This window comes from Nelumbo lutea, chromosome 4, assembly GCF_056320005.1.
Source record: "Nelumbo lutea isolate HS-2025 chromosome 4, American lotus-T2T, whole genome shotgun sequence".
NCBI lineage: Eukaryota > Viridiplantae > Streptophyta > Magnoliopsida > Proteales > Nelumbonaceae > Nelumbo > Nelumbo lutea.
In genome coordinates this window covers 75674686-75746774 of record NC_142687.1, presented here as the reverse complement: position 1 = coordinate 75746774, position 72089 = coordinate 75674686, and the positions used below count along the sequence as shown (strand labels likewise).

The 72089-nt window shown below is 36.4% G+C and overlaps 3 protein-coding genes across 7 annotated transcripts; all 3 read left to right on the top strand.

Moving 5' to 3' along the window:
- The first annotated feature begins 3917 nt into the window (after positions 1-3917).
- On the top strand, positions 3918-10175 carry LOC148861135 (methyltransferase). Its single transcript, XM_088941301.1, has 9 exons — positions 3918-4194; positions 4304-4369; positions 4694-5074; positions 5153-5426; positions 5740-5797; positions 8740-8826; positions 8917-9045; positions 9351-9489; positions 9717-10175. The coding sequence occupies exons 1-9, from the start codon at positions 4121-4123 to the stop codon at positions 9943-9945; spliced, it is 1437 nt and encodes a 478-aa protein (XP_088797427.1). The 5' UTR covers positions 3918-4120; the 3' UTR covers positions 9946-10175.
- Positions 10176-17062: 6887 nt separating this feature from the next.
- LOC148861134 (1-Cys peroxiredoxin-like) lies at positions 17063-18578 on the top strand. Its single transcript, XM_088982768.1, has 4 exons — positions 17063-17346; positions 17494-17642; positions 17810-17956; positions 18065-18578. Exons 1-4 carry the CDS (start codon positions 17229-17231, stop codon positions 18308-18310), a joined length of 660 nt encoding a protein of 219 aa, XP_088838894.1. The 5' UTR covers positions 17063-17228; the 3' UTR covers positions 18311-18578.
- Positions 18579-39643: 21065 nt separating this feature from the next.
- Positions 39644-61953, top strand: POK1 (phragmoplast orienting kinesin 1). Of its 5 annotated transcripts, none has more exons than XM_088942047.1 (35): positions 39644-40509; positions 40579-40734; positions 40839-40922; positions 41002-41121; positions 41214-41327; positions 41408-41500; positions 41579-41739; positions 41825-41899; positions 42698-42785; positions 42895-42953; positions 43038-43101; positions 43195-43260; positions 43345-43512; positions 43600-43704; positions 43935-44170; positions 44290-44359; positions 44455-44517; positions 44608-44687; positions 48530-48596; positions 48743-48799; positions 49468-51234; positions 51401-52819; positions 52915-53022; positions 53275-53435; positions 53521-53608; positions 53786-53860; positions 54319-54558; positions 56995-57093; positions 57189-57263; positions 57337-57395; positions 57759-57870; positions 57981-58085; positions 58171-58342; positions 59483-59604; positions 61608-61953. In XM_088942047.1, the coding sequence occupies exons 1-33, from the start codon at positions 39928-39930 to the stop codon at positions 58312-58314; spliced, it is 6960 nt and encodes a 2319-aa protein (XP_088798173.1). In that variant the 5' UTR covers positions 39644-39927; the 3' UTR covers positions 58315-58342; positions 59483-59604; positions 61608-61953. The 5 variants fall into 5 exon arrangements, with proteins under 5 accessions (XP_088798173.1, XP_088798172.1, XP_088798171.1 ...); XM_088942046.1 differs by having other exon boundaries at positions 39650-40509; positions 43600-43713; XM_088942045.1 differs by having other exon boundaries at positions 39659-40509; positions 43600-43713; positions 57343-57395.
- Positions 61954-72089: the final 10136 nt, after the last annotated feature.

Genomic DNA, 72089 nt, shown 5'->3' with positions numbered 1-72089 from the left:
GATGAGTAGAAAGGTCATACAGCTCATAAGCCTTTTGTCCATGTTCAAAGCCAATGAAAATGCATTTAAGGGCTCTTGAATCAAGTTTGTCTTTGTGAGGTATTGTATTGGTTGCAAAACACAAACAACCAAAACATTTTAAATTGTCATAGTTTGGAAGAGTGTTATACAAAAGCTCATAAGGTGTTTTCTACTACAAAACAGAAGAAGGTAGCATACTATATATGTAGCCATATGCAAGGCATGACCCCAAAATTTTCTAGGTAGGTGAGCTTGATATAACAAGGATCTAGCAATTCGAAGGAGTTGTTTGTGTTTTCTCTCCACAACACCATTCTGTTGTGGAGTGTAAACACAACTTCTCTAGTGTAAGATGCCTAATTCACCAAGAAATGTTTGAAACTCATGATTTAAGAATTTTGAACCATTGTCTGACCTGAGAATTTATGTGCCATTAAGAAAGTCCATGTGGCCCTGCTATAATCATCCACTATTGTGAGCATAAAGTGTGCTCCAGCAATAGATGGATGCTTTTAAGGACCCCACAGATCAACATGCAAAAGATCAAAGATATGGGAAGTTTGAATGGAGCTAGTTGAAAAAGGAAGTCTGGTTTGTTTAGATTGAGGACAGATTTGACAAGGTGGAAAAGTATCTAATTCTATTTGAAACATGAAATGCAAATGTTTCAAAGTTTTAACAGAAGCATGACCCAATCTTTTATGCCAAAGGAACAATGAAGACACTGCTTTATTATTTTTTGAAACAGAATCAATACAAGGAGTATTCAGCTTTGGCATAACATGTGCATTAGCTTTATTACAGAGATGATGTGTTTCAATGGAAAAACTAGACTTATCAAGCACATACAAGGTTCCTGTCAATCTGTCAACAGCTATCTTCTTCTCAGTCCTCAGGTCCTGCAACAAGCAATGTGTAGGATAAAAGATAACTTTAATGTTAGAAGTTTTAGCAAGTTTAATTACTGACAGGAGGTTAAAAGTAAAACTAGGTAGGTATAAGGCATCTTTCAATGTTAAAGAAGAATGTAAATGGATATCTCCAATTGATTTTACTAGTTTTGTGGTTCCATTAGGTAGGTAAACTGAACTTTTGTGTAAAGGCGTTTTAGGTTTTGTAAAAAGGGTAATATCATTGCACATATGATTTGAGGCACCTGTATCAACAATCCAAACCCCATGTCCATATAAATCAAGTGTGTTCAAAGCAAAAGTAAGAGCAAAATTTATACATGCATAATCTTCATAATGAGCAAGGCTAGCATGGTTAATGTTGACAATCATCTTCCCTTTGAGCAGTTTTGCAAATTCTTGCTGAATGAAGCTGGATAGCTGTTTTGTATCTTTCTCAGTCTTGTTAGCCAGCAAATCAAGTGTTGTCTCAGTAGAATTGGCTACATTAACTCTCTCAGCTACTCTCTGATCCTTCAAGGTTTTATACCAATTAGGATAGCCATGTATTTTGAAGCAAGTCTCCCTTGTGTGTCCATTCCTGTTGCAATGATCACAAAACTGGCTTTCCTTTTCTTTCTTGTTAAAATCAGACTTCTTGTAACTTCCTCTCCCTGCACCTGGCTTTCGTGCATTTTTCTTGTAATTCAGATTTCCCTGAGGTTTTGCAAATAAGGTTGTGCTCTCATTATTATCAGTAAATGCCATATGGACTGCTCTCTGTTTCTCTACCTTCTGTAGCATAGAATATGCTTTGTTAACAGATGGTAATGGTTCCATGAGAAGAATCTGGTCCTTTGCATTGCCAAAACTATCATTAAGCCCCATCATAAACTGCATTAGCCTATTTGATGCAGTAATATCTGACATTAACCTTGTTGCACCACATTCACAATGAAGAATAGGTTGTAGGCAATTCAATTCATCCCAAAATCTTTTCAATCTTGTATAATACTGAGCCACAGATATGTTGTTTTGAGAGATTGTGCTTATTTCTCTCTACAACTGATAAAGCATTGGACCATTGCTTTCTCCATATCTTTCCTGCAACTCATCCCATAATTCTTTGGTAGATCCAGAATATAAGAAAGCCTCAACAATTTCTTTCGACATTGAGTTCAAAATCCATGAAATCACCATGCAATTCACTCTATTCCATTATTTATATAGAGGTGATTCCTTTTTAGGTTTCTCACAACTTTCATCAATAAACCCTAGCTTAGCCTTCGCTTTAAGTGCAATCATCATCGATTTGCTCCAGGTTAGGAAATTATTACCTGTCAGTGGAGTAGAAACCAAAATCATCTCTGGATGATCAGAACTTTGCAAGTAAAGAGGATCTCCATTGTTAAGATCTTTTGACAAATCTCTGTTCTCTCCATTGATCACTTAATCCAATCTAGGAGAATCTCCTTAATTCTCAGCCATTATCGATTCTTCAAGCTCAAGAGTAACAATCGATTCAATCAAGATTCAAGAGTATCCACAACACCAGATCTTGAAGCTCTGATACCATGAATAGTTCGAAGCCAGAAGAAAAAGAAGAAGAAAAACTTCTCATTCATCAAAAAAACCTGCTACTAATAGTAGCTTACATGAGCTTATATACAAAACCAAGAGACTAACAGAAAGAATAACAAACTTGGTAACTAACAGAAAGAATAATAACAAAATGCCAACTCACTAAAACTAACTAACTAATTCTCTAACTCACTTAACAGAATAAATAACTAACTAAATGAGCTACACTAAAATTACAGCAGTTGTACAAAATATAGCCTTACCACTCCATAATTTCACTATTTTAAAATTTATTATTTTTTTAAATTGAAAAACAAACATGTGCGCGTCTCACTCAACTCAATTTGTCTGCCTGGCGCCTATTCAATTTTCCCCTTTCCAAGTTTTCCCTTCTTGGAAACTTAAACTACTAAACTGTAAATGTAATAGGCAGTACACAGTAGGCTTTGGCTTTCTAACTCTCAGTCTTTCTTGTGATTCTTGTTTCTTTATTCTCTTAGTCTTCCCCAATCTCAGTCTCCACCGCGCCAACCATCAAGACGCCGATCACCGCCTCAACTCCCCGCCAAGACCGCTACCTCTCAGGCTCTGTCACTATTTCTCTCATTTCTCATTTCTCATCTTCGTGGCTCCCGGCTCCGCCACCTCTCAGGCTATTACTTCAAGTGACAACAACTACTAACCAGTCCAACGCCGGTAAATCATCGGCCACCACTTCGCCCTCACCGTTTTGCCCCTCTGCCATGTTTTTTCAAGTAATTTTTCCTTTTTTTTTAATTTTGAGTGAAAAAAAATCAAAAAATCGAACCACGATTAACCGATTATATTGGTTCGGTTTCGATTTATATTTTAAAAAACCGATCAAATCGATTTAGTTCAAAATAAAACCTCACTGTTCGATTAAGCACCCCTAATCATAAACATTGGGAAAGGAAAAAGATACATGTCAATTTTACAAGAACTCTCCATAATATCCATTTGAGAAAACACGTGCACAAGGACTTCATATGTGCACAGACAAAGAGGTTAGTTCATCACATTTCGCACGCTCAAAGGCCTTCCTATGTGAGATACCATATATTTAGGAAAAGGTCCACACATAAACTCATAACAATTTTTGTTAGGGTTCGACTATCATATGATATAGAAAAAATATAAAATTTAAAAAATCAATTCAACATTTTACGTTAAATGTGTTAACGAGTTATGATTAAATAATAAAATTAAAAAAGATAAAAACTATATAAATTATATAGAAAACATTTAAGCATATTTTTATATATTAATGAATCATATAACGAATAAAAATAATTTTTATAAACATAAAAATATAAACAATTATAAAAAACTTTAGAAATATTATATAATCCCGTCATCATCTAAGGAAGGGAAGGGATAGAGTTATAGAAATAGGGTGACGGTTTCGATACAACTGGTTGCCATATGGTATCCTTTTTTTCGACCAAACCAGCGAATAATGGTGCTCCTCCTTTCTCATTGACTGGTCCGAATTGATGTCATCACCGGTAGATTGGAATATCGTACTCACTTATGAATATGCATAAGGGGAATAAAGGGCAATACAGCTATACACGAGTCTCTGCTTCGTGTTCTCGCTTCTGAGGAGAATGGAGAGGCGCTGCAAGTTCTGGCTCCCCAAGAAAAATCGCTTCTGTGCAAATGCACCTCTTAAAGAATCATTGTAACGCCTTCGCTGCTTCTCTTCTTTTCTCTTTGATTCCGACTTCATCCAGAGTTCAGGCTCTAACTTTGCTTCTTTTCTTTTCATTTCTCCTTAACTAACCACGTAGATTCTGCGGTAACCACAACCCTAGGCCGGTAGAGCAGAGGATTCCATGTCCACTCGATCCTTCTCAGTAAGCCATCTTCTTTCCAAGCACCCAAAGTAATGCATTGGATTTTTTTTTTTAAATCCTCTTATGTTCTTAGAGTTTGGGAGTTTGAGCTTAATTGCTTTTATCCATTATTATTTTATGACTTCTATTCACTCTTTGGTTTGAGATGTGCACGGAAAAAATGCCTATCTTTGAAACCTCAATTCTTCTGCAAATAGGCCATTAATGACGGAAGAGATAAAAAAAGAATCAGCTTCATGAATTCTTCCATTATCTTCGATTATGATGTTTTGGACTTAATTTTCTGATTTTCAATTCTTTTTTTTTTTTTTTTTGGTTCTCAAGTACTGTACTGCAAGAAAATCTTGAAGCACATCTCAAGAGATGTCCATTGCTAAAACAAGTTCAATCCTTGAAACTACAACCTTTCTACAAAAGGGGCATTAATGCGGGTAGGGATGAAGAAGATAAAGAAGATGAAGAAGCAGAAGAGTCTACATCGAAAGAATTCGATAATTTATTATCTTCGAATAAATTGCTTTTTGGGTTATCAGATAACACCACCTCAAACATGAAGAGGAATGCAGTTTATAGCATGAGTACGCCAGCATTTACTGTACTAATTCGGAAGATTAAGTCGATTCATGGTTTAATGTGTTCGGATATTCGAGACTCGTGTAAGATGCCAGAAGCTTGTGGGATATGGATTAAGAAAGAAATAGATCGGTATGTAAAATGAATTACTCACTCAAGTTTTCAGTTTGGGTGGACTTTCTGGATAGGTAAATGATTAATTGATTGCAGGAAACTACCGTTTCAAGAGAAACATGTTCTGCAACAGGCATCGATTCTTGGGAACATGGCAGAATTTGGATTATTAGAGAGTCCTGCTGCAGAAGTAGTTGTTCCTGAACCTAGGGAACACTTGAGCTGTGATAGATCGTCATCTAGGAAAAACAACGAGGTCCCTGCAGTAGTTGAGTTCGGAGCTGGGAGAGCGTATTTGACACAAATGCTTGCAGATTGCTATGGGATCGAGAAAGTAGTTTTGGTTGAACGGAAGTCTTACAAGCTTAAGGTTAGTGTTATTGAGTTCTCAAAAATTGCATCCTTGACCTATGATACCCAGATACCTGTACAAGGGTGCCGTATCATTTGGATGCTTCAATTTAGTGTAAATCCCATATCGAACACTGTGTCCAACCATACCCTTGCCATATCTGGGTAACATGGTCCTTGACTATACAAAAATATCAATAACCAGATAACTGGTATGCAACTGGTAAGATCTGTAGAGATCCCTCAGAGATGTTGAGTTTCATCAGCTTGTTGAACTTAGATTAATCTATATTTAATCTATTTTCTTCTTGATATTTCAATGCAACCTCTAGGCTGATCGAAGTCTACGCCAAAAAGAAAGCTTGAGTTTAGAACGTTTGAGAATTGACAGTAAGCCTTTCACAATCCTGTGGGTTCAAGCAACATATGCTTTCGCATACACACACAGACACATGATTTCCTACATATTCCATATGGCTTATCAAGATGGTTTATTGATAAATTCACTTCATGTTTTTAGACTGTGATGCATTGATTTATCTGTTTATACTTATAACCAGAAAAAGGTCCATGCCATAGTTTTTAAGGCACCAAGGCGACAGAGGGGTGCCTTGTTGCCTAGTCGCCTAGGTGATGCCTAGGCAATGGATTTTTTTAAGTAAAACCATATATCTTATGGTAGTTCCCTAGGTTCTATAACCATCATTCCTTAATAATTATCCATAATTTTCATAAGAGAAGTATAAATTTCATGTTTTAAGTTTAGAAAATCAACATTTTATAAGAAGAAAAGGAAAAAAGGAAAGAAAATTCAAAAAATATAGGGGCTGAACCCCTACTTTTTTTATAGGAAAAGAAGAAAGAAAAGGTGGAAGAAGAAGAAGATCTATAAGAAGAAAATGTGTTGATTAGACAAAATTTTAAGTTCTTCCCTTGTTTATTGGTTAAGGTTCTGAAATCTTTGAGGATTCAATCAAGGATCAAATCTTCGATACGATACGCTCTGTATCGAGTGTATTATATTGTATCTTTGGCGCCCCCATACACATGTTTACAGGTGTTTTTGGGAATCCATTTTTTAAAATAATATATATATATATATATATATATATATATATATATATATATATATTTTAAAAATGAAATTGAAAACCAAAGAAATAAAAAAATAGGGGGAGTATTGTTATAGGTACTGATACACAGAGGTGTATTGATACTTCGAACCATGGGTTCAATACAGCAGTTAGCAATGTTTGTGTTGATTAAACCCTAACAAATAAGAAAAGAATAAGAAGAAATTAGTAAATAAACACATAAAATGAGTATTCTATTTTAATAATGCCTATTTTATAATTATAATGTCAAAAAATTAAAAATATAAAAGTATTTTATAACATAGTGCACAAAACTACTTGGCAACTGGGCGAGGCGAGCCTCCAAGGGCACCTTGTTGCCTAGGCACATGTCCATGCATGCATGATTATTTCTCTAACAAGGCATGCAAGCACCTGCATTGTAAGCCATTAGACTCCATAACCACCAAGATGGATGGTTGATTGATAAGTTCACTTGATATTTTTAAATTGTGATGCATTGATGTGATCTGTTTATACTTATAGCCAGAAAAGGTCCATGCATGCATGATTATTTCACTAACAAGCCATGCAAGCACCTGCATATGTAAACCATTAGGCTCCATAACCACCAAGGGTTTCGAAGCTCAATGGATGTGATCCATCCAGAGAAAGAAATTGTGCTAGACTGTTCATTTTTCCAAAATCAAGCACCTGTCCAGTCATAAAATGCCAACAAGTTCACTACAGTTTGGAAAAGTATGTCTTAAGGCCACCAAATTGTAGCATTCCTAGTGATAGGCATTAACCAAACTTTCAAGGACTTCGTCCCTCATGGGTCATGGGTAGGTTATCAGGGCTTCATCTATGAATCTCATTTAATATATCCTTGAATATAATCTATGTAGACATTAAGCATTAAAGGTAAACTACTACGATAGTTGGAGAAAAAATTTTTTGGGTTTGAAGGTAAAAATAAATAAATAAATTATTAAAAGAGAAAAAAAAAGATATCAAGAAAGTAATAAGAAATCACTCAACCCAACGGAATATAGAAAACAACAAACTCAAAGGCACTAAGATCTGACACCCAACACCACACCAAAGTAAACCGCCACCAAAAGCAAAAAAATCAACTCAAAAGAAAGATAATACACCACCTCCATGGACACAATATCTTGCAGCTCAAACCTGCCTTGCCAATCTCATCTTCCTATGCAGCTAGCCTCTTGTTAGCCTTCCTGCACTTCTTCACCTTCTTGTTAGGACCAACACCAAATAAACCCCTCTTCAATCTATGAAAAAATTCAGCTACATGAAACAAAACATGTTGATCCACTTGCAGTATAACATTTGCTATCGTCATTACAGAAGTCTTTCCTGGGAAAATGATGACTTGGTCTATACTCATGATCAAACTTCCTTGCTAATCCAGAGTGGCAGCTATAGAGTACCAATACCCATTCTATGCTTTGTGTGAGACAGATGTTTGACCGGAAATTCTTATAACCTCGTGTGTTTATTTATTCACTCAACAGGTTATGCAAACAAGAAATATGCTTCTTTAAAAATTTCTATGGGAAAAAGAGAAGTCATCTAGTTTTTTCTTTTCAGGGTAGTCATGGAGCATGAATTATAAACTGCATGTCATTATAAAGTTTGAAAAGAAGAAGGAAAGGATCTCATCTCATTTATGAATCTGCTTAAAACAGTACCACTGAATAATCTAATTCTAATTCTAGGCTTTTATTATTTATTCTTGTTGCCTTCCACTCTTCGGTTTTTTTTCCCTTAATGCTTTTCTTTTTCATGATTGAACATTCAAACCAGTTGATTAAGGTGGTGTTTGCCAATATGTATGATTTTGTTTCTAAAAAATCAACTCCCAAATCATGAAAATCATATTGCAATTTCTGATGTGGCTGGTGTTCTAGGCTTGAAAAACAAAATTGTACATATTGATAAATGCCTCCTAAACTGTTTGGACCATGACCTGCCCATTCTAGATTGCCAAAATCCCAGCAGTTCAATGTTCAGGACATGTTCAAGAATACTGATTGTAAGTTGTCACGCCATACCATTTTTATGTACAGTGTCCTTTGCATGAGATATTCACTTTGCAAAAAGCCACTGATTGCATATGTTAATTGAAAGAGATAGTATTCCCTTCACCAAGTTTTCCTTTTCTGTAGTTATAGATGCAACTTTTTGGTACTTCACATTATTTTCTTTCTCACTCCAACATTTACAATTTTGCAGTAGAGGACCTGGACTTAAATGCGGTTGAGTCTTTGAAGGGAATTCCTTACCTGGCAATTGGGAAACATCTCTGTGGACCTGCAACAGGTCAGGTGATCAAATTATTTCCATATATTTGACTTTGTAGAGGGATATTTGTCTTAATTAAGACCATCAATATCTTAACTATTTGTGCAGATTTGACCTTAAGGTGTTGTCTTTCTAACCAACATAATGAAGATAAGGCTATAAATTCAAGTGGTCACCTGAGAGGACTCGCCATTGCAACATGTTGTCATCATCTTTGTCAATGGAAGCACTACATAAGTAATCTATCGATCCTTACCATATAATGAATATATAATCAGTAGTTAAAATCTTTTGAAGGTGCCAACTGGCTCAGTTGGTAAGATCTCTGGCTGGTTGTAGCGGAGATTTGGGATTGAATCCTGCCTTCATCAGGGTTGGGGGTTACAGGTTTGATGGATGAGCTGTCCAATCCATTTTAGTTTCTAGAAACTGATGTTTTCTTTGGATTTTATTTTTTTCTCATAATGTGGTGTCACTGGTTATTATTTACAAAGAAAGTTTGGTTGCTTGCTTATAAATTGTTTGGTCATGTTGTTATGCAGATAAAAGATATTTATCAAATCTGGGGATCACAAAGGAAGAATTCCATGCCATTACATGGTTTACCAGCTGGGCAGTAGATGCAGATCATGGGTCAGATCTTTCTGATGCTGTTGATCGTGGATTACATCTGTGCTCAATGTAATTCCATTTCAGTCATTTCATATGAATTTAGGCGTATGTGAGGAATAACCCACCATTATTCCTGAAATGGGAAGAAATAAACTGCTAAAACTGTCAGAAATGCACAAGTGCATATGATCATCAGCGCATTCCTAAAGCAACACCTAAAACTCCATGTGAATTAATGCTGTTTCTATTTGCTTTGAATTTTACTTGACAAGGATGTTTTGCTCCTCTTATGGCAGTGAGGAAGATTGTAGTGTGGATGCATATAGTGGCGTTGAAGAAATTGTAAGGAAGATGGAGGCACTGGAGAGGGCAGCGTTGGGATTAATGTGCAAAGAAATTATTGACATGGGAAGGAAGATCTGGATGAAAGAAAAAGGCCTCGAGACAAGGCATGTTAAGTATGTTCCCTCCACTATTTCTCCTGAAAACCATCTACTGGTTGCTAAATGCAGTAACCACTTGTAAGATATGGAGGCAATGATGGGCTTGCTGACGATTTGTTGGTAGCTAAGTGCAGCAATCGCTTGTCAAGATAAGGAGGTTAGAATGATCTCTGCATAAAAAACCGATTCACTGGAACTTCCATTCAGAGTTTTATGGAAGTGAATGGAATTTATTGAACTAAGCTTAAATTTTCTTACTGATGATCTATTCCCGTTATTAATTTCTCCAAAAAGAAGGATCTATTCCTGTCTCATGATATGATTTTCCCCGCTGATCTTTTGACAATGGAACTTATCCATCATCAAATAAAGCCAGTGAAATTTTCTTAATAATTCGGTAATACCGTGTAATTATTGGGTTGGGTTAGGGTTGAAAGTTATTAATCTGACTTAACTTTGGGTTGGGTTTAAGATTGAGGCCTTGGCCAACCTAAGCCCAACTTAACTTTCATATTTGTTCGCATAAATGAGGGGTTCTCACGGTTCAAACCAATATGGAGGTGGAACTGTTTTTGCCTCCAGGTCAGGTCACTGGTTCGACCATCTGGGTTGAATGGTTAGACCATGTCACATCAGTAATATGTAAATTCATACATACACAAGTACACATATATAGGCATGTATAAATGTGTATTTAATCAATAAATAATGTATTATATTAAATTTAATTTATATTTTTTAATTCAGTTTTTAATTTTTTATTTATAAAAAAAAGTAAAAATAAAAATAAAAATTGCGATTTAGGCCATAAAAGGTTTTTTTGTGAAAATAGTAGGGCAAAAAGTTATTCAAAATCAAAAAAAAAAACAAAAGATTACTTCAATCGAACGGGTCAATGGTCCAACCTTCTGGGTTGGACATTTTTTTACTATTTCTTAGATTTTACTAAAATCAGACCAAAAATCTTAATCAGGTGATGGTTCAATGAGATTAGAAACACTTTTCCATACCAAAATGGTATCATCAGTTTTTGGAAAATCATGAATCAATAGAAACCAATTAATTAACCGATTGATTGATTCGGTTCTTCCGTTTTTCAGTTTATTGATATTTATAATATAAAATATCATATGTGGATGTTTTTTATAAAATTTATCTCACATTTATGACTCACCAGATTTCTTCTAAGAATGAAGCCAAGTCTTATCCAAATGCAATGCGACTTTTGAGCATATCCCACTTGGCAAGAATTGGGCTTAAATTATTATGCGTTCTAGATAGAAATTGAACAAGCCTTCTCCAGCCCAAACATAATCTTGGCCCATTCCCGGAATTGGATTTACCGATGTAAACGAAATGGCCCCGTGTGTATTGATCAAAACGGGAGCATATTATCTATCACGATGAGGAGTGTTCAACCGTGATAAGTAGTTCAGCCAGGTGTATAAGATTTTGTCTCCAGCTCATCCCGACTGATTCAAAACATGTAGGGCATGATTCGAACCCACAACCACTGTACACATGTACTTCTCCAAAAAAATAAAATAAAAACAATACACGTGTACTTTCGTACTTGAAGAAGCATTCTTTCAAATGTGGTGTTCAAGTTGCGAGTAGAGAAGTTTATTTTGTATTTTCATTTAAATATTAGAGTGATACACAGGATGGATTCTTTTTTCAGCAGAAAAGCCATTAAAACCCTCATCATTAGTATTAGACTATTAGCTACTCTCAATTTGGACTTTGGAGGCTAATATGATCCCACGTCACTTCTTACGCATTGAAGAAAAAGACAATAAATGTAATTTATTTACCATATATTATGATGAGGATGAGTAATCAATTTCTGGCCGTGTGTAGGTTTTATTTCATGTTTCTAAATAGAAAATGTACACTTCGTTTGGCAACTCTTGCGGGTTAAGCATATAGCCAGCCATCTAGGCTTGGCCTGTCGACTGTCGTAGTCTGGTAGCTACGGGTGTAAATGGATCGAAGGCAATATTCGAATTTAAATCTGATTAGAATGTTTGAATTTGAATTTAACTAAATATTTGAATATTTAATTCGATTCAAATTTGACGAATTAAGTATTTTAGATAATTTATAAATATATAAATTAATATTATATAAGACTTAAAGAATCGAATAAATTCGGGTATTTATTGAAATGGTATGAATAAGATACCCAAACTTGACTGACATTCAAATTCGATTCAATTATATTAAATTTGAATTCTAAATTAGATTTTTGAATATGATTAACACCTCTATTCATACTTATAATGCTGTTTTTAATGTAAACTGAGTTATGTTCCATTCATCTATGGACTATTTGTTATATGAGCACTTTGTCTCAACTCTCAAAGAACAAATTAAATAGAAAAGCGTAGTATAGATAGATCTTATATATTTACTTAAAACAAAATGGGGCATAAGAGGAACAGACGTGGCTGTATGAGAAAGGAGTAAATAGTATCTACACGTATGGAGTTTGGGGCATGTGAAATTTATCATTACAAATTTAATTAATTACAATAATACCATTAAATAAAACAAAAAAAAAATTTGATAGTTTGACATTTCTCCTTTTCCTCTTTCATATTGGATGCTAAGCATGTAATTATTTATAATGGTGCCACTACAAATTATTTACAATGATGCCACTAAACTTCTTCCTTTCTATATTTTGTTAAAAATTGTCTTTCTCTCTCATTTTATTTACAATCGGCCCAAGCTAGGTCATGCTTCCCTCCCTCGGAATACTTTAGGGAGTTGGCTTAGCACAGCCCACGCCCCGAGCCCGTACGGGTCTATGTCGAGCTATGAACCAAGCCAAGCCATGTCTTTTTTTAATTTTTGGAAAAAATAATTAAAATTTTAACTTAAATTAAAAAAGATCTTAGATTTATTTTTTATATGAATTTTGATGTATACAATTGTTTATATATGCAATAATGAAATGAAATAATATAATAAAATTAAATATTATATATATATTATATATAATACATATAAATGTATATGGGCCATGCCAATACGCAAGCAACACGGCTTGTAGTCCGTTGTGCAGGCAATGGGCAGCATAACCCAATTTACACCTCTACTCACGACCTAGAGGCAAAAATGGTTTAGCCTACAATTCAGTTTTTAAAACATTAGCTTGGACCAATTCCAATAAAGTTGGGCTTGGTGTTTTGGGCCTGAGCCTAATCCCAGAGGCCTAAATTCTTATCCAAGCCCAACCAACAATGAGTCTAGTAGCCCAATCTTTAGAACTAGAGCTTGTAGAGAATGGTTGAATCTATGGATGGGGGTCCAACTATCTTGTTTATGTCTGACCCAGTGATCGGGTCACGGATTGCACAATAAATGTGTATGCAAACTTCAATTTTTTAATATTTTTATAAATAAAAAAAAATTAAAACTGAACTAAAAAAATATTTAGGGTTGTTAACGGGTTGGGTTTGGTCCAATTAGTTAAATTGCTCGAACCATCACCCAATCAAGATATTTCAAGTTCAATTTGAGTAAAACCCAAGGGGACGTAAAAGTCGTTGACTTGGTAAAAAACCATTTGACCCAGACGGTTGGAGAGTTGCCTTGTTAGACCCAATGACCAGATCATAGGTTGCACACTATGAAAACTTTGGAAGGCCATAATTTTGCACTTAGATGTTCGATTGAGGTGATTTTTTTTTTATTTTGGGTAATTATTTTTTCCAAAACACCTTTTTCCCCTCAAATTGTAATTTTTATATTTTTTACAAATAAAAAAACTTAAAACTAAATTAAAAAAATATTTAGGGTTTCCAACTGGTTGGGTTTGGTTGAACCCGACCAATTGCACTGCTTGAACCATCACCCGATCAAGATTTCGGGTTTGGTTTGAGTAAAACCCAGAGGGAGATAAAGAATTATTGACTTGGTCAAAAAATGTTTGACCAAAACGGTTGTATTGTTGACCCATTTGACCCGATGACCAAGTTATGGGTTGCACACTAAATGTGTATGCAAACCTTAGGATGCCATAACTTTGCACTCCAATGTTCGATTGAGTTGATTTTTTTTTTTTGATAACTTTTCAAGATCTATGCATCCCAAGGAGCCATAGGCACCTTGTCCTTCTATTTTTTCAAAAAAAAAATACTTTCTGGCCTCAATTTGTAATTTTTAATATTTTTTCACAAATACAAAATTTTAATATAAAATAATACATGCATTACATGTAGAACATAATTATACATCATTTATCATGTTTATACACACACACACACACATATCACGACCTAACCCATTTGACCCAATCGGTCGAACCAGTGGCCCATGACCTAGAGGCAAAAACGGTTCAATTTTGGGCCCAAGCCTAAGCTTGAAGGCTAAATTCTTATCCAAGCCTAACTAACAATTGGTCAGGTCAAGGTTGAAAGTATCAGAAATGCCTAGTGTATCAGAAAGGCAATTTTAAGAGACATATCGGGATACGCCTTGGATACACATGCGTATCGGGGAAAAACTAAGATATGCATAAATACACTTAGAAACACTATAAATACTTTAATAAATCATAGAAATACATCAATAACACTAAATATAAGACCTCAATGAGGTGTATATACATTAAATTAATATATTTTAATGGTTTTATGAAGAAATATATTGTAGTTAATTATAATTTCATTAAAAATCCTATGTTTAACTATAATTTCTTAAGTTGTAATGTTTTATGTGATGGAAAAAACCCAACTTTCCTACCCAACCATAAAAGATGCATTGACAAAACTTCTTAGTGAAAATATAATCAGTAATTATTTATTATTTATTATTTATTTTCAAAAATTATAAAAAATAAATAAACATTATATAATATATTCAAAAATTAGTTATTAAAGAATAAATTTCAATTGCTTTGTGGATATGATAGATCATCCATAGAATTATAATATATTCAATCATTGTGATCAAATGATAAAATATAATTAATTAATTAATTAATTTTTAATTCTAAAAATATAAAAATAAAAAAAATTATTAACTTCAATTGGTCTGTGGATATGATATATCATCATAGAATTATAATATATTCAATTGTTGTGATCAAATGATAAAATATAATTATTTATTTTTTATTTTTTAATTCTAAAAATATAAAAAATCAAAAAATATTAAAGAAGAATTTTCAATTGCTCTATAGATATGATAGATAAATCCATAAATCTAAAACATATTTAGTCTTTATAGGCAAAGAAAAGTTACATTTTCAAATTTTTTATTAATTTATATTTTCCTCAAATATTTTCATGAAATTTCCATAAATATATTAATAACACAAAAAATTTGTGATTTTAAATGTAAGAAATGTAGATCAACATAAACTTAAACATTCAAGAAAAAAGAAATCACAAGATATTATAAAAATTTGAAAAAACTTACCTATTTTTGCCACATTTTTTCAAAATTTAAAAAATTTTCAAAAAAAAAAAAATTATTCGCACTTGTTTCTTCAAATCTAAGCACTTTAGGAATGAGGTTTGGAGTTTTACAATCATTTGGGGGTGAAAGAATGCTTATTCCAAGGAAAATAAGTTTACTTTTCCCCTTTATTTTTTGTTCAATTTTTCGTCGTATCTTTTTGGTCGATATGCTACCGATACACCCCGATACGGTATACGCATGAAAAAAAAAAGATGAGACGTCCGATTTCCATGCATGTCTCTATTTGTTTTTCAAAGATACGATACAATACGCCCCATATCGGGCGTATCGTGTCGAAATTTTAAACCTTGGGTCAGGTAGCCCGGCAACCCGTTGATAGCTCAAGATAAAGAAAAAAAAAGGCAGGCTTGGTGTTTTGGGCCTAAGCTCGAGCCAAGAGGCCTAAATTCTTATCCAAGCCTGACGACCCGTTGATAGTTCAAAATTAAAAAAAAAAAAATCGGGCTTGAGCCTACAAGCCTAAATTCTTGTCCAAGCCTAACCGAGAGCAAGCTAGATGGCCCAAAGACCTGATGTAGTCGGTTGGCAGCCCTTAATTAATTAATTTAGTAAAAAGTAAATAAATAAACCTGTTGATGACCCTACATATTGGGCTTAGGAGAGAAAGAGAGAAATAATATATATGTTAGTAAATAATTTAGTAAATTCAACAAATAAAATTTGATGGATAATAATTTACTTAATTTATTAAAATAAATAAATTAATTTAGTGAAATAAATAAATAAAAATTCATTTATTATTGGGATGGGAGAGGTTAAGGCTATACTAAGTAAACTTGTTCATGGATTCGGTAGCCCAATAGTTAAACCTGACCCATTAACAACACTAAATTAATTGATTAAATAATTTGAGATAGACTTTACCAATCTTGTGTTGATAATACATAAACTTCTATTTATTTATTTACTTATTTTACTAAATTATTTAATTAGTTAAAAAATTAATAATCCAACAAATTACTATTGCTATCAAAGTAAGACCTAGAATCGTGTATATATTTATATATATTTACTCTCTCATTTAATTGTCTATTTATCTCATTTATTTTACTAAATTTATTTATTTTTTAAATAAAATTAATTATTACTTAACTATTTACAACTATTCCATTATATAAAACAAAAATACAATAACACAAATCATATCTCTCTCATTTAATTATCTATTTTAAATAGATATTTTTCAATAAAGTTTTAATCATTCAATTCACCGCACAATTCTTACCCCTACCGTACGGATAAGAATCCCCCAATTCACGGTGGGGGCTACTAGTAGAATTCTGTAGTGGTAGGACCCCTAGCTAGTACAGTATAATTACAAAATGTATATGTTTTGGGGTTCTTGCCGTTTCCGCCCATAGTTCTCTCTCTCTCTCTCTCTCTCTCTCTCTCCATTTCTGCTTGTCTTTTGCTTTTCGTCGCCTCTTCGTTGGTCATCTTCCAGTTCTCTTAAACAAAATCTATGCGCTCTCAAGAATAAGCAATCTCCCCATTAACGTTTATTCCTAAGCTATTGATTTTTTTTTGATAAGCGTCAATTTTAGTCTAAATTGTTCAGTCATCCTCGTTTCGCCCCAACTCTGGTTAAACCCAAAAAATAATAAAAATGGTGAGAGACCGTTGGACTAGGTGATGACGATCCAACCTTACCCTAAAAAAACGAAAAATAAATAAACAAGTGATGAACTAACGTCACGACCTACGTAACTAAGGAAAAGAATCGACAATTGAATTGGCAGCACCCTTCTCCCCATCCCCTTTTAAATCCCGACCTCAAGTACTCCTCAGTCCTCATCACTCACCAGCAGTCAGCAGCTTGCGAACGAAAACAAGCCTTCATTTTTCATCCATAACGTTTTGCTCTTTCCGACGATGCCGGGTTTGACGATCGGCGACACCCTTCCAGACCTGGAAGTGGAGACTACGCACGGAAGCTTCAAGCTTCACGACTTTGTGGGAAATGATTGGGCCATTATCTTCTCTCACCCAGGTATTTATATATGATCGATTAAACTAGTTAGAGATTATTGAATGATGGATAGATATACAGTAATCGCGCGATTAGTTGTGTTTGTCTTCTGTTAAATGTTGCGAAATCAATTTTTTTAGTTTTGGTTTGTTTTGCTATGTCCATCAGCTGATTTCACGCCTGTATGCACGACGGAGTTGGGCAAAATGGCGCTTTACGAGAAGGAATTTAACGAGAGAGGAGTGAAACTACTGGGCGTCTCTTGCGACGACATTCAATCCCACAAAGACTGGATCAAGGACATCGAAGCCTACACTGTGAGTGATCTCTTCTCTTCTCTTCTCTTCTCTTCTTTCTTCGGGAGAGGTTAAACATTATTGACGCTTAAGTGATCAAATGACCATGACACTTCATATACTATTCCACTGCGTTATTTCTGATTTTATATTCATTTTATTTGCTGCATTAATCATCCTGCGTGCAGCCTGGGTGCAAGGTTAAGTACCCCATCGTCGCTGATCCCAAGAAAGATATCATCAAGCAACTCAACATGGTAGACCCAGATGCCAAAGATCCCGATGGAAGCGAGGTCCCATCTCGAGCTCTGCACGTCGTTGCCCCTGACAAGAAGGTATATATAACCCTCTTAGAACTGAATTAATCTGTTTAATTTCCAGTTTTCCTTCTCTTCGCAGTAGTTTAAGCTCCATTCTTACTTTGATTGGGCCGATGAGTGCAGATTAAGCTGAGCATCCTCTACCCAGCAACCACTGGGCGTAACATGGAGGAAGTATTGAGAGTGGTGGATTCGTTGCAGAAGACGGCCAAGTACAAGGTGGCGACGCCGGTGAACTGGAAGCCTGGCGAGCCTGTCGTCATCTCTCCCAGCGTCTCCAACGATGAAGCCAATGTGATGTTCCCACAGGGCTACACGACCGTGGATCTCCCATCCGGAAAGGAGTACCTCCGTTTCACCAATATCTGAAGAAGATCAGGATCAAATTAATGGCTATCTTCATCTCAATAAGGCCGGCCGGCGCCTCCGAGGCTCCAACCTATCTTATATTTGAAACTTATGTACAAGTTTGTCATTTTGGTTGAACATCTCGTTCACTTGCGAACGATTAATGGTTGTAATCCGTTGTCTGTCGTATAGTTGTTGTTTCGTTGTTTTTTTTTTTTTTGAGAATTTGTCTGCATTCGACCTGTCCGTACTAAGGATAAATTGTTAAAATCCATCTTTGTCATATCAATCCTCAAAGGTAAAGCTGCAAATTTTAAATTTTTTTCCTCGTATCAATCCCTCAAGAGTAAAGCGGCAACTAATAAATTCTCTCTTTTTTTGTTGTTTATAAAATTTATATTTTTAGAAATCAGCCTTAATAACAAATAATAATTGTATAGGTATTTTGAACATTTTGGACATTTCAATTCCAACTAAGTTCGGCTTCAATCACGGCAAAGCCCATCCGAACAGCCTTTACTGCCTTGCATTGAGAATATCTCTGTACTGATGTGCTTTATTTCATGGGGAGATATTCCCAATGCAAGGTTGGGAAAGCTTGCTAGATGTGTGTGGGCACAGGTTTGCCCTGATGGAAGCCAATTTCTTTCCCACTGTACCAAAAAGTTTAGGAAAGTGATTACAGTTACCAAATTTCAGGGAAGATTTCAACAAGGGACAGAAACTTCAGGGGAAATTTCAGCAATTTACCATAAAATAAATACAAAGAATTTACTTGATTTTAGGGCTTATAGTAAAAGTATGCCTACTTTGTTTGTGCTGTAGCGTGTAAACACGAAAATATCGTCATTTTTAGAAGCAACCTATCATCATTTCCTCACTAATTTATTAAATAATTTCTACTATTAATTAATTTGGTACAACAACAAGACGGGTTTGGGGAGGGTTTTGTAAACTTTTGACCTTTTCCACCTCCCTAAACTTCCCAACCTGTACCAACCCCAAAACCCATAGTGAATTGGACTTTAAGAATGCAAACCCTTTTCACACATGAAAATGCAAAATCCACCACAACCTTATCCTTTCCGCATTGAAGTGTAAGGGTGGATTAGGTTTAAAGCCTACATTTAACTTCCTATTATTTCTTGTTACATATAAGCAATAAATAAGTAAAATAACACAATCAAACAACACAATTTCTAATTATTTGATTAAGACATGCAAAAAACACATAAATTATCAATAATCATCACATAAAATTCAGAATATTATTAAATTTAATACCTAATGCATAAAAGTTTATGTTTAGTTGGTGTAAGTGGGCCCCACACCTGAGCTATGTATGGGGCAAGTTTATTTACATTTTTGTTGATGTATTTCTCAAAATAACTTATTGGGCATGTGAATGCTACAATCATGTGAGCCTGCTGATCACCCAAAAAAGTAAAAAGCATTTGGAGTCGTGATTCATGTTTGAGAAGCCCAGTCTAAGCCCATGGCTAGCTTCGAGCCCCTACGCATAATTAAAGCATCATTTAAGCCCATTTTAACATCCAATCCATGTTTATCATGAAGATGTGAGAACATTTTATATCAATCAAAAAACTGCTTGTTTTTATAACAATATGAAAGAACAAACATACAATAGTACAGCCTCAAATAATATTTCTCCCAAAAGACGTCATCTAAAACCCTAGACAAAATAAAGGGAATTTGGCTTGTTTTGCTGTGCAAAATTTGGCTTCTACCTAGTCGCATAGGCTCAGCTCGGAAGGAGTACAAATATGTAGAGTGCAAAACCTTGTATTTTGTATTACTTTTTAGGTATTTGTATTGTATACACATTTGTATTTGTACTCTTTACTACTTGCACTTTTTTGTATTTTTTTTTGTAAGAAGCAAATTCATTCATCAATACAGCAAATAGAGTTCTACTAAAAAAGATGAGGAAAAAGTATCAATCCATGACTTTAGGATGTCTGGGATTATATGAATCTATTCTCCTTTCAGCTCAGAGGGGCTAGCCAAGAGATGGGCTACACGGTTGGCCAACCTTTTTACAAATTTCTAGCAAATGGAGGAAAAACATGCAAGCTCCATCTGAATCACTTTAAGCAAAAAACAAATCTCACTGCCCACCTCAAAGAATTTGTCCTCAAGATAATAAGCATAGGCAGGTAGTCGCAACAAATGTGAAAGATATCGAGATTTAAAAATTTGCCAATTTTAGGATGAGAAGAATAGCCATTACTTCAGAGAAGATAGCAGAACGTGAGATGTCACTCATGGCTTTAGCAGCTAAGAAACTACCATTAGGACTTAGAATAAGCACACTCCTACCAGCATAATAGTTAGAAATAAAGGCAAAATGTGTGTGTGGAGTTCCGGAACCCAAGCCAACTATGCAACTACTCCTTGTCACTAATGGTGCACGATCTGGTGGCTCCTAAGTGGATGGTAGTTCGCCTACCTAGCCAGTTGAACTACAAGGAAGAAGTACTCAGAGAACTCGGGGCGATTAACCTGGCATGGTCACTTCAATGCTTACGATAGTACTGAGTTGGTTGCAAGCTGAAACCAAGTGAGTATGAGAGCTATAATGCATTAAATCGCTCGTACCTGCCTACCTGGGTCTCAAGGGATGACACCCTTATATAGTTGGGGCTGCCATGGTTCTCATGAAACACCTCCGAGATGTGTGATTCATGAAATGAAATACATGTTAAGCTTGTATGTGGCATCCCATCATCTCTTAATTGTATAGTGCTTATGACTGTTCTAGGGCTGCAACTTGGGTCAGATTGGTTCAAACCCAACCCAAAAAAAGTCAGGTTAGGTTGGTCTGAGTTGATGATCAAGTTAGGGTTAGGGTTAGGGTTGAAATTCTTGAACCTGACTTTAATTCGAGTTGGGTTAGGGTTAACCCATTTGGCAACCCGACCCAACCCAAACTGACCCCTATAGTACTAGTTTACAACTCTACATGTCACTATATATATAATATCATGTCTTTCTTTAAGTTAATCACATTCACTTTTCCAAATCAACAAAACTAAAACCCTAATAACCTTTTGTGTTTTTTGAAAATTTTATTCTTCTCCTCTCTTGTTTACCACCCATCTACAGTCTTACTAGAACTGTCTTTTCTCTTGAATCTGTAATCAGAATTGAGTGAATTGGGGTTCGCCCTCCTCCTCTATTTATAACCTTAAAGAAACGTCATCCTAATCCCATTAGGAGTTTCCTAATCCAAATCTTGTATTTGAATCTGGACTCTCTTTAAGAGATAAGGGTAGTCCCTTATCTTATCTGTAGATAAAGATCAGCCCTCCTAATCTTATTAGGACTTTCCTAATCCAAATCTCTATTTGGATCTAGACTCTGTGAGTGGATAAGGATAACTCCATATCCAATCTGCTGATCTAAATCCCAGAACCGCCCCTCTTTAATTAATCAAATTAAACCAGTTCGAATTGGGTTTTAGGCCCATTAAGTCCATGTGCTCATTCGACCTCCAAATTGCTACTCAATTGGGCATCCTTGTATGGCGTGGGACCCAAACATTGATTTACACATCAGCCACATGGGTTCAGCCTAGCCTCTGTTACAAGGCCTAGCCGAATTCACTATAAGAGATTGTGAACCCCTGAGCCCATCACCATGGGCTCTTAATGGGCCCAACACTTACACTAAGTGGTCCCTAGGTCAAACCACCTTATAAAAACCCAAGGACTGTGGGCAAATGCAAGATTAGCCCATCAGGTATTACCCTCAATGGTCTTACACTTAACCTCTCAGCCCATAATGATCAAACACTACCCGACAAGAGAGAATCTCTCCCTTGGCTGCAAGGAACAGTGCTGCACTCTCTACTCACATGGATCCCGAGAATTAAAACCTTTTGCAAACATTTTGAAACCATAATATATATATATATATATATATATATATATATATATATATATATATATATATGTGTGTGTGTGTGTGTGTGTGTGTGTGTGTGTGTGTGTGGGGGTGATATTTCTATATAAATATATTTTTCAAAACAAATTTCAACGATTGAAATCAACTGCCAATAGTTTAGGTTTCCATTAGAGAGAGTGCATCCCTAATCATTCACTTTGTCCAACAAAGGTTAGACGAATTCTCAGACTATCCCAACATACCCAGGTTTTGACCCCCTCTAAGGATCTCACTGATTGGCATATCAAAGATAGCCCAATCCGATACCTAGTGCAGTATCATAATCGAGTCTAGGGGTCAAGTGTAACATTCAAGTTTTGCCCATCAATCTCCAAGGTCCAGGGCAATACTGGAATTCTGGTCTGGTTCAGGGTTTCAAGAAATCCCACACTACATGTACCTCAGGTCTCACCTTGGCAGTTGAGACAAGCTACCCCAACCAACTTGGCGGCACATCAATATCAGCCTTGGCAAGATAAATCTCTCCAGATCTATCCAACGACTGTGAAAATTCTAAACTAACATGAGTCTCATATGTGTCTAGTTTAAGAGTATTACACAGAAACATACCACAACAACACGAATCAAATATGTACTTTATTCATTTACAATAAATGTCATAATGTACATAATTCTGATTGAAGCTAAAGGTATACATTGTCTAACAACTATTAGTGATACCTTAACAAGTTAAGATAAAAGCAAGGGTGGGGCTTGCTAAGTTGTTAGTTGTTATATCTATTTAATTGTTTAATTGTCCATTGGGTTTGCCAAATTCTTAACATTTTCTTATTTTAAGATCTGAAACAAATGTTTGTTTAAAAGAGGGAATATATTATTTTATCAAAAAAGTAAACAAATGTCTAACTTCATCTTTGTTTTTATTCTAAATCAAGGTTGTATTGTTTTGGACTTGGTGTAACTCTTTTATTCTTTATTTTTTCTGTAAAGAACTCATAACTCAGAAATCAGAATACACTTATTGGAGGTTCAGTGGTTTGTCTTGTTATTCCTAGGTCCTTTAACAAAGCAAGATAGCCCATACTTTGGCATGTAGGTGAATGGGTGGGCTCTACGCCTCCACCCAACATGGTTCCTTGTCAGTTTTGATGAGGAGTTGATATGCTAGTTTTTTTATGGGAGTTTCTTATTCCCTCCTTTATGGATGGGTGGGGTTCATGCCTCCACCCAGCATTATATTAGGTTGTATGCTAAACTTGCTAGTTTAAGGGTAGTTTCATATTCTCTCTTTTTTGGATAGGAGTGTCTTTTCCTTTTTTTCTTAGTGTTTAACTGTTTGTTATGCTTTCTTTTTATTTTTCCTTACCTCTAATTTGGAATGTATCTTAGTAATAGATGAGTATTTAATATTATAATAAATCATTGTACAACGAAGAGAAGGGTTGTGTCTTGTATATGTAATATGTCAATTCATCACATGCAATAAATGTAAGTTTATTTATTATACTAATTTGTTGTAATATGTTTATCTTTTTTTGTAGGTATCAACTATGGGAGACAAGGACATTGAAATGGAAAAAAAAAGGGTCTATACCTCATAATGATGTGAGTACAAAGAGAGCAGCTTTAGAGGTAACACTCAAACAACCAAACAAAAATGCATCTTTTGTTTGGAAACATTTTACTAAAAAGAAAAAGGCAGATGGTTCATAACCAACCCGGGCAAATTGTAATTACTATAATCAAGAATCTGGGTGGTGTGTGAGTTCTCAAGGAACTAGCACACTTTCTAGGCATTTATCCAAATGCAGTAAATGTCCTTTTTGTGTAAAGGACAAAAATTAATAAGTTTTGTCATTTCAACCAACTGCATCAAATGAACAAGGAAAAGATGTCATAGTTAATTGGAAATTTGAACAAGAGCATTGTCAAAAACAACTTGCCCGGATGATAGTTCTTAATGAGTTGCCTTTCAATTTTGTGGAACATGAAGGTTTTCAATATTTTGTGAGGGCTTTACAGCCTAGATTTAATATCATGTCTTGTACAACTGTGACAAAAGATTATTTAGAGTTGTACAAGGCTGAAAAATAAAGAAATTGAAAGACATGATTTCAACAATGGATCAACCCATTTGCCCCACTACAAATATGTAGGCATTTAACCAAAATCTTGGTTATATGTGTCTTACAATGCATTTCATCGATAATTCTTGGAATCTACAACAAATGATTATCAACTTTTGTATAGTTCTATGTCTACGTGGTGGTGAGGTGATAGCTCAAAATGTGGAGTTTTATTTAATGTCATGGAGGATAGAAAAGTTGTGCACTCTTACAATAGACAATTGCAGTATTAATGATGTTGCCATTAGAAGTTTAAAAAGAAAACTCATGAAAAAATGGCTTATTATTAAATGGTGAGTACTTTCATGTATGATGCTTTGCACATATTTTCAATATAATTGTAAGAGATAGAATGGAGGAGATGAAGGATGTGATATCAAAAATCTGTAATAGTGTAAGGTATGAAAGGAGTTCACTAGCAAGGCATCAACATTTGTATTGAATAAGAAAAGATTACAAGCAAATCCCTTGTCTATCTGGATATTCCAACTAGATGGAACTCTACGTACTTTAAGTTAGATACAAATTTGAAGTTTCAGAAGGCTTTTGAATGCCTTGATGAGTAAGATCAGAATTTTTTTAGAGACCTTAAGGATTGTGTTCTTACGGAAAAAGATTGGAATATTGTAGAAATTTTGTACAAGTTTTTAAGGAAGTTTTATGATGTAACAAAACAATTATCTAGGCATTCTTATGTTACATCAAATATTTATTTTCATGAAAATTTTCAAGTTGAAAGAATTCTAATACAATGGTACAAGCATATAGACCCTTGTTTCTCTGATATGGCTATGAAGATGAAAGAAAAGTTTGGCAAATATTGGGAAAATGTTGACAAGGTTAAACTATTATTGGTATTTGTTGTGATTCTGGACCTAAGGTATAAATTAAAGTATGTGAAATTTTGTTATTCAAAGATTTATGAAGCTGAAAAGGTCCATGAAATGATTGAAAAGGTTATGGATGGCTCGAATCGTCTCTTCAAATATTATCGAACTACTTATTTAGGCCCCCAAACATCAATACTAAGGTTGAACCTTCTGAAAGGGATGGTAGAATCCATCGTATGGACGCCAAAGTGGTTGCGGAATGGGTGGGCGAATTTCAAAAATTTTCTACTTACCTTCCAACTAGGAATTGCATTCCCTGTTTTAGAATCAAGATTCAATGATCTTACTTGAACCAGAACCGAACCAGAACTGAACCAAAAGAGAAGGGAGTGATTATACCTGATCCAGAGAAATAATATCTCCCAAAGTTGGTGTTGACGCCCAAAGAAGACTCCAAGATCTGCTCCTACTGAAGATGACACATCAACTGTGGAACAGAACCAGTAGAGTGCGTCCTACACACTGAATCCTTCACAAGAATCTTTTGGAAGACAATGAGCACCAAACTGAATCAGCCTTTCAGTAAAGACTGATATCAAGAACTCTTTCTTGATCTTTCTCTGATAGAGAAATCGAACTGCAGTAGATGGTGGCGGCTACTGAAGGAGAAGGCTAGAGAAGAAGATGGCAAACTGCTTTTTCTTCTCTAGGGTTTTTGAGATCCTGTCTCAAAATTGCAGGGTGTGTTGTGTGAAAATCCCCTAGGGTTCGAATTCTTGCAATTCGAATAGGGTTTCCTCCAGTTGCTTAATGATTAAGAAAAATATCCTCATCATATCTGGAGTTTCCCTTATCAAAATTTGTATTTAGGACTCTTCTTAATCTTATCTGCAGATTATATAAGCTTTTGGGCTCATCCTAATCTCAGATCTGCCCCCTAATAATGACTGATCAAATCAGCCCAGTTCGAAATGAGCTTTAGGCCCAATAAGAATCAAGTGCTCTAATGTCTTCCAAAATGCTGCCCAGTTGGGCTTCTTTGTATGGTGTGGGACCCAAGAATTGATCTACACACCAGCCACATGGGTTCGGCCCAGCCTCTTTACAAGGCCTAGCCGAATTCACTGGTGAGCCCAGTGAACCCCTTGAGCCCATCACATGGACCCTATGGGCCCAACACTTACACTAAGTGGTCCATGGGCCAAGCCATCTTATAAAAACCCAGGGATTGTGGGCAAGTGCAAGATTAGCCCATCAAGTATCATCCCAAATGGCCTTACACTTAACCTCTCAACCCATAATGATCAAGCACTGCCCGACAAGAGAAGACCTCTCCCTCGGCTGCAAGGAACAGTGTTGCACTCTCTACTTACATGGATCCCGGGAATTAAAACCATTTGCAAATATTTTGAAACCATGCTTAGATATATATCATATATATAAATTTTGCAAAACAAAATTCTAATGATTGAAATAAACTGCTGGTAGTTTGGTTTCCATTAGAGAGAGTGCATCCCCGATCATTACCTTTGTCCGACAAAGGGGTTGATCACGTCACTATGATCACCCACTCAGGTGAATTCTCAGGCTGTCCCAACCTACCCAAGTTTTGACCCCCTCTAAGGATCTCACTGATTGGCATATCAAAGACAGCCCAATCCGACACTTAGTGCAGTACCAAAATTGGGTTTAGGGGTCAGTTTTGCCCATCAATCTCCAAAGTCCAAGGCAATACTGGAAATCAGGTCCGGTTCAAGGGTTCAAGTAATCATACACTACATGTACCTTGGGTCTCACCCTGGTGGCTAAGACAAGCCACCCCAACAGTTGGCAGCACACTAGTGTCAGCCTTGCCAGGATAAATCTCCCCAAACTTATCCAACGGTTGTGAACATTTAAAACCAACACAATTCTCATTAAGTGTCCAGTTTTAGGGTCTTACACTGAAGTATACCACACAACATGAATCAAACAGGTACTTCATTTATTTACGTTAAATATCAAAAGTACATCAAAACTAATTGAAGCTAAGGGCATACAAAAACTGTCCAACAGCTCCCACTGAGTTTGATATGGATGATGAAAATACAAATATTCAAAATGAATATCAGAGCTTCTTGGATGAAAAAGAAATCAATCAATCAAGATCAGAATTGGATAGATATTTGGAAGAGAGTATCGAAAAGGACACACGACATTTTGATATTTTGAAATAGTGAAGTTTTAAGTGTTGCTAAATTTTGCATCATTTCTTTTATGGCACAAGACATTCTTGCAATTCTAATGTCCACAGTACTTTCAAAATCAGCCTTTAGCACCGGAGGTCGAATGCTTAACAGATTTCATAGTTCATTAACACCTAAATTTGTTCAAGCATTAGTGTGTGCACATAATTGGTTACAAGTAGTGCCCCCACCATTAGAGCCTAATGGAAAATTAGAATAAATGGAGGATGTAGAAAAAGGTGAGATGTTTTATCTATTTATGTTAATGAATTATGATAATATTGAAATAGTTTAATATGAAACTCTAATGATTATATTTTCTATTTTTTCATACATTAGTTTATGAGGGTAATACTACACTCAACTTTTTGCCTAACATGTGATATGTCTCTTTCAAGGTAAGATCATTAAATAAACGTAGTCTAATGTTTTTGTTTAATACATTTTACAATAATGTTAATATATTAATATTTATTTTTCAGGTTGCAGAGTGAATGAAGGAGTAAGATGACAAGAGGACTAGAGGAATATTAGTTTTCATCATATCAAGGACTCAAGACTAGATGAATTTATGATATGAAACATTTTTAAGTTTATTTTTATGATTGGATGAGACATTTTAGAACCATCTATTATATATTTGGACAAGTAGAAAATAGCATGTTATGGAGCTATGGAACAATTTTATAATTGTAGCGCTTAAGTAGTTTCTTTAAAATTAATATAGTTGTGTTTTTCTTTGCTTGTTTTCTTTTTTTTTTATTTTTTTTTATTTTTGCATGAGAAGTTGATTCTAGTTTGATTATTGTAATTTTTTACTCTTGTTGTCTATGAGAACTAATTGTAGATGACATGATGAGGCTATGAGATGAAGAATTAATTTCTAATTAAACTAAAAGTTAAGTTGATTTCTTTTCCACTTATTTGCATGTATTAAATTATATCATTTGTTTTATTATTCGGAAGTGTTTCCACTAATTTTGTCGTTGTTGTTTCTCTTTGTTTTAGAGGTATATACTTATATTGCTATTGGGGTTATAGGTGAGGTGTTCATTTGTTTCGTTATTCACAAGTATTTGTCTTTTCCTTTTGTCTTGTAATTTTTATGTATGACCCTATCATATATTCAAATTATTTGCTTGATCCTATGAATTGTTATTAGTGATTTTATTTCCATAATTTTATGTTTCATTATTGTTGATTTCATGATTTTATATTTTTGACAAAAATTCTATCATAAGTCAACTCATGATAACCAAACACTTATTTTTCTACTAGATTTTAAGGGATGGGAAGAAGATTGGGTTGGATTATAGTTGAAAGAATTTAGTTAGGGTTAGGGTTGGGGGTTTACAACATAGGGTTGGGCTGGGGTTGGCCTCAACCCGACCCGACTTGCAGCCCTAACTAGAAGTTAGACAAAATTGAATAGGAAATACCTGGTCTCCTTAAGTTGGTCAAGGTTACTCTTTGATTTATTTTGATTGGTCAACTTCGATTTAGTATGGTTAAACTTGACATGCTTCTAATTCAAATGAGGATCACAACATTCTTCACCAAAGAGAAATAAAGCTCTTTTTGCATGTGCTAAGTTCTTGGTTTTACAGCTAGCCACAATAGTTTTTTCCTTCCTAAGGGTAAGACCATCAACACACATAGGATCCACCAAGCTCGGTTTGATTGTTTGAACACATTGTATCCACTACTCTTTTTCCAAGTTAATCAAGAAAGGTTCAACATTCTTAGAATTAGTCTCAGTTGTATTCTAGGTTGACCCAATTTGGCCTTAAGATTGGTGTCCATCCCTTAGCTTATAGGTACTAGGAATCTTGTCCTAAGGATTTCTAGCATGCCCAATGTTAAATCCTATAGATCTTTTCCATCCCCATGGTTGCATAATCCTGAAATGGTAATGTCTGCAGCTATAATTTCAGCTTCAGCCCTATTCATTAGATCAACATGTTCTGTTAATGCATCACTCCACAAAAGGCCCACCTCGACCTTATCTTCCTACTTTGGTTATTGTCGGTAGTACTCAAGTTTCTCACTAGTGAGATTGTTATTGGGGTCGACTAGCTATTTCTCCTCCATTTGTTGGGGTAATGACCTCCATTACCTTGGTTATTGGAAGGGATATTTCTTCCCCATTTTGGGTTCCTATCATGGTTTGCACTTGTTTGGAACTCTCTTCTAGGTGAAGAGGGAGCTGAAGGAGCATATAGCCAAGGGCCATAGGCTCCAAGACTAGGTTTAGTGGTTGGTTCAAAATGGAAAGACTTCCCTTCCTTCAGGGTTGATTCTTCATCTTCAAACTTTTTTATGTAGGGGTGGCAAATGGGTAGGTTGGGTTGGGTTGGGTTATGATTGAATACCAACCCACCCATATTGACCCACCAATCCACCATGACCCATCATGGATCCTTGTTAAAGGGTCATAACCCACCCTAACCCTGACCCACCCAAATTGACCCACTTAACCCATCCATATTGATCCTTAACCACCCTCACCCATATTGACCCACCTACCATCACCTATAAATACAAAAATTGGTCGGGACTAGGGGTGCTCACGGTTCGGTTAACTGAACCATGGGGTGATTTTCTAGACCAAATTGACCTATTCGGCTTTTAAATCTAACTAAACCGATGCAATTGGTTAACCGGTCCACCAGTTAACCGCAGTTCAGTTTTTCAATTTTTTATGCACTAAAAATTAAAAAAAAAAAGGAAAAAAACATTCCCTCTTGTAGAAGAAACTGAGTGAGAGCCGATGGACAATGGTTTGAGATAGAGTGAATAGAACTGAGACTAAGAGATGAGAGATTGAGAGAGATGAGTGACTGGGACTGAGAGAGAAGAGACTGAGTGAGTCTGAGTAAGTGTCGAGAAAAATCAAATCCTATACATTCAGTCTAGAAAAATAAAAAAAAAATTATTTACAGACCAAATTGAATGAAATAAATGAAAAAGGGTGCGCAGACCATCTGCGCCAAAACTGCACTGCGATCTCTAGGTTCGAACAGTCCATTAAATAAAAAATAAATAAAGAACAATTCTAAATAAATTTTGGATTTAACAAAATTTAATTTTAGATCAATCGCCCTTAACAAGAAACCATTTCTTGAAAAAAAAAAAAAGAAAGCAATCTACGCAAATCTTGGTAGAACATCTTCTGTCCATCTGCGTAGGGTCAGATATGATTTTATTTTGGTTCAAGATTTGAACCTCTAGCTCTGATACCACTGAAAGAATGGTAGGATCCATCTAATGGACGCCATGAAGGGTGCGGAATGGGTGGGCGAATTTCAAAAATTTTCCTACCTTCTTCCAATTGGGAATCATATTTCTTAAATTTAGAATACAATATTCAAGGATTCTATTTGAACCATAATCAAACCAGATCTGAACTAAAAGGAAACAGGAAGAATTATACCTAATCCAGAGAAACAATATCTCCCAAAGTTGGTGTTTACGCCCAAAGAGGAAACCAAAAAACAATATCTCCCAAAGTTGGTGTTCACGCCCAAAGAAGAAACCAAGAAACAATATCTCCCAAAGTTGGTGTTCACGCCCAAAGAAGAAACCAAGATCCGCTCCTACTGAAGATAATACAACTGTGGATGGAACGGAACCAGTAGGGTGCGTCCTACACACTGGATCCTTCGCATGAATCCTCTAGAAACTTTGAACACCGAATCTTTTTGGTCTTTTTGCAAAACTGTTGTCAATAACTGATTTCTTGACTTCCTATTGCTCCAAAGGTCCAATCTTGCAACAGGGAATGGCGGTTGCTGGAGGAGAAATCCAGGGACGAAGAGGGCTGAACTGTGTCTCTTCTCTCTGGAGTCTGTATGAGATCAAATCTCAATTCGCAGGAGGTATCTCTTGCATACCAACCCTAGTTCGAAATCTGATATTTCTGTTAGGGTTTCTCCTCTTTCTTCTTGATTAAGAAACCTCTTAATTTTTGGGAGTTATCTCAATCCAAATCAGTATTTGGATAGGGGATAATCTTAATCCTATCTGCAGATTAAGTTAGCTAACTCCTGATCTTATCAGGAGGTTACCAGATTCAAATCTAATTTGAATTTGGTCTCTTAGAGTGGATAAGGTTAAAGACCCAATCCTTTTACTAACATTAATCTCAGATTCACCCCATGAATAGGTGATCATATCAGCCCAATTCGATATGGCTTTTGGCCCATTAAGTGTTCAGTGTTTAACTAGTTTTCAATCTGCTGCCCAGTTGGGCTTCTTTGTATGGCGTGGGACCCAAGCATTGATCTATACACCAGCCACATGGGTTCGGCCTAGCTTTTATTACAAGGCCCAGCCGAATTCACTAAAAAACTCAGTGACCCCCTTGAGCCCATCACATAGACCCTATGGGCCCAACACTTACATTAAGTGGTCCCTGGGCCAAGCCATCTTATAAAACCCAGGGACTGTGGGTAGGTGCAAGATTAGCCTATCAGGTATTATCCTAAATGGTCTTACACTTAACCTCTCAGCCCTTAATGATCAAGCACTGCCCGACAAGAGAAGACCTCTCCCTCAGCTGCAAGAAACAATGCCACACTCTCTACTCACATGGACCCGGGAATTAAAACCTTTTACAAATCTTTTGAAACCGTACATATACATACATATATGTATATATATATATATATATATATATAAATTTTACAAAACAAAATTCCAACGATTGAAATCAACTACCGGCAGTTTGGTTTCCATCAGAGAGAGTGCATTCCCGATCATTACCATTGTCCGACAAAGGGGTTGATTCTATCACTATGATCACTCACTCAGATGAATTCTCAGACTGCCCCAACATGTCCAAGTTTTGACCCCACTAAAGATCTCACTGATTGACACATCAAAGATAGCCCGATCCGACACCTAGTGATGTGTCATAATCGAGTCCAGGGGTCAGGTGTAACTTTCCAGTTTTGCCCATCTGTCTCCAAGGTCCAGGGCAATACTGAAAATCTGGTCCGGTTCAAGGGTTCAAGCAATCCCATATTGCATGTGCCTTGGGTCTTACCCTGATGGTCGAAACAAGCCATCCCAACACTTGGTGGCACATCAGTATCAGCCTTGGCAGGATAAATCTCCCCAAACTTATTCAATGGCTGTGAACATTTAAAATTAACACAAGTTTCTATAAGTATCCAGTTTTAGGGTCTTACACAGAATTATACCGAATAACATGAATCAAACATGTACTTTATTTATTTACACTAAATATCAAAAGTATATCAAAATGGATTGAAGCTAAGGCATACAAAACTGTCTAATATACAGAAAATTGTACCTTCAAAAGTTTTTAATGTTGGATGAAATGACTTTAACATCTACCATCAAAAAGTAAAAGAGTTCACTTTTCTAAGATGATATGGTAGCGTAGGGCCAAAAAAAATCAAGAAGGCCTTTGATTTATTGTTATGGCCCTACATAAATGTGAGTTCATTTAATTCAAGGTGGAGCCACATCTATTAATCAAAGACTTTGATCTTATTGTCTCAGTGCAGTGTCATAGCAAATTGGTTTGAAAGTAATACCTACGACCAAGTAGGACCAAAACAATTAAAGATCATTAAATTTTATCGACTAGTTTGACCTTGTTAATCCTCAGAAATAGGGGTGTGAATTGAGTTGGATTTTGTCCAATATGAATTCATTACAAATTATTAATGGATCAGGTCTTGTTCAATCCCATAAATACTCTGGATTTTTTTGAACCAATCCAATTTAATGTTTGGATCATTCAATCTACTCAAATTGGTTTTAATTTACATTGGTTTCAATCCAAACCTTGTCAATTGACACCTGCATTATCTTCTATCAATGGACCAGGATCCATCCAATCTGTCCAAATTAATTTTGATTTGGATATGATCAAATCCGAAATCAGTCCATTGACACCCCTACTCTGAAACTATCCTTTGGATGTCATTGGTGATCTGCGGCTGGTTATTTTGATCGTAATTCCTTCACTATTTACTGCTATTCAAATGCCATTCATTATAACAAGTCTAGAGTGAGGGGTCGAGGTGAAGTTGTTGGATTTATTTCTATGTTTTAGTAGATAAAATAATGAAATAGTAAAACATTTAGAATACATTAACCTATTCAACTTTCAACTTCAGCTTCAGCCATTAAGGAGCCTCCCAACGTCCTTAAAATCTTTTTTCACTCAAAGGTAAAGCAATAGGCTTTTTCAATCAGCCACTTCAACTGTTATCGAACGACTCCTAAGTTTTACAATTTATTGTTCTTTTATAGGGTTGTAAGTTCCTTCAAGCCTATTTTGAAAGGCTTCTACGGCAATTGAGCTGCAGTGCCAGTGACTGAGATGCTTATGAGAAGCTAATTATGATAGCTTCATTGGAAAGTCGTTGCTTCAGCTCATGAAAGCTTTCTATATATGGGCTTTCCATGCTTTTATTAGACACAATTTGATGAATTTTTGGATTTCTTAGTTCGTGCAAATCCTCTCCCAACTAGGGCACTTAATGATAGAATTGAGTGAAATCAGGTTTATCCTTAACTACTTAATCTGAAGACAATCCTATCAGTGTAGAATGATAGGAGCGTCTTTAATTATCTTCCTAACCAAACTCCAAAGCTCCATCCCATCCTATTCCGAACATGTCGCTTTCCCATATGAAAAAGGAAAACATCACATAGTGGATAAGAAAAGAAGAGAAACCGTTGTCAGTTTTTTCTAGCGTCGCAATGCCCCTTTCATCTCTGGATTCGATGCTTTTGCTAACTTTCTCATCATATTTTGCCTTTATTTTCCGACAATGTGCGTTGAGCATCAACCGCTCAGCGCTCACTCATCCTGGCGGCCTGGCCCATTACTCCATTAGCATTTTTCCTAGCTATTTGAATTCAAATCTTACTTTTCGACTTATTTGGATCACGGTATCAACTATCACACCATGTAACCGGATGGGATTAATTTGGACATAGGTCGATTTAAATTTGATTCATTTATATTTGAATTCTAATAAGATTTTATGGATGAGATTATATTTAAGTCAAATTGAATCAAATCGATTAGACTTAATTGGTAAGAATCCATATCTGATATAATTATAAATATATTGAATTTGGATCACCCTTGACTGAATTTGAATTTAAATTTGCATCGTTTTTCAGCACCACGAGTCTTGGCCATCAAATCTACAAATGCATGCATACCCATGTTGCTCATATGACCTTTTGTTTTGTTTTTTTAAAGCACAGAGCGACCACTTAAAATTCACATAGTCACGCCAGTGTTCTTGACCTTGTTTGTTCAAGATTTTTTATCATCAATTGGGCCTAGCAATGGCCCCATATCATAATATCATTAATCATTGAGATATCAACATTAGTCGAACAACATAATAAATTTTAGGTTGCATTTGTTTACAACTCTCGTTGTTACATCAATGTAAATGATGTAAATGTAGGAATGCAAATGAATCAGGTTGGGTTTGAATAAGGGTATATCTAAATTCGATTCAATATTATTAAGAGCAAATTCAATCTGATCTGAAGATCTGATCGAATTTTGTAAACATGAATTCAAATTCAAATTCGATGAAGAAGTCAGGTATTCGGATCTGATCTGATCTGATTTATTTATTTAATAATAAATTATAAAAAAAATAAAATATAATAATTTAGATAAAGAAAAACAAAAAATATAAGTATTTATTCAATTATTTTCATCATATGTATATGCTTTTTATAAAAAAATAAATAATATAATAAAATTATAAAAATGCAATATAAATAATATATAAATAAACAAATAACATATTATATATATATATATATAGTGTGTGTGTGTGTGTGTGTATGTATTATATTTATATAAATAAATAACATATATATTGGATCGGATAGGGGGTGATCCAGATTTGATCCAATTTCTGATCAGATCCTCTTATCTGATCCAATTCAAAATGGGGATATCTAAATCCAACAAAATAGAATTGGACTTTGGATCGGATTGAGTTGCACCCCATCTAAATGGAGGTGGTAAGTCCTGCCTAAAACAGCGTAACAGTTTGCTGCCTGAAACTAAAAAAAAAAGGAATTATGAAGCTTGTATATTGTTAAATTGATTGGTGGTCTCTCAAGTTCTCAACCATCCATCCATCACCAGGCTTACCGATCAGGCGATCACTACAAAAAAGTAGAGGAAGGGAACACAAACCTAGTTAAGACTCTACACTAGAGAACAGGGAGTCCTAGACGTAGGTATTAGAGATAGCTTTCAAAGTAGAAATAAACTCTCTACCAAATGTGGTTCAAATCTAAGATCAATGAAAATCGGTTTTCTTAGATCTAGTTATGGAAGAAGATTTAGATTGAGAGGAACGTTGTACCACAATGGTCATCATATAGCAATGGCGGCAGATCTGGCGGAAGGCAAACACAATGGCCATTGTGTAGCCTCCAGTGAGAAGCAAAGAGAATTGGGAGCAAGAGAGGAAAGTTTTACGGAAAAGATGAACATTTTACATTTAAAAAATCGATGTTAATATTACCTCAATTATCAATGTGAAAAGTTTATTGAATAGAATTTTATATCAATTTACAATAAGGCAAATTTCTTAAATTATCCTTATGGTTTAGCTAATTGACTAACTATATTCTTACTGTTTACATATTATCTTAAAGTATCCCTACTATTTCTAACAATTGGCATCGTCCTTAATCATTAACATAGAACAATAAATTCAAATTTTCAAAATAAAACCCATTTGATCTTTGATTTCAGCGCATAGAAACCATTAAAACTTCCCTCAAATTTTCACTCAAATTTTCCCTTACAGACTTTCAATCTCCAATCACCCTATTCTTTCTCTACAATCATTGTTGAAACTAAACCAAAGTCGCCACCAATCCCCATTGTTACAGAAAAAGCAGCAACTATTGGAGAGAACGAAGATGATGGCGTCGATAGGGTGCTCGACAGAAGTCCCAATTCCTTTTAGGTCTTGAGGACCACGGAGTGGAATAGGGCCTCGGGTCCGAAGGTTAGATGGATAATCTCCTCTTCGTGATCTTGAATGAGAAGTCCCATGACATTCTTCAGAAGACCATCCTTATAAAAATAATGTATTTATTCATTAACAATATTTATAAATAATTATTAGTATATATTTACAACAATATTAAATAATGTATTTATTAAATAATTAAATTATTTTTTAATTAATAGTATTAACTGTACTTTAATTAATATAGTATTTTTAATAATTACAGTATTATTAAATTATCAAAAGTATTTATTAAAATAATAAATTTATTATTTAACAATATTTTTATTAATATAGTACTTTTAATATATACAATATTATTATTTAAAAATGATGTATTTTTAATAATTACAATATTAATAATTAACCATATTTTACAGTATTTTCAATAATTTCAATATTATTAAGTAACATTGTTTATTAAAATACTGTATTTTATAGTATTAATATTTTTTATTAATTCATCAATTAACATTTTTTAAACTATTAATTATATTTCAAATTGTAAATAAATATAATTAAAATTTAAATAGTAGTTGAAAGTAATTATATTTAAATATAATTTAAGTTATAAATAGCAAAAATTTACAGTTAATGAATAGAAATTATCGAAGAAAATAACCAAAAAAGGATTAACACGACTTCCAATAAATATGATAAATTACCAAGAATTAAAAATATAACCATTAAAATTACTTTTTGAGAGAATCTATTTATCTATTTTCTCAAAATTTTGCATTTTTTCTATTTTCTTTTGTTTTAAAAAATATAAAAAGTAATCATTGCCTATCTTAATTAGATCAATAAAGCTGCACACTATTATTGAGAGAGATCTTTGGGTTTTTCAAGGCCTCTTATTTTAATGTATGTTATTAATACATTTCAAAAAGACATTTAAGAGAGAGAGAGAGAGAGGAATAATAATTACTATTTTTAAAATTTATACTATTAATAATATTTACAGTATATTTAATAATTAATAGTATTAACCGTATTTATTAATTAACAGTATTTTTAATAATTATTGTATTTATTCAAAAAAATTAATATAATGAAACTATAATTTATTAAAAAGCAGTATTAACAATTACAATATTTATTAATTAACAAAAATTAAATAACTATAGTATTTTATTCATTAACAATATTAACTTTACTTTTAATTAATACAATATTTTTAATAATTATAGCATTATGATTAATTAAAAGAATTTATTGAAATACTAAATTTATTAATTAATAGTATTTTTAATTAATATAGTACTTTTTAATGATTATAGTATTTTAATTAATTAAAATTATTTATTAAAAAAATGTATTTTTTACTAACAATATTTTTAATAATTAACCGTATTTTATAGTATTTTCAATAATTGTAGTATTATTAATTAAAAATGTTTATTAAAATAGTATTTTATTAAAATATATTAATATTTTTTATTAATTTCATTAATTAATAGTTTTTTAAATTGTTAATTAGTGTAAGTTATAATTTAAAATGTATTTTAAATATTATTTAAATTATACTTGAAACTATAAGTAATATAATTAAATTTTAAACTTTAGTTAAAAGTAATTATATTTAGATTATTTATTTAAATATAATTTTAGCTATAAATAGCAGAAAATTACATTTAATGAACATAAATTAGCCAAGAAGATAACCAAAAATAAAGTATCAATAATTTTGTCATAATTACCAAAAATTGATTAATATGGTTTCCAATAAAATATGATAAATTATTAAAAATTAAAAATATAACCATTAAAATTACTTTTTGAAAATATGTACTAATTAGCAATAATCTTCAAGGAGTAAATGGAATTAGTCCATACTCTATTTAAAATACATATGTTTGAATTATATAATTTAGACATTATAATCCTTGCCTATGATGATATTAATTCATAGTGTTACAAATGGAAAATAGAAAACATGTGTTTACTATTATGTATTTCCATTATTTCGCTTTCACTCAACAAAGCCCGTGTATCACACAGGTCACAAGTAGTCGTCAATATGAAAAAAACAACTTATTGTGACTTCACGCTACGTTGTTCTTGTTGCTTCTCCCTTTGGTGAATCCCCTTGTGGCCTTGTGCCTCTCTCTTAACCTAGAGTTCAGTGACCCACATCCCTAGCGACGAAACCCCCCGACCCCTGATAACACCTGGAGACCTAAAGTGCTCGTGTCTCACTTGAATTGGGATATGCTCCTCATGTAGGGCACCTCACAATGACTTCACAGTCATTTCCCACCGTGCATTGGGAACATCTCCCATAAATAATAACACATAAGTACAAAAGATATTTCCAATGCACAGTGGGATGTGCCTGTGGGGTTGGTGTGAGGTGCCATGTGTGAGTAGAACAAAACACAATGATTTTGTTCTACTCAAATCTAATATTGTTCTTTTTAAATTGAACATTGATTTTTTATACAACTTTAACATATCCCACCCTTTAAATGAAACCATTATTTTCTCGTTCTCTCACTCTCACTCACTCAGACCTTTTCTTTGTTCAGAGACAAAAACACAACATCTGCTTTCTACTCTTGCTATTTTCCGAATCCAAATAGTTTTAGATTCTGATAAAATGTTGGGGGTAAAAAAATTAAGCTTACCACCTTCTTCGTCGTTCTTTCAACCTATGCGTGCTCAGAATGAATAACAGTCGATCAATCTACTCTCCTCCTCTCCTTTGTTCTTCCTTCAACCCAGTTTCAAGAGAAAGGGACGGAATGGGGTAAGCTTATGAATAAACAATTGAAATTGATTGAAACTTACCAACTTCTTACAACCTGCGTGTGCTCTGAATGAAGAACAGTTGGTTAGTTAATGCCACCTCTCCTGTGCCATTCCTTCAACTCAGATGAAAGAGAAAGGGGAAAAGATAAAATGGTCCGAATATTATCATAAAGGTTAATTTTTACATTATAAAATTATTTAAACTGCACTTGATCTCATGTGAATGTAATAACTCTGACTGACGGTGAGTTAACGCGAGATGCCGGATACTGGATTATTGCATTTTAAAATTAGGGAATTTTCCCTAATAACAACCAATTTTTACAATCAAAATGCTCGTGATGCTCACATTGCCCTCGTCTTAAGTTCACGAGGTCAGTTTAGTAATTATAAGGCGAATGGATTACCCTTTTCGTTTAATTTGAAAATGGGCGGGGCATTTGAAGCTGCTGAAGCTGACCTACATTGTCCGACTCGTCCATCTCTCGGTCTCTCACTCTCTCGAATTCCCTCTGCAATGTCGGAGAAGTATTTCCTCTCCGATCCTTCCAAAACCCTAGCTAGTATCTTGAATTCTTGATACCCTCAAACTCCCCCTAATTGCCTTCACGCAACATCTGATATACTTTCTCTTCCTTTCTCATCTCAACAATCGCTTCGTGAAAGATATTAGAATGTCAGGTCTCTGTTGCTGAACAAATCGAGCTTTGCATTCCCGAATCTGCGTTCAATATGTCCCGAGACATGTCTGCATTCGGAATCCCGGCCAGAAACAGTTCAAGAACCACTCAGTCCGAAGGAAACGAGAACGAATTCGAAATTCCCGTCAATTCGATCCCCCTCCGCCCTCCAAGAACCCCTCTGAATACCATACCGGACCCCTCACAAAACCCTAAAGAAACCCAAGAACATGACCTGGGTTCTAGGGCTAAGCTGGACACTGGTCGGTTGATTCGATTACCAGATAGAAAGACCGAGGCTTTTGATCACTTGCCGCCGTTGAACAAGGGGAATGGAAATGTCAATCCTGGTTCGAATTGTGCAACCCCTAGAGGTGCTGGCCGTGGGAAATCTCACTCGGAGCCGAATTCAGCTCAGAGTACTCCAGCCAGGAGTGTTTCGAAGGTTTCTAATGGTGGAGCGGCATTAGGAGGTTCTACAAGCAATCGAACTCTTCAGTATAACGGACTAAAAGGATGTATTTCTTCTAGGGTTTCTCGAGGCATCTCAATTGTACCATCCATGCCGTTGATGGAGGTTCCACATTTTGAGCTTGTGGAAGATCCTTCTTTCTGGATGGATCATAATGTGCAGGTTCGCTAACTTCTGCTTCTTACATTTCTCTCTCTCTTTCTCTCTCTCTAAGATGATTCCTCTATACAGGTTTTGATACGGATTCGACCTCTCAGTACTAGTGAGAGGACTTTGCAAGGGTATGGTAGATGCTTGAGGCAGGAGAGTGCGCAGACCTTAACATGGCTTGGGCATCCTGAAACAAGATTTACCTTTGATCACATAGCATGCGAGACGATATCACAGGTGCCATTTGGTGAATATGTATCAGATTGCTGTAATTGGTTGATATGATTCTTTACTTGATAGTTTATGTGAATTGTCTGATGTCTTCCTAAAATTTCAAACAGGAGAAGCTCTTCAAGGCCGCAGGCCTGCCCATGGTGGAGAATTGTATGTCTGGGTATAACAGCTGTATGTTTGCATATGGTCAGGTATACCTTTTGGAGGCTTAAGGTGGGTAGAGTGGATAGTAGGGCAAAATCTAAAGTTTTTCTTTATGTTCTCTTGCAGACTGGCAGTGGCAAAACATACACTATGATGGGTGAAATATATGAGATGGACAACAAGCTAAATGAAGTTTGTGGAATAACACCTCGAATTTTTGAATATTTATTCATGAGAATTAGAGCGGTAGGACACTAGAAATCCTCATTAACTGCCATGAGTAGAGGCATCATTTTCTTATTCAATTAATTTTTTCTTGAAAGTAAATATTTGTACAGGAGGAGGAGAGACGGAAGAATGAAAATTTGAAATACAGTTGCAAGTGTTCCTTCCTAGAGATCTATAATGAGCAGATAACAGATCTTTTGGAGCCTTCGTCAACCAATCTTCAGGTAAAATAGTCTACTTTCTTGTCTGTGGGATCTGTCTGCATTTCCACATGATGGCTAATGGCTTTGTTTCTCTTTTTTAGCTCAGGGAAGACATGAAGAAAGGCGTGTATGTTGAAAACCTCACAGAATATGAAGTGACAACTGTCAATGATGTAATTAAACTTCTGTTAAAGGTAAGTTAACAACTAAATTTTGAGTTTTAGTACTTCTTATGAATGCATATGCAATTATGCACTATTGTACCTGCACAGGGTGCCACAAACAGAAAAATGGCAGCAACTCAAATGAATAGTGAGAGCAGTAGGTCCCATAGCGTCTTCACCTGTGTCATCAAAAGCCGATGGGACAAAGATTCCATGACCCACACTAGATTTGGAAGGCTAAATTTGGTAGACCTTGCTGGTTCAGAAAGGTAAAACTTTAATCCTTTTAATAAGCAATGGCAATATGTTGATTCCATTCTTCTTCTGCACACTGAACTATCTTAATTTAATTAGGCAGAAAAGTTCTGGTGCAGAAGGAGAACGCTTGAAGGAAGCTGCAAATATCAACAAGTCATTATCAACTCTTGGGTAATATAGCTAGAGTGTCTTTTATTAGATTACTCTGCAGTTATATCTTTTTGAGTTGTAATACCATTTCTACATGGAAGCATGGTTGTAAAGTTGATGCCTAGGTGACAAGGGGCTCATGGAGGGTTGTGTTGTTTAGTTTCCAAGCTAATTTGTACATGATGCTAGGAAATAGTTTACCTGTTCAAAAAAAATAAATAAATAAAAACAATTATTAAACTAAAATATTCATTTTGTGGGTTTATATACTGATTTATTTTTATTTTTATTTGTTAGGGTTAACCAACACATATGTTGGTATATGCTGTCTTGAACCCTCAAAGACTTAGAAACCTGAACCAATAAGCTAGGAAGAATTTAAAGTCTTGGCCAATAAATATGTGCTTCTTCTTCTTATTCTTCCACCTTTTATTTTCTTCTTTTCCTAGGACAAAAACGGGGGAAGGATTACTGACTGGTAGAAAACTGCATCCCAAACTGCTTTATCTATGAAATTTTTTGTCTAGAATTCAAACTAGTAGGTCTCATCATTAGAATGCTTCTGCCTAGAGCATTGGATTTCCAATTGAGCCATTCTGACATGAGGTTTGTATAGATTTCTAATGGGGTTGCTTGAAGGTTATGTGAATCACTGAAATGGTAAAAGAAGATAAGCTTAACAAAAGCCACCAAGTTTAATTAGTATCGTTAAATATTGTTCAAATTGCCACTATATTCATATGTGTCATTGGATAAAAAATTGGGAATTTTTGAATGGTTCTTGTACCTTTCCTCACCACTGATAATCTATGCTAGCAGTCTGGTGATAATGACTCTGGTGGATGTTGCTCATGGGAAACATCGTCACATTCCTTACAGAGATTCTAGGCTCACTTTTCTCCTTCAGGTTGGAGCATTCTATATTCTATTTTGAGATGTCCGTCATCTATTAAGTTGTATAATCTCTTGTTATATTGTGGGTAACTTGTTAACCTCTCATATATCTTTGTGTGCAGGATTCCCTTGGTGGGAACTCAAAAACAACAATTATAGCAAATGTCAGTCCATCTATTTGGTACGTAGTTTATTTGAGTTTTCATTTTTGGACACTGACTGTTTTATTATGATATATGGTTAGTTAATTATTGTTTATCTGCAGTTCTGCAAGTGAAACACTAAGCACCTTGAAGTTTGCTCAGCGTGCCAAGCTAATTCAAAACAATGTACTTGCATGGAACTCACATTTTCCTATTGTGATGTAAAGTACAAGTTCAAGAAATTTTGCTTTATCTTGCTATGATTTGCCCTTTTTCTAGGCTAAAGTAAATGAAGATGCTTCAGGTGATGTAACAACACTTCAGAGGGAAATACAACAACTAAAGGTGTGGTTACTGTTAGTTATGCTTGTGGAATTTCTCAATTGAACTTGATTATTGGAACTTACTAATTAGATATTTAACAAACAGGACCAGTTGAACGTTTTGTTGAGAAATCAAGACCTTTCAAGATCTCTATCATGTTGCTTCCCAACTTTTGAGCAACCTAATTTGAGTGATTGTGATGAAGAACATAAGTCCTTTCTGAGAGGAAGAATCCCTGATAATAAGGACAATGCAAGTATGCCCCGAGAAAAGGTAATCTTTAATCCTCATGGAAAGGTGTTTCTATTGTCCAAGTATGTTTGATTTCTTGATGGTCACATTCCCTTTGGTGTATATCAGAGAAAATGCATGGAAGCCACTATAGTTGGTTCCCTTAGGCGAGAAAAAATGGCAGAGGATGCAGTGAGGATGTTAGAAGCTGAAATTGAACACATGAAACGTTTGGTATGCCTGGTAGCTGTTTAGTTTCTAATCCTTAATGTTCTACCATAATGGAAAGTTTCCATGTAAATATTAGGCCCCCGTTGATCTTTGTGTATTTATTTTTCTGATATCAAATATATTCATGTCCTTCAAAAGATTGAACTTAACTATGAGTCTATGATCTCAATTTTCCTTATGCCTTATTCACTATTTCTCTGGTACTGATTTTGTACTTATGGCAATGTTTTTAGGTCCACCAAAGAGATGAAGATGCTGAATGTACTAAAATGATGCTTAAGTTCCGTGAGGATAAAATTAAAAGACTTGAATTATTAGCAGATGGGTTAGTGTCTGGAGATGAGTATCTCATGGAGGAAAATAGTGCTTTAGCTGAAGAAATTCAGTTACTTCAAGGCAGAATTGATAGGAATCCAGAACTGACTCGATTTGCCTTGGAGAATATAAGACTCGTAAATCAACTAAGAATGTAGGTCTCGTGGAATTTTTACTAATAAATAGATACCTATTCCCCATAATCCTTTTTTCCCACGAGGTGTATCATTTATGTATTGATAAAAAAGTCATTTATGTTACTATTTTGATCAGGTTTCAAGATTTCTATGAACAAGGAGAGCGCGAAAATTTGTTAAATGAAATTTCAGAATTGCGGAAACAGGTTTCATTTTCTTTTTCCTATTTTTCATCCAATTCTGAAATGGATTTCTTCCAATTGATTCTGGCTTTGTGTAACTATATTTTGGTTATGTTCAGCTTCTGGAAACCCTTGAAGGGAACTATGAGCCACAAGATTTCCCCTCAAGAAAAGATGTTCAGGTTTGTGTTGTAACATTTGGTTGTATCAACTTTTTCTTTCATTTATGTTCAATATTTGCAGTTCATTTTCCAACTTTCTTTATTTTGCAGGAAAATGATACCATAAAGGAGTTGGAAGATTGCAGGAGGAATCTTCGTGCTTGTCTAGATATCAATGCAGGACTGACAAGGTGTGCATGTTTGATCATTGCCTTTATCTAATGCTCATTAATTTCCATGTCAAGCCTAACCAATTATTAATGCATTTGATCCCAGTTGGCTTTATGAGAGCCATAGAATTGCATTCCTTGCACCTTTCTACTGTATTTAGAACTTTCTTGTCACAACAGAACATCTACTTTCAGCACAATTAAGTGTTTAAAGCTTAGCTAGACAAGGTAACTGTAGAGAAAATGATTGACCAGCTTGTGGTCCCACCTCTTCATATGTTTCCTTTGATTATATTGCTGTTAGAATGTTCTTTTCTGTTGTTTCTAGTGACAGGGGTATTCCTGTCATTGTACCTCTTTTTATTATAAGCCTAATAGAAATAGCACTTGGGGCGGCAGACTAAAGATGTCTGAACCCTTTTTTCTTCTCTTCTCTTCTCTTCATCTTTGTTTTCTTCTTCATTTGTGACTGCTAAATAGGTCTGAACCTCATTGGTTTCAGACAACTGTAACATAACAACTAACAAGTATGTTTGCGGGCTGCAGAAAAATATGACCTTGGTTTGCAAGGCCATTTCTCCATAATTGATTGCCTTCAAACATGCAGGAACAACCTTCATTAAATGTTTGTTTAATGACTTGTCCAATCTCCATTTCCATACTCTCCTCCAGGATTCCCTAGCTGTAACTTTGCTAGTTGCTAGCATTGGCTCTGAAGGGTCCACCTTATCACCTTAGTACATGGCACAAGTGCTAAGCATTGGGGTCTCCAAAGATATCTGGTGTGTGACCCTTAAAAATCATGGGATTTGTTGTTAGATAAATATCAAATTACATTGATAATATTAATACACAATAAGATTAACAAAATTAAATAACTTAAAAAAATAAAATCATTGGCAACTTATTGGATGTGTTATTTTCTTGTGACACATTGTTTAAGAGTGCTAAGTTCAGAAATTCTTGGCTAACTCTAATGGTGCTTGGCATTGATGCGATTTTCCAAAAATTGGTGCCATGTTGGAGCCACTTGGAATAAAAAGGAATTAGTGATTTTCAATCTGTTTGGTTGGTCGATTTTTGCGATTTTTGGGAAATCGGAAGAAAAATGGTTCATGAAATTGGACCATCTTGAGGGATCACCTTTTTCGGTGATTGGGAGGACGGCATGACATCCAACATGTCTCCAAGAAAAGGATAATTCCAAGGAAAAATAATCACCCTTGAGAATCAGTACCAAACAAACTGCTTACATGGCATAAATGATACCAAACAACATTTTTTGGTGATTTTTTTAATCACTGATTCTCGAAATCGATGATTTCTGGATAATCAAAAAGGAGGAATCATCATTGATGCCAAACATCACCTTCATTTTGGAACCAGCGCTACATAGACATAGACTTGGGAATTGGATACTGATGTCTATTAGAGTTTGACTCAACATGATGGAAAAATGGAATTAGGCACTTACCTGGGTGTTATCTGGTTAAGTACATTTACCTGTGTTTTTTTTTGCAGAGAATTGTTAGTTGGGTAAGGGAGAGAATTTCTTAAAAGACCCCTAACTTTTATGTGCCGGCAGGGATATTTTAGTACCACATAGTTTGGCCAAATTCTCCCCTCCATGGGTAAGGAACTTACCCACTTGGGAGATGAGTTAGACTTTTCCGGGTAAGTTGCCAAAAAAACTTACATGGGGGAAGTTGGATTTCCGTGGGGTCCACACCAAAAAGAAAACATGGGAAAGTTGGTTAACTTTACCATTCACCACATTTTTGGATTCTAAAATGATAATAGCATATACCTATGGGATTTTTTTTGAGAAAAATAATGTAATATTATACTAATTGTATAATTTGGGGGAACCCAAATGGAGTGTAACTGTACATGGGGTGAGAGGTCCCAAAAAGAATAACTGAAAGAAAATCCATTACAAAAATAGGGCATCAATTGATAGATTAGATGCCTTTGGCCAAAAGAAAATCTTTGCTAACATGTTGTGTATAATTTCATCTATTTGAGAGGATTTTCCTTAAGCAATTCTTTTGTTCCTCTCCATCCAGATGGACTATAACAATGTCGCAAGCATCATACTTAATATATATAGTATTAAGTATATATGATTTATTATATAATACATCATATAATATTTTATAATAGGCATATATTATTATTATTATTATTATTATGATTAAATATGCAATATGTGGGCCAGGCCAAAGTGTTTGGCCCAAGCCTGGCCCGAAAATTTGTGGGCTAGGGCAGGCTGGGTTTCCTGGCCTGGCCAAGAATGTGATCACCCCTAACTGCTAGAGATGGAGTAGCATGTCCAAAAGTTTATATTTGTTAGTCGGTAATGTTCTATAGAAAATTGGTATTGATCATGTACATTATCTAGTTATTATGTCAAATAAACAAGGACAATAACGAAAACTTAGGCTCTGTTTGGGAAGAGTGCAAGTGTCGGTTCAGTTCATATTTGCACTCTGGTTCAGTTTTGCTAGTGTTTGGTAAGAGTGCATTTATGTCTTGACAATGACAGCAAACACAGATTTCAAGACATGTTTGCATTCAAAATATGGATGCAAACTTTGCACTCAATGTTGATCAATGCTAAGCTATATTTCAATCTCAGGATTCGTGTTTGTACCTATCACAACTAAAAATCATTTGGAATGAATACAAAATTATCATTACAAAACTAAACCAACTTTGCATTTTCATGAACCAGACATATTTGCATTTGTAATGATCATATTTGTATTTGCACTATTCCCAAATGGAGCCTAAATGTAGAAATGTCCCTCGAGAATTGGAGTGTGAGAATCCAATGAGTGTCAGACTCTGATAATTGATTTAGAAGAGTCCATGCAATTCTGCTTAGTGCATCATCAAAGTGTTAGAAGTGTTTGTGTGGATTTCCAAGTGTTAGCATGGCTAGACGTATTTGTTTTGACTTTTGAGGTGTCCTGGTAGCATGGATGCACTTTCACTAATTACCTAATATTGAGATTTTAGCAAATTTGCAGTCCTAGACAAGTGCATGAGTTTTGACATTGTTAGAAGTTGAATTTGGAAATAGTAACTTGATGAGTCTGAAGAACAGTTGATAGTTTTCCCTTCCTCAGTACTTCTGGTTCCTGCTGATCCGAGTTACAAAGCAAGTATCCTTGGAGTTTATGTTAAAAAAACATTGATTCATGGGAGGCATCAAATTGCTGGGATCAGTTGAGACTACCACTCCATATTAGAATATATTAGATATCACATGACCCCCCCTAAGAGTCTTTTGTAACAAGTACCCAAGGGCCTGCTGTTCTGATTTTCTTGGCAACATTTTCAGTTGCAGAAGATTCATCTTGAATACTTCTTCTGTTTCTCCCTTCCTATACAATCCAGTTTATGGCATTGGGTATGGTTTGTAAATTTGTTAATTTCTGAGTGTTTAATAGCACATTGGCAAGTTAGTTATGCCAAGGGACAAGGGGAACATCTAAAAGTATCTTGTTAAAGATAGAAATGAAACCAACATACAATATCCGCTTGGTTGACATTAGATGTATTAAATACTGAGTTAATTTTTCATGAAGTGTAGATTGGTCATGACTATAAAGACTTGTGTATTTAGTCTCTTCCACTTGTTTTCTGCAACATTAGCAGATTCTTTTGTCCATCTGTTCTCTTTACTTGCTTTTGAAAATGCTGTCAAACTCAAATTAAAGCACCTAGTGGGGATTTTGGTTTTGTATCAGAGGTTATGCATACAACTCTCATAAACATGTAAACTATGTCATTGTACAATGGAAGTACAGCATGTTGTTCCTTTTCTATGTAATTTGATTTATGATTTTTATCAACAGGGAAGTTAATGAATTGCAGAAGGAACTGCAGAAATATTTAAGCTGCGGCAAAGCTGCATTTCATTCTGTAAGAATTGATATTAAACTATATCCTTTTTTGATTCTTAGATGGATTAGTGAACTATTAGAAGCTGCAGTGGTTGGATTGGGAGTTTTTTTTTTTGATCAATAAGGATTGGGAGTTTTTTTTATCTTGGTTTATTTATTTTGCAGAATACAGATTCCTCATTTGGAGATGATGCCACAATTAAACAAACAGATTATTCTTTGGTGAGCAAATCCTTTGTTTTGTCCCATGCTCTGTGTCTGATTCCTTTGTGTTAGGTCTGAAAGGCAGAAACTATGATATCAAGCTGCAGCACATGGCTAACATCTGCTTTTTGCCTCTGGGTATTACTAGTGTCAGAAAGATGTCCTAATGAGAGCAGGTTCAGAATACTGCTATCTATTCTGAAAATCATAATGTTGGTTATAGTGCTCGGGAATTCTTTTAGCAAGGATGGTCTTAGATAGTTTTTATCTGTTTTTTTTATTTCTTTTCTGTCATGTCTTCCTTGTAAAATGTCAAGTAATTTTAGAAGAGAACCCATAAAGGGCTTTTGACTAATGTTGGCCCCAGCTATCCAGGATCATGGGAAGGGTGAACTAGACTTTGGCATTTTTTTGCACAAAGTGGCTTTTCTCAGATTCTAACCCGTGTTTTCATGTTTGTCAGCTTGAAAATTTTCCATTGCACCAATAACATAAGAGGAGTATACAGAAATAATATGTAATCCTATTTTATGTGCACCACAAAAGTTATTTTGGTTTGAAAGATGGTGATGAAGATGCCAACCCAAACAATTGAACCAAATATCACATGATTAATGATTTTTGGAATTCAAAAGGATTTTGAAACTATTATCTTTTAGGCTGCTGATGACATGCAATTTTCACAGGTTGAAATCGTATCAAATAAATTTGATTGTGAAGATGAGGTTGCATATTATAATCAGGGGAAGAACGAGATCATACAAAAACAGAATGACCATAAGATCTGTGATCTTTCAGAATTGCCTGATAGTGACAACCAGAAAGATCTAAAGGATGCAAATTTCTTGATTGAAGCAATGGAATCGGAGCGGGTCCATCTAGTTGAAGAGCTGGATATTCTTCGACAGGAAAACTGCAAATATGCAAAACTCTTAAGGTTCAGAAATTCCAAACATATGCAATCCACTCTTGAACTTGATACTCATTGTGAACCATTGGAAGGGTATCATGGAGACATCTCCATCCTGGCTCTACAAGCCAAATTTGATAGGATGCATAGGGACCTTGAGCAGGCCAGAGTATTGAACAGGCAATATCAAGATGATCAAGCATCACAGTTGTCTCACCTGTGTGAAGTTGAGCTAGTCCGAGAGCAGGTTGAGGTGGAAACTGCTAGAACAATTCTTCATTTACAAGAGGAGATTTCTACCCTTCAGCAAGAACTTCAGGATAGAGTATCTTTTATGACCCAAGAAAATACAAGATTAAGAAACATTATAGCATCTAAGGAGGAAGAAATAAGGTCATTGTCTGATGAGTGGGAGAAAGCAATTTTGGATCTAACAAGCTTCCTTATAGATGGTTGCAAATCCCTTGAAGATGCATCCAACCAGATTGAAAACATTTCAGTTTCATTTCCTCAAGGGATAATCTGTATCAGTGAACATGTTGAAAGAGCTGCCAGCATCTTGATTGAGAAAGAGAAAACAATTTTGCAACTACAGAAGAGTCTAGAGGAGGCACAGAAAATGGGACTAGAGATGAGCTCAAAATTGAGTTCCTTGAAGGGAGCGACAGTAGCTATAACTGAAGTTCATAGGCTAGAAAATGTGGAAATTTCCAAAGAAGTGTTGCAGTTAAGAACTCTATTAAATGAGAATATTTCTGTGATACAACAGTTAGAGAGTAAACTCAAAGAAAAGGAGGATGAGGTTGAAGCAATGAAATGTGCTGGTTCTGCATCCATAGAAGTAAAAAGGTCATCAGGTTTTCTCGATGGTATTCAGAAAGAAGATAACAAGAAGGAATATGATGAATTGGTTAAAATAAATCCTAACAGACTAGATGAACAAATAAAGCATCCTGAGATTGAAGACCAGTATCCTGAGATTGAACAAATAAAATATGAGCTTGGTCAAGCAAATGCCAGAGTAAATGCTATCAAATTTGGCATTAGGATGCTCTTTAACATGTGTGGATTTTCAGAGACAGTTGGAGAGCTAGTATGGAGTAATATATCGAGTGTTGATTCTTTTGCAACTGACTCTGATCTCTCTCCAACTGACATTGCTCCAAAAGACGAAATGCAGAAATCTTCACCACCTAATTTCGATTCTGTGTACCTTGGAGAATTAAGGGAACATTATTGGGATTCACCATCTGAAAGAGATTTAACATGTGTTCTTGGTGATAGGTTGGACACATATCAGAATCCTATCAAAAACCTATTTTGCAATAATGTAACCATCTTGAGCCTGAAACAGGAAGTACAGTTGGCAATTAATAGCTTGCAGGAAATATATCTTCAGTTGGGCAGTCTTTCTGATTTGGATGGAAAGACAAATGGTTCTCTTCTAGAAGGAAGATGTGTCCTTGAATCACCTGCATTTGGGAAGAGTGCAGGTGAGCTGGAGATGGAGGAAGCCAAGGAAGGTTGTGACCACACCAGAGAGGTAATCGTTGGGTTGAACTCTATATGATACTTAATATGAGACATGGTAAAGAATGGAATATGTTAATTATGTTATTTTTTACTAATGCTATTTCATGATAATTAGCAAAATTTTCATTAGACTAGGTAACTAACTTGATTTTCCCTCTTCTTAAATGATTGCACAGATCTTTCGTTTCAAACTCCATGATGCTAAGTTAGTTGCTGATGAGAAAATTAAGATGACCGGTAGCTTCCTTAGTAAATTAGAGGAGGCACAAGCAACGATGGAAGAGGCTGATGCTATGTTAAATGCATTACTCAAAGCTAATGAAAATGAAAAGCATGTAACCAATAAATGGAAGCAAGCAAATGAAAAGTTGATGATGGAGAGAGCAATCTTGATTGATGAAGTTAAGCAGCTTAAAACTTCTATTCATCTCAAGGAGGGAGAGTATAAATTCTTGCAAGATCAAATGCATTCAGGTTTTGCAGAACTTGCAAGCTCAATTTCTTCCCTAGAAGAATCTTTTCTGCTTATGCAGAGGGATGCCGATGAGAGGTTTGGAATGGTGTATTCTGACATCTTTTCCTTGGGAAAGTACATACTTGACTGCATTTACAACTCAAGATCAACACAGGAAGATGTATGGTCGCTGATAATGGAGAAAGGCATTTCTTTATTTGTAATGAATCAGTGTTATTTAGGAAAATATATGGAGAAACTGTCAGGACTCAACATGGAAGTTGACTTCCTGCAACAAATACATAAGGAATGTCATTCTGTATTGCACAATCCAGGTAGAGAATGGTTGATTACAGAAGAGGGCATGCCTGCGACAAAAGGAATATTTCATATGAAATGCATAGGGGAAAAGGATAAATATGCACATCCAGAGAAGAAACTCTCTAGTCCAGGAGACATTGTGGATATCGGAATGTCCTCTGCAGTAGTTGCAAAACCAAAGGAACAGGAACTGAGTCTAAGCTATGATAATCTGATAGCTGAGAACTTGTTACTTAAGAGTGAACTGGCTCGGAAAGATGTCCTTTTGAAAGGGTTGTTTTTTGATCTAAGTTTGCTGCAGGAGTCAACCTCTAATGCTAAGGACACCAAAGCTGAAACTGAACATATCTTTGCTTCTCTCTCTCAGGTTCAACATGAACTATCATCAAAAACTAGTCAACTTAATTACATCTTGGTTCAAAATGAAGAACTCACAGCCCGTCTAGTTGATTGTGAAGCTGCACTGTCTATTTCAAATCATGAACTTGAGCAGGCTAAGTATGATCTGGATATGATGTCCAATCAAAATGCTGAGTTGAGAGACCTCATTGAAGATCTCCATCTCAAAAGAAATGATGCTGAAGTGCAACTTGAAGAAAAAAATGAGGTTGTCAAAGGTTTGGAGAAAGAAATTCTTCGCATGGCTTCCTCGGTAGATCAAATGGTTATCTCTGCCATTGAGAACATTGAGGACGAATTGAGGAAGGTTATTAGTGAGAGGGATTGCCTGCACAAAGAGGTTGTGTCTTTGAATGAAAAGTTTGAAATGGCAAATGCCCTAGCTGAGGAGAATGAGGCTATTGCTATTGAAGCTCGCCAGGTATATATTTATTATTCATTTTTGCATTTTTCTATTAATTGGAGATATGTATTCTAGCAACTCTTACTAATTTAACTTGGAGGGAAATCTTCCAGGTGTCAGAGGCAAATAAAATATATGCTGAACAGAAGGAAGAGGAAGTGAAAATTCTTGAACGTTCTGTTGAGGAGCTTGAAAGTACTATAAATGTACTGGAGAAAAAGGTAAGTATATTCTTTTGATTTGGTTGCCTGCTTCCTGGGGACATTTATTCCTTCTTTGGTGATTCCATAATTTTTTTAAGAGGAAAGGAAGGTAAACATTAGATATTTATGTGTGTTCCTTAATTTCTTGTATGTATGACTCCTGACATGGTCCAAACAGAGTAGTAGCCTTATATATTCCAATGTTTTTTCATCTGCCTCAAGCCTTGCTAGGTTTTTTAATCAATCAAAGCAACATGTTTCTTTCATCAGGTGTATGAAATGGGTGAGGAGGTAGAGAGGCATCGCTCATTGAGGGATGAACTGGAGCTGGAAGTCCAGGCTTTGAGACAGAGAGTGTCAACTGTTGAAATTGCTAAAGAAAATATGGAATATTCTAATGATGAAAGTGAAACTGAGGATCAAATGTCACGGTTGATTACTTTTTTCCCTTGTTTAATGTTCAAAATTTCTTGTATCACTACCCTTGATTTCAAAGGATTAAATGTCCATGTGCAGGCATGTGGATAAAAACATCCTGGAGCTTCATGAAGCAAAGAATCGGATTAGGGTTCTTGAAAAGGAAAGAGCAGACCAGGCTGAAGAGGTGAACTCCTGGCTTCCTAGAGTTTATGTGCAGACATACATATACACATGCATGTGTTTATGTCAGACGGTACATCATGCATGTATGATGTATCATGTATGTACTTGCATGTGTACATATATATAGAAAAGCACATGTTTCCTTTGCTATACTAATAAATGGTTTTTTGGAATGAAGCTAAAAAGATGCAGAATGTATACCTCAGAACTGGTACTGCACTCAGAGGCCCAAGCATCACAATACCAGCAAAAGGTAGAGCTACAAATTCATAAGCTGAAATTATAGTTCTCATGTTTGAAGGAATTATAATGTCTGATCTGAACAGTGGAAATCATCAAAACTTACCTATTTGTTAATTTTGTTCACATGCACATGCATGATGGTTATTTAATAACTAAATATGTCCTGCATAGGAGATCTCCTACACCAAGGTCAAATCCAACCAGATGATCCTAAGCATCTGATCCACTTATTATCTGCTAGTCAGAATACTGAGGTGATTGGATTGATTAGACATGTCTGATTGGATTGATAGTTAATGAGATCTCCCAGGTGGGATCTATGGAAGTATGGGGACTGGCCCTTATTGCAGGTGTCTTCATTGTGCAGCAGAGGTTGGATTTTGTGCCTTCTGCATTCCATCTATTGACTCAAGTATTCCTATCTATCTATATTGATTTGAGATATCTAATGTTTATGCACTGGAACAGTACAAGATGTTGGAGGCCAAGGTTCGGGAATTGAAAACAGCCCCATCAACTTTCAGTTCTGCAGCATCAACGTTAGAAAAAACTGAAAAAGGCTCTGCAAGGACTAGGGGTTCCAGCTCACCATTCCGTTGTATTGCAAGCTTGGTTCGACAAATGAACTTGGAGAAGGATCAGGAGTTATCAGTGGCCAAGCTCCGAGTAGAAGAGTTAGAGGCATTAGCTGCTAGTCGGCAGAAAGAGGTAAAATAATCTGTATTGCTGATGAATGATCCCCATATGTGTTGCATGTGCTTTTAGTTGTCACTCACAGCTTGTGTATCTTGGCAATTCCATTTCTTCGCTTGAGCGAATACCTTGATTATAACTTAGTTGTATGCATTTTCCATATTTCTTTGCTTTCAGTAAACTGAGTTCGATTGGCATGAAATGGGGAGATATTTCCTCCGTTAAAATAGTTCTTATTCTTGACAACAAATGTAAATTCAAATTATCGAGGCTTTATTCCTTCTTATATTGAATACTAGCGATCTCATGGGATTTGTTAAGCGAAAGCTAAACAATAGAAACACATAAGAGTATACAATCATTTTATATTTTTAACTTTTAAAATAATTAATAAGTATTTATTTTATGTACTGCTTTTAATAAATTTTTTACAATAGAGAAATAACAATAATTAATTTCAGCTAGGATTGTTCATCAAATTGATGAAACTGATCAACTCGACCTGAGTTGGTTGGTTTTCTAGTATTTCTGGTTGGCTTTGGTTCAATAATTTCCCAACCTGACCAAGTTGGATCAGTTTCGCTTTGGCCATTTGTAAACCGTCCACAATCAAATGACCTGACCATAGATATATATTAATATTTTATATTTTAAATATAATTTTTTAATATGGGAAAGTGGAAAAATTCCCATATTTCTTAGTCTAAAGTATTTTATATCATAAATTTAATTTTTAAATTTATTTTTTAGCAATGCCATTGTATTTTTTTAAATTTAAATTTAATTTTTTAAGTTTAAATCTTTTGAACCAATTGACCAAATCAAAAATCAACCCAAATTGATACAACCTGAGTGGGCTGGTTTTCACAAATGGTCAGTCAGTTTTGAGTGACCAACTCCCTAACTTGACTAGGTTGATTTTGTTGGCCAAATAACCTACAATCGAATTGAACTAACCCATGAACACTCCTAATTTCAACTAAATTAATAGTCTAATCTCTAATAAATAACATTTTAATCTCTAGTAATTATTGAAAATTTATAGCAAAAATACACAATTATTAAAAATATATTGATAAAGAAAATACAATAAATAATTAATAAAAATACAATAACTAAAAAATATATTAAATTAGTCAACAAATTGTATCATTTCAAATAATAGTCTAATCTCTAATAAATATGAATAAATAAATTATAACAAACATACAATAAATTAAACTTAAAAGATAAATAATAATAGTTTAATCTCCAATAACTATTGAAAATTCTCTGTTAAATAACAAAAAAAATAAATTTATACATAATTATTGAAAATATATTTTTATCACAAAAAACAATAAATAATTACTGAAATACAATAAATATTAATTTTAGTATATATAATTATATAATAACTATGGATTAAGATTTTAAAATTATTGTTAATAAATATTAATTTTCTTGAAAGTTTTTTTCTAGAATTATTAATTGATATAAGTGAAATAAGTTATTTACAATATTATTTATTTATTTAAATATATAATTATTTAAGTTTTAAAATATTAATTATTTATTGTATTTAATATTCGTAAAATCATAATTTATACTATTATTACATAATTTCATTATTAATTTTGTGAAATATTAAATTATTATTAGTTTCAATATTATGTATATAATTATTTTATACTTTTAAGAAATTTTTAAATTTATTTCATAATTTTGTTATTTTAACTATTTAAAATCTAGTTTTTTAAATATTTCGTTATTTAAAATATTTAGTTGCTTAAATTTTAAATAATATGTAAAATATTTAGAAGCCTTGTTATTTGAGTTTTATTTATTTTAAAGGTATTACATAATATTAAATATTTTTTTATATAATTATTTAGATATTTTTTATATTTTGTTATTTAAGATATTTAGTTATTGAAATATTGGAATAATATTTTATTTTTTAATGCTAAATTTTTTTTATTTGAATAACATTGAAATTGAATAATCCAGAAAATCATAATTTATACTGTTAGTACATAATTTCGTGATGAATTTTGTACAAATATAAATGATTTTTTGTGTATTTTATAAATATTTAAGATATAAATAGGAAATAGAAATAATTTAGAAGATAAATAGGAATTAGAGATAATTTGGGAGAAAGTGGGGGGGGTAGTTTAGGAGAAATTTTAGGGGAGGAGATTATTAGATTATTGGGAATGTGTGGGGGGTAAGAGAGAGAGAAAGAGTTAGATTTTAGGAGAGGAGATCATTTGAGGAGATCATTTAATTCAAAAATGACATGGAATTAAAAAATAAAAAATTCAGAAAAAGGAGAAAAATCCTAGACTTCCTTCTTTTGATATATATATATATATATATATATATATATATATATATATATAGATTTTGCCACACGTATTGAAAATCTTGTTATTGCAAGGAATTAATGCATAAGCTTGCTTCTCTCAGGTATGTATGCTAAATACAAGACTTGCTGCAACAGAAAACATGACACATGATGTTATTAGGGATTTGCTTGGAGTTAAATTGGACATTACCAACTATGCAGTAAGTTCTAGACTAATAGCACCTCACAGAATAATTGGAGTCTTCATAGATGCTTTTGTTCATCCATTTCAATACTTGTTATTGGCATATTGTAGAACTTGATAGACCAGCACCAGGTGCAAAAGTTATTGGAGGAAGCTCACCGGCAAACAGAACAATCTCTTGCAAAGGTATATTCATTAGTGTTGGCTCTTTTCATTTTGGTTTAAAATTTTTCTTATTGTTTTTTTTTTGTCTGGTTAGGAGCAGGAAATACTCAAGCTAAAGAAATGGATTGATGATTTGGTTGAGGAAAGAAAGAGGTGAACTCCTTGATTTGATCCCCCCCTCCCCCCAAGATATAAAAAGAGAGAGGCAATGAAAGACAATAGATGATAAGGATTTAGAATGAAATAAAAGAAATCATGTTAGACCCTGTTTTGGATTAATTGTAAACTTATCTAAGTTCATAGTGATAAGGATCTAGAGAGGCAATGTAATACAATGGATGATAAAATGTGGTGATATATGCAAGGAACCAGGTAGTGTTTGTTTCCAATTTTGCACCAATGGCACACCTGTCTTATGATTTCCAAATTAAATTCTCTAGTTCTCCATCTTTGTAATAGTATGCAGCTTTTACCCATGTACTATTATCCATGTTCATTGATTTCTTGTTCCTGCAGCTGCATCGATGAAATAAATCAAAGGGAATCAGATATACTTGCTGCACAGGTAACAATTGAACAAGTTCGGCAACGAGAACAGTTACTCACAGCACAGAATGAAATGCTTAAGGTATTATATTTTATGAAAAATAGTTGAAACTTGTAACAAAGTACTGTACCCTACCTTCCTCACTTTGTCTTCAATGAATGCTTTTATGTTTGCTCTAACTTCTTATACAGACAGAGAAAATCAATCTAAAGAGGAAGATTGCAGAATTGGATGAAATGATAAAGAAACTTGTTGGATCTCAGAATATCCAACAGCTGAATGAACAGCTTGGAAAGGTGAAGCTATAACCATGAGTAATTGTCTTCTTCTGCAGTGATTGTTTTCCATTCACAGTGTGATTGATGTCCTTTGTTCCATCAGGAGAACAATTTTCGTAGGGTTGATAATAAGGAGCTAAGCAAGAGGCTAGCACATTCAGAAAAGTTTCTTTCTCGTGTGAATGAAAGACCCAACTGGTATGCTAAGTCTGATTACAGGGGTCTATGCAACAAGAATGAAGAATGAAGAATGAAGGATATGATATGAAAGACAGGCATGTAATTTGATCTATAGTTGTCAAAATCTTATAATTTAAAATACCATTCAAGATTTAATCTTTTTTTTTTGGCAATTCATGATTTAATCTTGTGACTATTGTTTGAATCTTATGATTCAATCCATGAACCTTATGATCTATTTAAAAAAAGGCCATCACCCAATGCTGGTCTCAGTCTAGGGTCTTGGGAGGGGTAGAGCACATGTGGTCCTTACCTTATGTTCTATTTGATGCAATGTGAAAGGATTCGATTAGGACCTAGTTCTGTACTTGCCATTTTTTTTTTTTTTGTATTTCTAAGGGGAGTTTGATTTTAATCTGTTAGTAGAATAAGATTTGTTTGGGTTACTAAAATCCTATTTAAATATCTTATTGAATTTATTTACCTTCATATCTAGGAATTTTTCTGGTCAAAATCATATTTAAGAGCCATTGCGTGTGGTTTAATTAACTTTAACTCCAATTTATTATTCACTAGAGGAGACCCCTGCGATGCATGGACTGGTGTTAAAAGGATGCTCATGTTACATTCAGTTTCTTAAATGAATTGGAAGTGGGTGATTTTAGATAGTTCAAAATTTAATTATTTTTGTTTTTAAAATTCAAAGAACCACCAAATTCTAAAAGGGTTGGGAAGCAATATGAGGAATCTGAGGTGGACAACTGCATTTTAGAATATAGTATAGATTCTTACTGTCAATACTAAAAATTTGTCATGTTATTGTGGATATGCATTGAAAATGGGGTAAAATCATCTATAATTCATGATAAGGAAACAGAAATAATCTTGTTATTTATGATACGATTCATGATTTGGTTCGTTTGCTCCTCTACAATTCACGATAAAGTTATGATTTTCAAAACATTTTGATACTGCACCTTAGACTTCTATACTGGTTCTGAGGGTCAGCTGGTCAGCTAGCTTGGCTGGCACTGAATCCTGTATAACCTTAGTAGGGACCTGGTCAAGAATTTTATTTCCCTTCACAGAACTCCAAAACAATGCAAGTTGTCCATGGAATATCTGACTTGAATTGGCCAAAACATTAAGCCCATTTTGAGAAGAATTTAATTGATCAGTTATTATGATTTCTGAAAACATATGCTAATGGATCCAGTTATAGTGGCATCTGGCAGGAACAAGAACAAGCATTTGATTAATTTGAAATGGGAGATCTGTACGAGGGAAAAATTGAAGTGGATGACCAAAGTGCGGATAATGGTAAATCTTTTGAGGGAGCAAGCTACATAGTGCAAAGGTAATCTCTATTATACTGTTCTAGGCAGTGTTGTTCAAAGAACCGGATCGACAGGCTAGTCTGACCAGAAAAAACCATGAACTGGTCCCCTAGTTGGTTCGATCAAGCTCTAAAACTGGGGGTGAAAAAACCAACCATAACTGGTGAGCTGGTGAACCGGTAAACTGGTTTCGTTCTCATAAAATTGGCTTAATTTTTATTCTTTTTTTACTATTTAGTGCTGCCAATGGACTCCAAAAGTCCAATACCCAATTCAATTCTAAATCCGATTATCCTGGATTTGGATGTTAGACTTGCATCTAATTAATAATCTGATTGAATGCCAGATTTAATCCCATCTGATCTGATTAAAATTCAAGTCTGTCAAAAAATTATTATTTTGTGCATATATTAGTATAATATGTATATATAGATATTATATATAATTATATAAAGTTTATAATAGACAAATTTAATATTTTATATTTATATACATTTGGTATACACATATGTTAAAAATAATTAGTTTTTTTTAACCTTTTAATTTTTTTGTCATTTTAAACACAATAAGAGGTGATAATTGGATGCGGATGCAATTGGATCTTATCCGATTATGGCCTTACTTCTATCCGAATTTCTGATGTTCACAACTTTGTGCTTGGTTGTCCAATTGGAGTGATCTTTCTTTTTTTCTTTTTTTCTTTTTTTTTTTAACTTTTTTGTGATCTTCACATTCCAAGTGGGTGAAGGTACTTTGCCCCTGGGGGTGAGCATGGGTTAGTTCAGTTCGTTTCCAAGGTAGAATCCTTCCAGGCTTTTGGAACCAGAACCTATCTTGTCATGATCATTCCAAGGCAGTTTTGGCATTGGCAGTTCTGAGGTCCATTTCAGAATCTACCCATGGAATGTGTTCCTTATAATAATCATGAAATGTTTATACTTGATTTTCAATGATGATAATATATAGTTTCGAACTTATATTACCTTTATTGATTAAATTGAGCAATTTAATCTAATAATTATCATAATATATTAATTTATATTTCAGATTTATCATTATGATTTTTTTAAATATTACCATTTACATTACTTATTATACACATTAAAATATTAAATTGAAGAAAAAATATTAATTTACTTAAAGTGGCTAAATGTTAGGTGAGACCATGGTCTTTGTTCTTTGGGACTTATTTTCAAAGTATTTTGGGACTTATTTTAGGGCATGTTTGGTTCCACCAAGGCCAACCAAGGGTGGTTCTTTGGGCTGGTTTAGGTAGGGTAAACTCCTGGACCCTAGAACTGGTCTGGGTGGGGGTCAGTTTGAGGTTGGTTCCATTTGATTTTGGGTAAAACCTGCCCATTTGCTCTCCCATCCCCACTACTTTTTTTTCCCCAAAAAACACCTTTTTTGGCATCAAATATTAAATTTTAATATTAAAAGTTTAAAACTAAAATAAAAATACATTTTAAATGCAAAATATTATTATAAACTTTGAATAATTGATATTATATTAACATAATAATTAATATTGTTATGTATATATTATATAATTGTGCATATTATACACAAGGTTCAAAATATCGATATGGTATGGGCATATCGGGCGAATCGATACTGTTTTTTTTTTAGTTTTTATTTATTTATTTTTTCTGAAACCGGTTTAGGGGGGCCGGTTTAGGTCTCCACCCCCTGAACCGGTCAGACCCCCGATACACCCACTATAGGGGCCTATCGGAGGGGTCCCGGAATGATACGTGTCGATACTTTGAACCTTGATTATACATACATAAATGCATAAATGCATAAATACATATAAATTATTCTTGGTCTGAATGGCTAATTTGGATCATTAACAACTCTTTCAATTGAAAGTATGTTAATAAACAGATACAGATGTACATGCTCGTGTTCTTTTACTGTATTAGTCATTCACAATAGTAAAATGTAAAAAAAAAAAATATTCATATCGTCAATTGACTATTAGTTTCTATACATGACATTTTCTCTTTGTGTTTATGTGCAGATTCAATTTACATTTGAAAGATACCATCAAGATAGGTTGAAACGTTGAAGCAACAAGTATATACCAAACCGTCTCCCATTGTACAGTTGTTTGTCCATTTAAATGGCTTGACTCTATTTTGTATAGGGGAGCTTTAGGCGTGACTCGTTATCTGTCTGTCTATCTTAAAAGTACACTTGAATGGAAATATTTCATTTCCCATTCTAAAAAATGCTTCTCAATATGCTGCCAAATACATGCAGAACTGGTTCTCGTCACTGAATCTTCCCAAATGTTGCTAAAGCAGCCAATGTATCCTCTTGAGAATAGTACAATTCAATAAAACTGAGCATATCACTGAACTAAATGCTTGTTTCCTAAAAATGAATTTTATTGTCGTGTCCTATGTGAAAGGACTTTTTTAAATGTTCTTTTGTAAAAGTGCTTTCATAAAAATATTTGAATAAAATTATTTTCATAAAAGTGTTTTTATACTTTCCTAAAAAACTTTTAAAAATGCTTTCATAAAAGTACTTTTATAAAGTGCTTCTGTAAAAGTACTTTCATGATAGTGTGTTAGTACATCTATGGCAGCAGTTTTGTAGGCACATTTTCTTCTAAAGAATGAAAATGAACAATATGGAGTATGATTATTTTTCATGTTGTAGGCTGCCTCGATTTTTGTGCTATGGGCTGATTTTTCATTCTAAAAAGAATCCTATGGCAAGAATTTTGTAATCAAACACAGTAATATTGTTCATTCCTGTTCATTCTTACCTAGAATGAGTAAGAATTAAAAGAATGAGGTCCAAGAAAATGATTAAAAGAATGAGACCCAAAGCAGTGAACCAATCATAGTCTTAATGTCTAGATTGTCACCTTGGACCATGACGATGCCCTTCTCTTGGCCAGAACATTCTTCTTGGTTGCTGTTGCTATTGTTGTCGACAAACAATGATGACAATGCCATTCTTCAATTAGCTGTAATCGTTTCTCCTGTTCAATGGAAGAAGAGATGAAACATTTCCTTGATGATTGAAGTAATCTTCACATTTACCTCAACTCACGGTGTAATTTCACAATTTAACCAAATGCATGCAAAACCAAACTGGAATGCATTAAAGTACCGATCTAGCGTTTGTATCGCAAGTTTGCAACCAAACGCAGCAGCCTTAATAAAAAAAGGGGTAAATTATAGATAAGTACCCTGTAATTTGGGGGTAATAACACTTAGGTACCCCGGACTTTCCAATGCAATACTTAGGTACCTGAACTTTCAGAAATGGACACTTAGGTCTACTCGTTAGTATTCCATCAGTTAAGCATTTTATAATACCAAAGTTACCCTTCTCATGTATTTTTGAACTGCTTTCACTTTTAATGTATAAACCCTAATTTATAAACCCTTTATCCCTTTTTCGAAACTGTATCAGTATAAAGATGAAATAAATTCATAAGACTTCAGCCATCAACTGCATCGATCTATTTTAAGTTTGATGCAAAATAACTTTATCCAACAAAAATGGCTCAATCTGGGTTTGATTCGTTTGCCACTGTCGAATTCTTTGATGAATATATACTGCAAATTTGAACAATTTGATCAAGCTTTTGAAATCTTAAAGAACTTAAGTAGCCTGGATATTGTTTCTTGGAACATAATTCTTTCAGTTTTCCATGAAAGTCAGGATGTGCTAAGATTCACTGTTAAAATGCATCAAACTGGGCTCTCCTTTGATGCTGTGACTCATACTATTGTTCTTAGTTTTTGCTCAGATATTCAGGATTGTCTTCTGGGTTTTCAGTTTCATTCCCTTGTAATTAAATTTGGGTTTGACTGAAACATTTGTTGGGAATGCACTTATAACAATGTTCTCAAGGTGGAGCTATCTAGAAGAAGCAAAGAGATTGTTTGATGGAATGCTCCAAAGGGATTTGGTTTCTTGGAATGCTTTACTTTCAGGCTATGTACAGGAAGGAAATTATGGGGGTAGAAGCGGTTTATAACTTTGTTGAGTTGGTGAAGGAAGGTATGGAGCATGATCATGTCTCTTTTTCTAGTGCTATTTCATCTTGTGGCCATGAAAAAAGCTTGGAACTTGGGAGACAAATACATGGTCTAGTTTTGAGATTTAGGCATGGGACTCGTGCTTCAGTTTGCCATGTTCTCATCTCAAGGTATTCAAAGTGTGAGGTGGTTGAGGATACTAGTATGGTGTTTGGGAGCATGACTGAACACAATGTAATTTCATGGGCGACCATGACTTCTATAAATGAAAAAGATGCTATTTCTCTCTTCATTGATATGAGAAGAAAAGATGGAGTTTATCCAAATCCATGCTTAATCAGTCGAGAATTTGGTAAAAGAAGGGCATACAATTCATGGATTTTGTATAAAAACTAGTTTTTCGTCTGAATTGAATGTTTCCAACAATTTCATTGCCATTTATTCTAAATTTGAGTCCATGAAGAAGTCAAAGAAGATCTTTGATGAGATTGGTTACAAAGTGACAGTATCACTGGAACGCTTTAATTTATGGTATGCACAAAATGGGATGTGTCAAGAATCTTTACAAACATTCTCCTTAGCAATACTAGAATCTTATCCAAATGAATTCACTTTTGGTAGTGTTTTAAGTGCAATCGGATCTGCTGAATCTGTATCATGAAGGCAAGGGCAACGGTGCCATTCCGGCATATTCAAACTTGGGTTAAATACCAACCCAGTTGTATCTGGTGCGCTCCTGGACATGTATGCAAAGCGTGGGAGCATTGAAGAGTCACAGAACATATTTAGTGAATCACCTCAAACAAGCCAAGTTTCTTGGGCTGCAATTCTCTCTTTTTATGCAAGGCATGGAGACTTTGAACCAGTGATGGGACTGTTTGAGGAAATGCAAAGGAAAGCAGTCCCACTAGATTCAATTACCTTTCTATCTGTTGTAATTTCCTGTGGCCGACGTGGGATGGTAGATGATGAAGGAAGATTTGGCCTGACCTCACAGTTATGCGATACATGGCAAAAACAACAGTTCGGCACAAAAGCAAGCCTAAGGCGCAAACACCAAGGTGAGACACCAGCGGACCGAACTCCCTATTGGGGGCCCGAACTCACCCTTGGCCCCAAACCAGAAAGTAATCCGAACTGGCCTACCTTATCAGTTCGGGATATACCTCGCCGAACTGGCCAACCTTGTAACAGTTCGGGATACACCTCACCGAACTGGCCTACCTTATCAGTTCGGGATACACCTCGCCGAACTGGCCAACCTTGTAACAGTTCGGGATACACCTCGCCGAACTGGCCTACCTTATCAGTTTGGGATACACCTCGCCGAACTGACCTGCCTTGTAACAGTTCGGGATACACCTTGCCAAACTGGCCTACCTTGTAACATCTCGGGGTACCTCTCGCCGAACTGACCTGCCCTATACATACCTCCGAACTCAAGACTTCGCCTCGCTCACCACTCTGCATCACCTTCTGGGCACCAAAACCAAACAAGTCATACCATGCCTCACACTGAGGAAGTCCGTACCCGAGGGCGCCGCACTTGACTGACTTGGGATCTGACGCTTGACGGCCGCACTCTAAACGGCCACCTGCCACCGCCACCTGACACCGCCATCTCCAGTTAGAGAGACGGTCAGGCAGTGACGGTTCTGTCCCTGCAGAAAGGACGATTGTCGAATTGACAGACGCAAGGGTAATCATACCCGACCTGGCAAGGGCCTCGGAGCGAGTGCGCGAAGTGATTATAAGAGCCCCCTGCCCCCAACAAACAAGGTATGTGAACTTTGCGCTATCTGGTCTACACTTTGCCTTTGAGAGATTACTGACTTGAGTTTCGAAGTTATCACACCGGGTTCCCCCCGGAGCTCTCATCTTTCTCGTTTCAGGCTCCCCGATGCTCCAGCTCAGAGGCGAGTTCGTTGACAGATAAGACTGGCCGGATTGCGCTCCATCAATTGGCACCGTCTATGGGAACGCTTCTAAAAGCCTCCCTCTAAATCTCTTTTACCTACCCCTTTTTTCAAAAACTCCAACACCCACTCCAACACCGAAATGGCCTCCTCCAACAGTGTCGGACGTGGAACCGAAACAGCCACTACCGGAGAGCAACTTCATGCTCCGGCGGTGTGCATTGGGCAATTCACCATCCCCCTTTCAGTGGATGGGATCCCAAGTTTAAATGTGTCACATGCGGTGGCACCTCTGAACACTCCCTCGTTGAACATCCCTCTCCCACTCCCCATCGAAACGAACTTCGCGGAACCAACTGCTGTCCCACTGGCAGCCCGCCAAAACCAGATAGATGATCTGATGCAATGCATGCGGGCAATGCAGGCCCAAATGCAGCAATTCCAGCAGCACCAACTCCAACAACACCAGATGTTGCACCACCTCTCCCAACACCATTATCAACAACAATTCCCTCAGCTACCCTTGAATCAGCCACTTCCCCCCTGGCACCTTGTTTCAAAGCCGGTCAAGGCCTCCCCTCAAGGTGGACGACCTCACCAAGGAGAGTCTTCCTGACCGCAGAACCCCCCTAACAGTTAGGCCTCATCCCCGGGCCGAAAGCAAAGAAAGATCACTCCCGCCTCGTAGCTTGCGGGTGGGTCAAGAACCTCACCAACAAAGTCACCTCGGCGCTCCAAGCCTGAGTTCCCACTCACAGAGAACCGCTTCAGCGCCTTGGTAGCAGGCTAGCAATCTAGGCCCATCGAGCTCGGCAACACAGAGGCAAGCAGCGCCAGCACCAGGCCCACTCGGCGAAGGCGCCGGCGAAGTCGCCGAACTGCTACCCGCGTGCTACCCGACCTCAGAGGCAAGGAAGAAACGAGCTCGGGCGAGGTAAAAACTGTCCCCATTCTCTCGGTTCCTTCCCCCCAGAACTTTTGGCAGTCCCCTTGCATAGAGATTTTAAACTCCCTTCTCTGGACAAGTATGATGGGTCCTTTGACCCCAACGACAACGTTGACGCGTTCAGTCGCAAATGTACCTCGCTAGGGCAAGCGAGTCGTGCATGTGTGTGGCCTTCACCACCACCTTCAGAGGGGTGGTCCGCACCTGGTACCGGAACCTAGCTTCCGGGTCAATAAGAAGCTGGCCCCAGTTCGTGCAGATCTTCACTGCGCACTTTGTTACCAACAAAAGGTGTCCCAGAACCGAGGAAAGTATCTTCGGGGTGATCCAAAAAGAGGGAGAACCCATCCGGAGCTACATCAAACGGTTCAATGAAGCATGTTTGCAGATCCCTCAGATAGACCCCGTGGTACAGCTCGCCGCGACCAAAAGAGGGGTGACGTACAAAGAATTCAAATGGCACATGGTGGCCAGCCAGCCAGCAACCGTGGCCGATTTCCTCAAGCTCGCGGACAAGTTTATGAGAACAGAGGAAGAGATCAACCAGAGAAACGAAGGCAGTGTTGAAAAAAGAAAAAGACAAGGCAAGCCCTCCAACCCCGGCGACAGAAGAGGCCACAACCGAGAGGTGAAGCCAAGCCAGCCGTCCCGAGCTCCCCTAGCAGTTCGGACGGATTACACGCCATTGAACACAAGGTGGATCGAGATCCTGATGACGATCAAGGATGCCCCTTACGTAAAGTGGCCACCTCGCCTGAAGAGAAACCCCAACGAGAGGAACAAAAATTTATATTGTAGTTTTCATAAAGATCACGGTCATATCACCGAGCAATGTAATAATCTCCGCGACAAGATAGAAGGACTCATCCGTCACGGGTACTTAAGAAATTTTGTACATTATGACAATAGTAATAAAGCAGGTCGGCAAGGGGAACACGGGAAGGATGTCCCCGAGCCGAGCAACAGACCGGCCGAAGCCTTGCAGCGACCTCCCCCAGAAGAAATGTCAGTCCGGGGAACCATCCACGTTATAGTTGGCGGTTCGGTGCTGGCAGGATGCACTTCGGCGGCAGCAAGGACGTCAGTTCGCGAAGCAGCCCGAGAGGAGCAGATTCCTCCCAAGAGGCCAAAGAAGGAAGAACCGATCTTTTTTACAGAAGACGACGCGCGAGGTGTTCACTACCCCCACGACGACGCGCTAGTCATAAAGCTAAGGATCAGCGACTTCATAGTCCGGCGCGTGCTGGTAGACTCAGGCAGTTCGGTGGACATACTATTCAAGTCGGCGTTCGACCAATTGCAGTTGCAGAAAAGCGATTTGAAACCCGCTCACACTCCTCTGGTAGGCTTCAACGGAGAGAAAGTTAGGCCCTTGGGAAAAATAACAGTACCTGTGGAAGTCGGCACATGACCGTGCGCGGTAAGACTCAACCACGATTTCCTGGTGGTCGCGACCCCCTCCCCATACAATGCCATAATAGGGCGACCAATTACGCATATTCTGCGTGCAGTGGTCTCCACCTATTATCTGGCAATGAAGTTCCCCATGGACTTTGGTGTGGGGGTAGCGCGGGGCGACCAACTCGAGTCCCGCAAGTGCTATGTTGCCGCCCTAAAGGGAAAAACCAAGGCAGCCGACGACCTCGAACTAGAGTGACCTACGAAGCAGGGTGAGGAACGAGTTTTGCCTACTGAGAAAACAGTTGCAGTCCCAACCTCGGCTACAGATCCGGCGCGAACTCTACAGATCGGCGCCTCCGTCAAGGAGCCTTTGCGAACTAAACTGGTGAGTTTCTTACTCCAAAATTTATATATTTTTGCATGGTCCGCGGCAGATATGTCCGGTATTGACCATGGCCTTATAACTCACAAGCTTAACACTGACCATGTAGTCATACCCATTAGACATAAGAAACGCAACTTAGCCCCGGAGCGCTGGAGGGCGGTCGACGAAGAAGTCGAAAAGCTCCTCGCAGCGGACTTCATAAGGGAAGTTCATTACCCGAGATGGGTAGCCAACCCAATGTTGGTGAAAAAAGGCAACGGCAAGTGGCGCATGTGCGTCGACTACTCTGACCTGAATCGAGCTTGCCCAAAAGACTGCTTCCCCCTACCCCGAATTGACCACCTGGTGGACGCGACCTCGGGACATGAGCTGCTAAGCTTCCTGGATGCCTACTCAAGCTACAACCAGATTAAGATGGACCAGTCTGACCAAGAAAAAACCAGCTTCATGACCGAGTTCGGCATGTACTGTTACAAGGTCATGCCCTTCAGGCTACAGAATGCTGGTGCGACCTTTCAAAGACTTGTAAATAAACTTTTCAGCCTTTAATTGGCACAAAAATAGAATGTTATGTAGACGACATGGTCGTCAAAACACAGCTTTCGCAAGAATTAATAAAAGACTTGGATTCTGTCTTCCAAATTCTGCGCCAGTATAACATGAGACTAAACCCAAACAAGTGTGTATTCCGTGTCATCTCGGGTAAGTTCCTAGGGTACATTGTCAACCGGCGCGGCATTGAGGCCAAATCGGACAAAATAAAGGCCATCCTTGATATGAGACCACCTCGGAAAGTAAAAGAAGTTCAAAGGCTAAACGGCCGCATAGCCGATCTGAGCCGCTTCATGTCCAAGTCGGCAGACCGCTGCCTGCCTTTTTTCAAGGCAATCAAAGGCAAAGGGTTCGAATGGACCCGAGATTGCCAGCTCGTGTTCGACGAGCTAAAGACTTACCTCGCCATCGTACCAACCTTAGTCAGACCCGAGGAGGGTGAGGTCCTAGAACTGTACCTCTCGGCGAGCGACGAAGTGGTCAGTTCGGTATTAGTAAAGCAAGTAGATCGGGTCCAGTGACCCGTCTATTATGTTAGTAAAATTCTGCAAGGAGCAGAAACAAGGTACCCGCAGATAGAAAAAATTGCCTACGCACTGGTGATATCAGCTCGAAAACTCCGCCCGTACTTCCAAGCTCACACCGTCGTTGTCTTAACCGACAAACCCCTAAGACAAGTTTTACTGAAGCCCGAGGTCTCCGGTAGGCTGACGAAATGGGCCATCGAACTCAATGAGTACGATCTCCAGTACAAACCCTGGACTGCAATTAAGGCCCAAGCTTTGGCAGATTTTATTGCCGAGTGCACTTTCAGCCACGAAGCCCTACAGGTCGAGCCCGAGGTCCCCAGTTCGGGCGAACTCAGAGCTCCCGAGCCAATAGAGTCTGAACCCCGTGAAGTAGCAACCAGTGTGGCATCTCTCTTGGTCAGGCGAAACGCGAACTGGGATGAAGAGCCCTAGATCCTTCACGTGGATGGTTCCTCGAACCAGCAAGGCAGCGGGGTTGGAATAGTCTTATGCAGCCCGGGCGGCACAGAATTAGAATACGCACTACGCTTTGAGTTCGCGGCATCCAACAACGAGGCAGAGTACGAAGCACTGATAGCTAGGTTGGACCTAGCGCGAAAGGTAAAGGCAAAGCACTTGGTCATCTACAGTGATTCTCAGCTCGTGGTCAACCAAGTTAAGGGCGAGTATGAAGCATGCGAGCTCTCCATGATCTCATATTTGGCGAAAGTAAAAGAGGCCCTGCTCAACTTCTAGTCACACTTCATCAGGCAAATCCTGAGGTCAGAGAACACTGAGGCCGATGCTCTATCCCGGTTAGCCAGCACAAGTCACAACAATATGAGAACCGTGTACATAGAGGACTTACCTCGGCCTAGTATTCTCGGGGCGGGGGGGGACAGAGGAAGTCGCTCCCGTCCTGGAAGCAGAGCTGAGCTGGATTGACCCACTCGCAAGCTTCTTGTTAGACGGAACCCTCTCTGCAGAATGCAATGCGGCCAAGAGGGTGCAGCGCCAGGCAACCAAATGCGTCATAATAGACGAACGGTTATACCGACGGTCCTACACGCTCCCCTACTTGTGTTGCCTGCGACCTGCCGAAGCCGAGTTCGTACTCCGCGACACTCATGAAGGCCTGTGCGGCGGACACTTGGGGGGGCAAAGCACTCGCCCAAAAAGCACTTCGACAAGGATACTACTGGCCAACGATGAAGGCAGAAGCTGTCGAGCTCATTAGAAAATGCGATAAGTGTCAGAAGCACGCCAATATCCACAATCAGCCTGTTTCCAACCTCAAATACCTCGCCAGCCCGTGGCCCTTTGCACAATGGGGCATCGACCTCCTGGGGCCATTTCCACCAGCAACAGGTGGAAGAAAATTCCTAGTTGTTGTAGTAGATTACTTTACGAAGTGGATAGAAGCCGAACCTCTGGCAACTGTTACGACCTGAAACATACAGAACTTCTTTTGGAAGAACATAGTATGTCGCTTCGGGCTACCTCGGATACTAATTTCCGACAACGGCAAGCAGTTCGAGGATATCAAGTTCCAAGAGTGGTGCCAAAACATCGGGATTCGGCAAAACTTCACATTAGTCGCGCACCCGCAGGCAAATGGTCAGACGGAAGTAATGAACAGAGCCATCCTGCGCGGACTGAAAGCACGTCTGGATCGAGCTAAGGGATTGTGGTCCGAAGAGCTACCAAGTGTCTTGTGGGCTCATCAAACTACAGAAAAAACCACCACGGGAGAATCCCCTTTCAACCTCACCTACGGCACTGAAGCAGTGACCCCGGTGAAAATCGAAGTACCAACATTGCGACTAAAAACATATGACGATCGGACAAACGGAGACGAGTTACGTACCAACCTTGACCTACTGGACGAGGTAAGGGACTTCGCGCACATCCGGACAGCGGCATACCAGCAGTAGGTAGATCGCTACTACAATGCCAGAGTAAAGCAACGAAGCTTCCGAGTCGGCGACCTGGTCGTTTGTAAGATTATGGTGCCGGAACCCGGAGTGGGCAAACTTGGACCAAACTAGGAAGGGCCCTATAAAGTAAAGAGAGCGCTTGGGGGGGCATACGAACTCGAAACCTTGGAAGGCAAACAAGTACCTCGAGCATGGAACATCGTGAACTTAAGGCAATACTACCTATAAACCGCCAAGCGAAGTGGACGAAATCAGGTCCTGGCCACGATGCAGAGCCAAATGGAACCTCGGCGTAAACAAGCAAAGAAAAGTCGGGCATATTATCAGGTCGGCAAAAAATCAGTTCGCTGCAAAAGCCTTTCGCGGCAAAACAGGTGGCGGAAGTATAATAACCAGGACAAGAAAGTGGCATATTATCAGTTCGACAAAGAATCAGTTCGGGAAAAAGGAACACTTGGACAAAAAGATTATCTATTCTGTTGCAAGAAACAGGAGTACATTGGCCATCAGAAGGCACTTCAAAAAAAAAAAAAAGATTATCTTTACATGCCTGGAGCTACTTCTTCGCCATCAGAAGGCACTTCAACAACACCCGAAGGCCATGCCTCTCCTTCAGAGTCCGGCTCGCCATCGGCAGCATTGGCCATCTCCTGAGTTATACGCGAAGTGGATATGACACTAACATCGAGGTCGGGGTACGTGTTCCGGATCATCCACCGGCTCAGTTTGAACCCCCTTCTGTAAGAATCCACCATCAGATCGTCAAAACGCGGAGAGGCAATGTAGTCTTCAACGGCCTTCTTCTTGGCGTCTTCAATGCCTTGGGAAAAAATCTATGTTTTCTCCCTGATG

Coding starts and splice junctions, on each gene's coding strand:
- POK1 (XM_088942046.1), top strand. CDS start 39,928: ATGTCCCGAGACATGTCTGCATTCGGAATCCCGGCCAGAAACAGTTCA. Junction 41,501..41,578: donor TAATTAAACTTCTGTTAAAG/GTAAGTTAACAA, acceptor GTACCTGCACAG/GGTGCCACAAACAGAAAAAT. Junction 57,094..57,188: donor TGGACATTACCAACTATGCA/GTAAGTTCTAGA, acceptor GGCATATTGTAG/AACTTGATAGACCAGCACCA.
- LOC148861135 (XM_088941301.1), top strand. CDS start 4,121: ATGGAGAGGCGCTGCAAGTTCTGGCTCCCCAAGAAAAATCGCTTCTGT. Junction 4,370..4,693: donor TGTCCACTCGATCCTTCTCA/GTAAGCCATCTT, acceptor TTGGTTCTCAAG/TACTGTACTGCAAGAAAATC. Junction 9,490..9,716: donor GGATTACATCTGTGCTCAAT/GTAATTCCATTT, acceptor CTCTTATGGCAG/TGAGGAAGATTGTAGTGTGG.
- LOC148861134 (XM_088982768.1), top strand. CDS start 17,229: ATGCCGGGTTTGACGATCGGCGACACCCTTCCAGACCTGGAAGTGGAG. Junction 17,347..17,493: donor CATTATCTTCTCTCACCCAG/GTATTTATATAT, acceptor TATGTCCATCAG/CTGATTTCACGCCTGTATGC. Junction 17,643..17,809: donor AGGACATCGAAGCCTACACT/GTGAGTGATCTC, acceptor TCCTGCGTGCAG/CCTGGGTGCAAGGTTAAGTA.